This window comes from Pinus tabuliformis, chromosome X (assembly GCF_031772625.1).
Source record: "Pinus tabuliformis cultivar Carrire ecotype Pingquan chromosome X, CPIR1, whole genome shotgun sequence".
NCBI classification, from domain to species: domain Eukaryota; kingdom Viridiplantae; phylum Streptophyta; class Pinopsida; order Pinales; family Pinaceae; genus Pinus; species Pinus tabuliformis.
The window spans coordinates 468,933,765-469,005,853 of record NC_142308.1 but is presented as its reverse complement, the minus strand read 5'-3'; the positions used below and the strand labels follow the sequence as shown (position 1 = coordinate 469,005,853).

The window sequence follows — 72,089 nt, the reverse complement described above, 5'->3', positions numbered from 1 at the left end:
GGTTTGTTTGAATGGCTTATTATGCTTTTCAATATTTTCCACGCTCCTACTAATTTCATGCATATGAAGCAAGATGTATTGAAGCCATTTCTAGACATGATAGTCTACTTGGATGACATTTTCATTTTCAGAAAATTTCATTATGAACATGTCATGTGTGAAAAAAAAATACTTGATGTCATATGTCAAGAACATTTGTTTCTGAAGATGTCAAAGTATATGTTGGATAAAACTTCTTTGATGTACTTGAGCCGTGAAATTGGTTCTTCCAAGCGCAATATTATAATTCCAGCAAGTGGGATCTATGGAAGCTATAGATCTGTCACCCTGGGCTTCATTCCAGTAGTCCGTTCAGCCGTAACAGTCTGTGGTGGTATTGACTCCATTCCTATAGACACAGGTGAAAGAATTATACATCCTCGTGAAGCCACAGACGCCTTTGCTCTGCTCACAATTTATGCAGGCAAGCTCAAGATAGTCATTTGGATAAGAGGTTTTTTGGGAGAAGCCCAATGTTGGAGGAGAGATTTTGTTAATTTTTCTTCTATTGTAGCTCATTTTCATTTGTTGGCAGTTGTGCAAAAGCTCTTCCAGTGGGGAGGCAAACAACGAGAGGCATTTGATGCTTTAAAACAAAAGATCAATTCAGCCTTTATACTTTCTCTTCTAAAATTGAAAAGGTCATTTAAGTTTCACATTGATGTATGCGACTATGCCATGGGTGCAGTCTTTATGCAATGTGGTTAGCCCATCACTTTTCATTCAGAAATTTTCAATGGTGAAATGTTTACGTTGCAGCGACAAAGGCACTTCCATTGGATGGGTTTTCTTCTACTATTCCACTCGGTCAAAAGGCATAAGAAAGGTATAAGTGACAAGTTTGTTGATGTACTTTCTAGGCCTATATTTTGTATAACTACTTTCCTCAAGCATCATTTTGTTTTACTTTAAAGTTATGTTCAGAAGAATACATACTTTCAAGATGTGCATTCAAGCTTGAGTCAAAGGAATCAAGTGGAGGAATTCGTTTACCATCTACATCATAACGTATTGTATCATCTTGGTAAGAAGGATGTTTCTATTGATAGTAACATGGACAAAGCCAAAGAGTTCATTAAATGACTCCAAATGGTACATCAAACAGTGCAAGAACAGCTTGGAAAGGACAAAGGCAAGTACACAACAAGGCACGATAAGCATCGTGTAGATCACAAGTTCCAACTCAGTGATAAATGGATTGAGATTGGAAAGGTGAGGGAATTGTACCCTCACCTACTAGATAACTGAAAGTGATCCTTTTGGGGTCAAAAGGCTTGCAGTGGGGAGGAGTGATCAAGTGCTCAAAATTAGGCTCAAAACTCAAAGTGTCAAATATCTATAAACTTATCTTCAGATCGAAGAGCTCGTCATCTTAATTCCAACGGTGTGAACGACACTCGAATCCGAGCTCGTATGAAGAAGTTAGATCAAGTCAAAGTTCAGGTTTGACTTGGACAGATGGTAGGAAAAGATGATGTGGTAGGGCTCTTTAGCTAATGGGGAAGCGTCAAGTGGCAGGCCGCCCTTGGCCCCTGCATTTCACAAATCGCATGTTGCAGGTGGGTCGACATTAAAAATCAGCCCTAGAACAAGCCAGGGTGCATGCGATAATCGCAATCACACATCGCAACAAAGCAGGTGGAAAGGCATTAAAGAATCGGCCCCAGTAGTTGTGATGCGATGATCGACCCCCGAGCATGGAAGGGTTGTGAAGAGATAATCACAATCACATATCACAATCGCACACCGTAGAAAAAAAATAATCCTTTGTATATAAGACTACTGGTACCTTTTCAATTGTGAATTGAGAAAGGATCCCGGATGTGATAAGTTTATGAGTTCCGGTTAATAGTTCTGTCGGGTCCACCATATCGCAATCGCACATCACCCTACCGCGTTCACAAACCATAAGCCCACCAATTCTCGTCGATTGTGATTTACGATGGAACAGCCAATGCTGATAGATTATGGACCACCGCACAGCAAAATTTTGCTCGGTTAGCGCTTTTTGGAGCTAATTTGTAGGATCATGACGGATTTGGAGCAATTTGTGGAGGGAATAGTGGGAAAACTAGGAGAGGTCACAAATTCTTCAGTTTTCCACCAAATTGGATGCAAAAAGAGGCTAGATAGTCATTTTTGGACATTATGAACTCATTGGAGCCAGTTTCAAAAGCATTTGAGCATTGTAAACACATATTATTACATTTTTTAGCATAATAAAGAGGCCCAAACCATTGGAAGCTGGACCAAGGAGACGTAGCCTAGGAGGGGTGAAATCCTTTATCATGTTCCTATTGTAATGTGTTTTTGATCATGTTTTGTACATGTTTATGCTATTGTTCACTCTCTTATTTATGTTAAATTTTTCATAAAATTAATATAAAAACTCATCATTTCACTTTCAAAAATTCATCAATCCTTAAGCACAATGAAAGAATTTTGTTTCTATTCTAAGGAGGATCTTAGCGCATCAATCTAATATTATAAATCAGATTATACATGGTACAATAAGAGATTCGGTAGAAAACTAGAGATGGATCCTCATCCAAGCATGATGAGGAGAAGAATTGTGCCTTAGCTGGAAAGGTGAAGAAAGGGAAGGGGAAGTCATCCCATAATCAGATTCCATTCAGGGCGGCAAGAAGAAGGACATGTCTAAGATTAAATGTTTTCACTATCATGAGTTGGGACACTATGTCACAAAGTGTCCGCACAAGAAATCTGGTAAGAATCCCTCAAGAAGAGCGGGAGGTGAAGCTCTTGCTTCACAATTAGAACTGGATTTCACCCTCATCGCTTGCATGGTGACGTTAGTGATGGGTAGTGTGTGGTACCTGGATAGTGGAGCCTCATTGCATATGACTAGAAACAAAGAGTTCTTCAGTGACTTGGAGGAGAAGGACCTCCAGATGCACATCGAGATGGGAGATGATGGGAGGTATAGCATGACCGGCATCAGCACTGTTACCTTTTAAAGGGAGTCTGGTTCTCCTCTCACATTGAAAGATGTCATGTATGTTCTATGTTTGAAGAAGAAATTGGTTCCAATTTCCATGTTGGAGGGTCGTGGCTACGATGTGATATTTAGCAAGGGAAAGGCTTTCCTTCGCCACATAGCCTCAGGATAGGTGAAGCGGATCGTGGTTTAGGTGAAGAACCTCTACAAATTGGATGTAGAAGATTGCACTGCTTTGAGTACAAAATCAGAGAAGGTGCAGAGACAAGACGTCGATGAGTTGTGACATAGAAGATTAGGTCACCTGCATCGCGGAGCTTTGAAGATCAGCAAAAAATTTCTATTGGAATTCCCAAGGGTACACGAGAGCAGAGAGACACATGCAAAGGGTGTAGATTGGGGAAGTACACCAAATATTCCTTTCATGATAAAGACAGTCAAGTGCAAGAAATCCTTGATAGAGTTCACTCAGATGTGTGTGGACCATTCTCAACAACATCCACAGCCAAGAACAGGTACTATGTAATATTTGTTGATGATTTTTCTCGTAAATGTTGGATTCTCTTCATGCAGATGAAAGATCATAAATTCGCTAAATTTTGTGAATTTAAAGAACTTATCAAGAAAGACACTTGCAGGAAAGTTAAATCTCTCGTAAGCGATAACGATGGAGAATATGTGTCGAATGAATTCAAGAAATTATGCACATCATAAGATATTCTATGGGAGTTAATAGCACCTCATAACCCACAGCAAAATGGGGTGGCTAAAAGGAAGAACAGAAGTATTGTGGGAGATGCACGGGCAATCTTACATGATCATGCCCTACTATTGCACTTGTGGGTTGAAGCATGCAACACAGTTGTTTATTTGCATAACATAAGCCTTCATCGAATTCTTGGGATGAGTACACCAAAAGAAGCTTCTTTAGGTAAGAAACCAGATGTGGCACACTTCAAGATATTTGGTTCATCGATCTATTGTCATGTTACCAAGGATACACGAAAAAGGGTAGAGCCAATAGCTGAGGGTGGCATATTTGTGGGGTACACTAATACACCTCACAACTATCGGGTGTACCTTCCATCCAACAGGATGACAGTGGTTCGTAGATATGTGAAGTTCGATGAAGAGAAGGCCATGAGATGTTCCCTTGAAAGGGAGCTTCAATTACATGCAAATGAAGAGATTTTAACCCCAAAGGATGAACCTTAGGATGATGTGGAGTAGCCACATGCAGAAGAGGAGAGAGTGGAAGAACCCACTCATGCAGAGACTTCCAGAGATGGAAGGAAGCACCCCAAAGAAGCTGACATATTGATACATGACGCTAGAGAGAATGTGGGAGCAATCACATCACAGCGTAGGCAGAGGAGGTCACCAAATCATACACTTGCTACATGGCTCTTATGAGCGAGAGTGTAGAGGTTGAGCCATCCTCATTTGAGGAAGCAGTGCAGCAACCAATATGTATTGATGACATGGTTGAGGATTATGACTCCATTATCATAAACAGTGTTTGGGAAGTGGTCCCAAGACCAACAAAAAAGTCAAAGGTGAGTTCCAAATGGATTTACAAGGTAAAGCAAGCAACATATGGGAGTGTGGAGAAACAAAAGAACAGATTTATGGCTAGAGGGTTCTCTCAGGTGGAGGGAATTGATTACTATGATACCTTTGCTCCAGAAGCAAGATACTCTTCAATCATATCTATTCTAGCATTGTCGGCACAGATGGGATGGAAGATACATCATATGGAAGTGAAGACAGCATTCTTCAATGGTATGATTAAGGAAGAGGTGTATATTGAGTAGTCAGAAGTATTTGATACCTTCAACAGAATCACATGTGTGCAGACTCAAGCAATTCAACAAGCACCCTGTGCTCGGTACACCAAAATTGACAGCTATTTCACCGAGTTGGGCTTCACTAAAAATGAAGCAGATGCGAACCTTTATCATATTGTGGTTGAAGGTAAATTGTTTATTATAGTATTATATGTTGATGATTTGATTCTAATAGGGGATGAAAAGCTGATAAAATATTACAAAGAGGATCTTGCGAGAATAATTCGAGAGGAAGGACCTGGGGCTCATGCATTACTTTCTTGGTATGGAAGTATGGCAAGGAGATGAGGAAATGTTTGTCTCTCAGGGAAAGTATGCCAACGGGATACTGAATAAGCTCCACATGGAAAGCGGCAAACCCATGGATACTCCTCTAACAGGTAATTGGAGGAAGAAAGATGCTACTTCAAGTGAAGTAGTGGAGACTACTATTTATAGACAGCTTGTTGGTTCACTTATGTATTTGGTGAACACACGACTGGACATGTGTTTTGCATTTAACCATCTTAGTCAAGCCATGGTTAAGCCAACCGAACTCTATTGGAAGGAAGCTAAACATGTGTTGAGATACCTCAGAGGCACCACTCAGTTTGGTATTTGGTACAGATGGACAGAGGGGGTGAAGCTTCAAGGCTTTAGATGTAGATTGGGCAGGGATTCCATCCGATAGAAAGAGCACATCAGGAGGAATCTTCAGTCTTGGGTCAGCAGTAATTTCTTGGTACAGCAAGAAGCAGAGATCAGTTGCACTCATTTCAATAGAAGCAGAGTACATGGCTTCTAGTCAAACAGATTGTGAGGCTATCTGGATGAGGAAGATCATTCTTAGGTTATTTGGTCAGCAAATGGATCCTAAAGTGATTTATTGTGACAATCATAGTTGTATCAAAATCTCTGAGAATCCAATTTTTCATGATCTATCCAAGCATATCAACATCCAGTGTCACCATCTACAAGATTATGTGTAGATGAGAATCATGTTGTTGGAATACATTCCTACATAGGAGCAAGATGCAGATATTTTGACAAAGGCATTGTCAAAATGCAAATTCAAATTTCACAGAGGCAGGACCGAGGTAGTAGATAATCCCTTTTTTGTTAAGAGGGAGTGCTGAAAATGCAACAAGAAAATCCTAATTTAATTTTTTCCTTGAATTAAATTGTAATTCCACATATCATGACATATTGTAATAGTTAACTAAGTTAATTTGAATTAGTTGCCTTAGTTAATTCGAGTTGAGAGTCTAACTAGAGTCGTGTAGAGTATCTCCTACTTTTTAGGAGCCCTGACGGAGTTTATTTTGAGTTGTAATTATTTAATTTAGTCTAACTGAGTTAAATTCAGTTAAATAAGTTCCAACTAATCGAGGAATTAGTGGGAGATATAGTAGTGGGGTGTAATCTGCAATAGTGGGGTGTATCCAGCATTGATCAACCAGTAAACTGAATATTCAGTGATAATTAACTCATCCATGTCAAATCAAAGAAAGACCCAATTGAGATTGGAGTTCAGGGACAGTGTACTATCAGTTGTATAATCATCTGAATTGTAGAGGTGGTGCATTCAATCAAACGAAGGCCTATGAGGATTGCGCAATTCATATTTGTGGAATTCCCCCATTAAATATGGGTTAATTCCCTAGGAAACTGTACAAGGAAATAGGAGCTTGGAAGGAAACATAATTGACTCAATATTGGCTTGAGATTGTCTGGGAAGCAGTGAGATAGATTGAGATAGTGTAGAGGTTTCTCGGTGTTGAAATATGGTAACAAGAATATTCCAATTTAATTTTTCCTTGAATTAAATTTTTAATTAAAATCGAATTTAGTCTTAACAACTACATGGAAATAATTAATTATTTTATTTTAAATTAATTAGTTGGAGTTATTCAAGTTAGAAGTCTTTCTGAAGTCATGCAAGAGTTATCCCTTAAATTAAGGAGATAAGATTGAGCTATATTTGAGTTGTAATTAGTTAACTCAGTTTACTGAGTTAAGTCCAGTTAAATTAGCTCCAAACTGTTTGAGGGACTAATAGTGAGTTAATAGTCAATTAATGCATTAATGCACTCAACTAGTGCTACTCTAGTTAACTGAAGATTCCCTCATCAGAAACTCATGCATGTCTATTCCGAGAAATACCCAGTTGAGATTAATGTTCAACAATAGTGTACTATCAATTGAATGTGTTTTCTCATGGAGAAAACTCATGCATGCAGTCAAGGATTCGTCCTTGAGGATTGCACAATTTTGAAGGCTTGTTTTTTCCACTTGGTAATAGGCTAATCATCCACAAGGGCGCAAGGAAATAGGAGCTTGGAGGGAAGAGAGGAAGGCTGGAGAGAAGCCAAGATTTCCTGTGTGCATCTCTGAGGATTGTACTAAGAGCTAGCTAGCTGTGAGAGCTAAGGATTTTTATAATTCCTATGTATTTCCACCATGTAAGATAATACAATAGTTTGGGGTTTTTATCTGAGACTTTCCCCAAAGTATTTTCATGTGTATTGTGCCATTGATTCTTCTTCTTCTGGTTATATTGTTCAACTCGATCTTTAAGCTTCCGCAAATTGATAGTAGAAGTAGGTTATAGTATTCTTCTTTGATTTACATTGCATTAGCGGGTTAACCTTTCACAGATTTTCTACATGGTATCGGAGCTGTGAACAGTATACTGAGCAAAGAATTCAAAGTTTGAAGTTCGCAGTTGCAGATGAAAATCGAATTCATATCATACTTTAAGGTTGGCCAATGGTGTTCTATGGCTTGAGACTCGAGTATGCCTTGGAAGGTAGGTTGAATTACATAGCATGGAAAGATAGAATGGAGGTTGTATTAAAAGAAAATGGCTTGAAGGAATTCATTGATCAAGAAATTCCAAAGCCAGCTTCAACTAATGCACAAGAGTTGGCTGAGTGGAAGAAGTGTGTGGTGAAGGTGAGACGGATCATCCTTGAGGGAGTTCAAGACCATAGTGTCTTGAGTACCCATGGGAAGGATACTCCATTTTCAATGTGGAAGACATTAAAGGACCTCTACTAGAACAGTAACGACCAGAGGAAATTGGTGTTCAAGAATAAGCTTCGAAGAATCAAGATGAAGAAGGGCGATACTATTTCCACATATATGAACAAGCTCACCACCTGCAGAGATGAGCTTGGTAGTGTGGGAATAACTATTTCTGATGATGATATGGTGAGCCTCGCTCTCCTTGGCCTTCCAAAGAGTTGGAATAGCTACTAGGACTCTGTGAATGGAAGGGAGAAACTGCAATATTGGGAACGACTATGGTCTGATCTTATGCAAGAGGAGATCAGGAGGAGCACACGAGATGGTTCTTCATCCAAGAATGATGATGAAGAAAATCTGGCCTTAGCAAGTAAGGCAAGGAAAGGGAATGGGAAGGCTTCCCATTTCAAATCGAATTCTTCTCATGGAGGGAAGAAGCGTGACATGTCTAAAGTAAGATGCTTTAATTGTCACAAGATGGGACAATATGCGACTAATTGCCCATCGAAGAAGTCCAAGAAGGGATCCTCGGAAGGATCGGAAGGTGAGGCATTAGCCTCTCAATTCGAAATGGACTTTACCCTCATCACATGAATGGTGTCATCAATGATGGGTTGTGTCTGGTATCTTAACAGTGGAGCCTCATTCCACATGACCGGTGATAAAAATTTATTCAGTGCCTTGGAGGAGAAAGACCTCAAGATGCACATAGAGATGGGTGACGACGGAAGGTATAGTGTTTCAGGAGTGGGCACGGTTGCTTTTCAAGGGGAGCATGGAGCCCCTCTCACCTTAACAGATGTGATGTATGTGCCTGTACTGAAGAAGAACTTGGTATCGGTCGCGATGTTGGAGGAAAAAGGCTACGATGTTGTCTTTAGTAAAGGAAAGGCATTCCTAAGACACATAGCCATGGGTCAGACCAAGAGGATAGGGATTCGGGTGAAGAATCTCTATAAACTAGAGGTAGATGATTGTGCAGCATTGAGTATGAAAGCAGAATTGGTGCAAAGCCAAGACATTGGCGAGTTGTGGCACAGGAGGTTGGGCCATTTGCATCATGGGGATTTGAAGATAATGCAGTAGATATCTACAAGACTTCCCAAAGGTAAACTTGAGCAAGTTGACACATGCAAAGGTTGTACCTTGGGAAAGTACACCAAGTCTTCCTTTCATGATCAAGACAGTCGAGTAGAGGCTATCTTAAAGTGAGTTCATACTGATTTGTGTGGACTATTCTCGACGACATCCATAGCGAAGAAAAGGTATTATGTGATTTTCATTGATGACTATTCTCGTAAATGTTGGATTTATTTCATGTAGAAGAAGGACCATACTTTCACAAAGTTTTGTGAGTTCAAAGCTTTGGTCGAGAAAGAGTCAGGGAAGAAGATTAAGGCCTTGAGAAGCGACAATGATGGAGAATATGTCTCTCAAGAAATTAAGGACTTCTGTGCAATGGAAGGAATTAAACGAGAGTTGACGGCACCTCATAACCCACAGCAGAATGGGGTGGCAGAGAGGAAAAACAAAACTATTGTAGGGGCAGCACGGGCAATGTTGCATGACCAAGGCCTACCACTTCACTTGTGGGCTGAGGCATGCAACACAGCGGTCTATTTGTAGAATAGAAGCTCGCATCGCATACTTGGGATGAAGACACTAGACGAAGCTTTCTTCGATAAGAGACCAGATATGGGTCACTTAAGGATATTTTTCTCATTGGTATATTCCCATGTGACAAAGGATGCACGGAAGAAGCTTGAGCCGACAGCAGAGTTGGGGATATTTGTGGGGTACACTGATACACCTCACAACTATCAGGTGTACTTGCCTACTAGTCGGAGGACATTGGTTCGCAGATATCTCAAGTTTGATGAGCAGAAGGCCATGCGAGTTTCCCTTGAGAGGGAGCTCTAACTACAGGCTATGGAGGAACTGTTGGTTCCTAAGGAGGAGGAGCCTCAGACTGATGTGGAGCAGCTGCATGCAAAGGTTCCAGGAGTGGAGACATCCACTCAAGCAGAGTCTTCCAGAGATGGACAGAAGCGCACAAGAGAAGATGACAGATTGTTGGAGGATGCGAGAGAGAATGTGGGAGCACCATCTTCTCAGCGCAAACAGAGGAAGTCACCTGAGAGGTACACTGGATACATGGCCCTTGCTAGGGAATGTTTTGAGACCGAGCCATCGTCCTTTGAGGAAGTAATGCAGCAGCCGATTTGGGTTGATGTTGTGGTGGGGGAGTATGACTCCATAGTTCATAACATTGTTTGGGACGTGGTTCCTAGAATAAAGAACAAGCCAGTTGTGAGTTCCCGTTGGCTTTACAAGGTAAAGCAAGCTACTGATAGTAGTGTGGAGAAGCATAAGGCAATATTTGTTGCCCGTGGCTTTTCACAGGTCGAGAGGATCATGTTGCAGCAGTATATTTCAACAGAGGAGCAAGATGCTGACATTTTGACAAAGGCATTGTCAAAGTGTAAATTCGAGTTCCATAGAGACAGGATCGGGGTCGCAGATAATCCATTTCTTGTTGAGAGGGAGTGTTGAAATATGGCACCAAGAATATTCAAATTTAATTTGTCCTTGAATTAAATTGTGAATTAAAATCGAATGTAGTCTTAACAGCTACTTGGAAATAATTAATTAATTTATTTTAAATTAATTAGTTGGAGAAATTCAAGTTAGAAGTCCTTTTGAAGTCATGCAAGAGTTATCCCTTAAATTAAGGAGATAAGATTGAGTTATATTTGAGTTGTAATTAGTTAACTCAGTTTACTGAGTTAAGTCCAGTTAAATTAGTTCCAAATTGTTTGAGGAACTAATAGTGAGTTAACAGTCAGTTGATGCATTAATGCACTCAACTAGTGCTACTCCAGTTAACTGAAGATTCCCTCATCAGAAACTCATGCATGTCTATTTGGAAAAATACCCAGTTGAGATTAATGTTCAAGGACAGTGTATTATCAGTTGCATGTGTTTTCTCATGGAGAAAACTCATGCATGCAGTCAAGGATTCATCCTTGAGGATTGCGCAGTTTTGAAGACTTGTTTTTTCCACTTGGTAATAGGCTAATCATCCACAAGGAATAGTGCAAGGAAATAGGAGCTTGGAGGGCATAGAGGAAGGCTAGAGAGAAGCCAAGATTGCCTTTGAGCATCTGTGAGGATTGTACTCAAAGCTGGCTAGCTGTGAGAGCTAAGGCTTTGTATAATTCCTAAGTATTTCCACCATGTATGATAATACAATAGTGTGGGGCTTTTATCTGAGACTTTCCCCAAAGTATTTTCATGTGTATTGTGCCATTGATTCTTCTTCTTCTGGTTATATTGTTCAGCTCGATCTTTAAGCTTCCGCAAATTGATAGTAGAAGTAGGTTATAGTATTCTGCTTTGATTTATATTGCATTATCGAGTTAACCTATTACAGATTTTCTACACTTGGGATTGAGAAAATCATTGTAATCTTCTCATATTTTATGATTAATGCAATATACAGAGAGCAGGGGTTTTTAGTTGTGGCTTTCCCTTGAAAATAATTGTGTTATGTGTTATTGAATTCTTTCTCTTATATGCTTCGTGATTTCATCGATCATTTATTGTTTCCCCTATGAGTAGAGTACATTCAAGTCAATTGTTTTGGAATATTACAATATGCAGTTTGAATCTACAAGGAATTTCTACACTATCCCTCATTGAAGGAGAATCAACTTGACTATGAGCCACTTGGAGACCCATGAGACCCATTTGGAGCCCACAAAACCAAAATAGGGTTTTGGGGATGTTTTGCAGCATTTGAATGGCATCCTCCTCTTATTCATCATTTTTTAGGCCCTCTGTATAAATTTGATAGAGTTGCAACTGCTCAAGAAATTTAATCTAAAATCAAGAGATACAATTCTACTCTACTGATCTGCGAAATGAAATTCAAAATTTAGAACAACATGCAATAAAAAAAACCACAAATACACAGTGATTTCTAGGGGAACCCAATTGGGAAAAACCCCTCGCATTAATCAATGAATTGAGAAAATATTACAATTGCTAGCTCCAACTCTGAGCTTAACGTGCAAAAGAATAACTATTCTCCCACTCAATGAACAAGCTCTCGTCAGCACTTAGCCAAATATTTTCTCACCAAATCCTGAGGAAATTAGCCCCTATTCTTTAGGAATTTCCTCCAAAATGATTACACAATTCCCAAGGATTGATCACTAATTGCATGCAGCACATGTACACTCAACACTAGTTTACAACTTATGTTACACCACCTTGGAATCTCCACCACAGATGAGCAATTTGAATTCCTTGCATGCATGATTTATTTTTGGTTGATTGATTAGTTAACTGGGTGATCTCTAAGTTTGATTGTTTCCCCACTGCACAATTGACCTCCAACTAGTTCTATTAACTGTTAGAACTAGTTTAACTAAGTACAACTGGAAATAATTGAACTGGATTGTTATAAATTAGAAATCACACATGCATAACTGAAACCCAAGCCCTCTAACTCGAATTTACTGAGCTAACTAAGTGACAAGATCCATGTCACACTAGTTAATTGCCTCCAAGTTGTTTGTTAATGTGAAAATTTTGAATTTTCTCAATTTGACCAAGGCTAAGCCAAATTGAGTCGTTCTTGCTACACTTCTCAACACTCCCTCTTAGCAAGAAAGGGATTATCAACCACCCCTATCCTGCACCTATGGAATTACAACTTCCCTCTTGACAAAGCCTTTGTCAAGATGTCAGCATCTTGTTCAACTGTAGGCATGTATTGTAGCAACATTTTCCTCCTCTACACACAATCTCGTAAATTATGATACCGGATATCTATATGCTTGGATTGATTGTGAAATACCGGATTCTCAAAGAGCTTAATGCAAATATGATTATCACAATAGATCATAGTTGGATCCACCTCTGAACCAAATAGTTCCACAAGTATCTTTCTCATCTAGATCAGCTCACATGATGCTTGACTTGCAGCCATATATTCTGTTGTAGCATCCATTGTTATTTTAGTTTTATTTTCAGTTTTATCGCAAAATAAAAAATTTAAAAAAATAAAATCAAATATTATGTTATAACAGAAATAAAAGGAAATGCGGAAATTTGAAAGAAAACACTTATTTTATATTATTAATGGCTTTTGAACGTGACAAACCCGCGAGAAGATCTGAGACGTCCGCTTGGAAGGAAACAGATCCGACGGTAATCACGCGGTTAACAAGGGCGAGGTTTACTCCAAAATCAGACATGAAAAGTTATAAAATCAAGTTAGAACCTCAGTTGATAAGGGTTGTCCACTTGAAGAATGTAGATCCGACGGTAATCGCGTAGTTAACAAGGACGATGTTTAATTCGGAAAATGGATGTGATGGTTTATAGAATGTGATTTAATCCGTTGAAGTTCGGATTAATCACAGTCACTCATCAAGAAGCGACAAGATCCAATGGATATCGCGTCGAAAAGTGCACAAAATTTATTATAAATTTCGAACCCGAGAAATCTTTAAATTACAGTTTTGTTTCCATATTGGGTCCGTGGGGAAGGCAAAGGTCTGTGAAAAAGGTGGACACGATAAGTTTATGAACCAGAGTCTAAATTCTTTTTAGTTCCGTAATAATCCATATTCTGTGTAAATCAACCAATTCCGTTGTTTTAGTAGAATAATTAGAATTAAAGGCGGATGACCAAAATTCCATAGGAACGATGATTGGTCGAGTTTCTTTGTGTTTCCACCAATCAGAGCACTCTGTTTCTTTATGTTTTAGCAAATCAAAACATTTCTGATGCATACATGGACCCAAGTCCACGCACGGATTTTTGTAAAGATGCAGTTTGTTGTGTTAAAACAGTTTAATTATTATCAAAACATCTACAAAGAAACTTCATCAGAAGTCAAGCCACAGATCTGAACAACGAGCAACCATCATCGATTTTCTAATTTTTGTTACTTCTTGTTATTTTGTTTTCTTGAGAATGAGGTCTCTTTTACTCTCCAATGTGATATTTTGTAATGAATTTTACTTTAGACAGTTAGGAGATAGTTAAACAGTTTGACAGTTTTGGTGGTTATCAATTGTCACATGATGTATAAAAAGGGACAAAATTATAGAAAAAGGGTTCAAATTTTGAAGAACCTAGAGACTAGGCTACTGTGTTTTTGTTAAACTATTGATTAATGAAAGAATCAGAAGTTTTCCACACTTTGTTGGGTATGATTTTGTGACTTCTCTGTTATGTGTCATCATATGCCTTCTTTTCTTTAAGTATAGTAATGAAGTTGCAGGTCTTTGTTTACTTATGTGAATGAAGTTAAAATTCCTTAAAAGAGTGCTCCTATACTTAAAGCCCTTACTTTTACATTTCTTCTAAGTTGCAGATAATAGTTTATGTGTAAAGCAACATATTGTCTCTAACTTCTCAAATTATTCTCCACTCAGCATTCATATTCAGCAATCAAATGGCATTCTGAGGCTTTAATATCACCCAAGTATTAAGGGTTAAGAACCAAGTCTTTTAGGTCCTTCACTTGAAGATACATCATACAAATAAGTGAAAATAATAATAAACATTAATGTCTTAAGCACAATTTCTACACAGCCAAGAAATTGGTTTCTTAAGAGACAGCATTAATTGGCGCCACCGCCGGGGAGAGAAGTCAAGAACACTTTTCCCTAGGTTTTTAATATTTTCCTTTGGTTGTTTAGTGAGGAGGAAATATTTGGTTGTATTGAACAGAAAGCAATAAATCTAGCTTCAAAGAGGCCTCATATGAGGTCAGATACCTCACAGCAAAAATTTCAAGCCCTTTCAGACCCTAAGAGGCTAGTTTCCAAGAGGGTTGGAAGGCCAAAAACTCCATTTACACCAAGTCCTATATTGTTTGCACCTGGCAGCAATTCAACACATCCTTCATCCAAAAATTCACCTTTTATTGACCAAGAGCCACCTTTTACATCTACTTCATTTCAAGAACCCAACTGTCAAGAACAGTGTTTAGAATCTGTTTCTTTCTCAGTATCTGCTACAGTTATCCAACCTGAACCTATAACTACCTTGCCACCTTTTCATACTCCATTTACTCCTCAGTCAAATTCTACATCTGCTAGTAGTCAAGTTTCAGTAAGTTCAGGAGCAAACATGGCAGCACCTTCATTCTTGATGAATAGGTATGCACCTATTCAATTGCCACAATAGTTGAATCGAATGCCACAAGAATACTTGAAAATTCTTCCTCGTTTCATAGGGGAGGTTGAACAAACAGTAGAGAATCATATAGCAATATTTTGTAATTTTGTAGAAAATCTAAATGTTGAACGTCTGGATGTTGTTTTAAGACTTTTTGTGCAATCCTTGGATGGAGAAACAAGAAAATGGTTTAAAGGGCTTTCTAATAACTCTATTCCTACATGGGAAGAGATGGAGCACATGTTCACCCAAAGATGGGGAGAGAAAAGAGACCATGGGTATTCACTCACAGAGTTTAATGCTATTAAGAAGAAATATGATGAAAGTGTTGTTGAATTCATCAAAAGGTTTAATAAATTGTACAATAGTCTTCCAGTGGAGATTAAGCCCCCTCCTGCTGGTGCAAAAATGAATCAGATTTTGGGTTCACATTGAGGGAGAGAAGATCCACAACCCTTGATCAAATCCAAACTGATGCATTAGAAATAGAAGCAAATCTGGTGGCTGCAGGTAAAGCACCAGAGACACGGCCTATCCCAAATAAGGGAAAGGCTAAAGTGGAATCCTCTCAAAGTCAAACATTAGAGGATATGAATAATGTAATTAAAACTTTGTCTAGTAAATTGATTAAATTGGAATTGGAGAGTAAGAATTCTCAGAGGAAAGCACAACAGAACAGAAACTTTAATCCTCAATATAGAAGACAACCTCTGCAAATCTTGCAAAAGGAGAGAAAAGACCAAGATCAGGTTCAAGCACCATTGTATTTAGAGGCAGATCCTGATGAAGTACCAGAGCATTCTAGGGACCATGATGATCAGATTTCCACATTGTATGTAGTAGATGAAGATGAACTAGGTGTTGAGGGAGAAGAATATGAATATGCTGAAACAAATGCCATTTATGATGAGAATGAAATTGATGAGTATTGGAAGTAGTTTTCTGATTTTATGCAGGCAGAATTACATAAGAAATATGACTTGAGATCAAGGAAAAGATCTAGAAGTCAAGAAAATGAAGGTGAGCAGAAAGTTCCATCTCCCTTACAGAAGGCGACTCCACAAGAACCACAGCTTGCAAAACAATTGAATAAAGGAAAGCAATAGAAGAATACAAATAGAAAGACTCAAATACTTCAAGGTGAGTCTTCTCAAGATAGAAGTGAAAAAATTCCTCTAGAAAAACTTGTTTCCATTCCACAAGAGGTTTTAGTGATGAAGAGAAGTGAAGATGAAAATGAAAGGAATAGTAAATAGGTTCATGTGTTAGTCTTACTAAAGAATTAGAAAAAATCAAAATTCAAGTGCCCCTCACAGAGTTGGTCAAAACACCAGTTTATCAGAGAGAGATTGCTAAGTTCATCAATCTAAGAGAGAATGTGAATGTAAATGACACTATGAATCTGCAAGAAGATAAACCAGTAGTGGTTTTTGGTCCACATGTGGAGGAGGTAGATTCTTCAACACCTCCTTTCTACATTTCCTTATTGATTCATGATTTCCTCTTGCATAATTGTATGTTTGATTCGGGAGCTTCACATAACCTTATGCCATTATCAATAATGAAACAACTAAACCTAAAAGTGACTAAACTTTACAGAGACTTGTATTATTTTGATTCAAATAAAGTCAAGTGTCTAGGGGTCATTAAAGATATGGTGGTGTCACTAGCCCAAATCCCAACTAGAAGCTTGGTAATGGATGTAGTGGTAGCAGATATCCCTACTAGGATTGGAATGTTGCTATCTAGTTCATGGGGGGCTAAATTGGGTGGTGTTTTGAAACTAGATTTTACTTATGCTGTCATACCAATTTTTGGTGGAGAAGAAAAGAGGTTGTACAGAGAAACCAGATTTGTAAAAACAATCACAAAGAACAGAGCAAGTAATTCACCTGTATATAGCCAAGAGAAAGATGACTTTGCTTGCTTCATGCTGCATGACAATGCAGAGTTGGCTGAAGATAACCAGAGGCAACTTACTTCAACCAGTATAAATACAAAGCTACAAACAAAAGGGGAGTGGAAGTGCTTCTTTGATGGAGCCTATTCTAAAGAAGGAACAGGTGTTGGTTTCCTTCTAATCACACCTGGAGGTAATATGTTCCCTTTTTTATTTTAAATTAGAGTTCGAAGCAACAAATAATGTGGCAGAATATGAATCCTTGATCATTTCTCTGCAAACAGCAAAACAAATGGGAGTCCAGTCAATTTCTATTTTTGGAGATTCAGAGTTGATTATAAAGCAAATAAAGAACCACTGTCAGACAAAACACCCTAGGCTTAGGGCATACAGAAATGAAGTGTGGGATTTGGTTGAGAACTTATTTGAAGCTTTCAACATTCAATTCATTCCAAGAGATGGAATCAGATTAGCAGACTCTTTGGCTATGGCTACTAGTACTTTTAGGCCTCCTATTAATCCAAAGCTAGGATATGAAATTGAAATAAGGCATAGGTCTTATGTTCCTGATAATATAAAACATTGGCAGATTTTTTAGGATAATCAACAAATTAAGGAATTTTTTACTATGATTGAATATTTTCAGGGCATAGAGATTGATCAAGATGAAGATGAAGCAACAGGAGGTGCAAAAGTAAGTGGTTTGAAAAATTCCATAGTTAATCAAAAAATTATTCAATTGAAAGATAATACTCTAACAAGGGGGCGTGTCCCTCTTGAAAGACTTTTTAACTCTGTTAGTTTAGAGAAAATTCCACGGGATGAGCAGATTCAAGATCACAATATTGGAACCCAGAAGGAGCCCAGATTAGTCAAATTATTTAATGGAGTTCCACTTAATTACAAGGAGAGATATATTAAGATTTTCAAGGACTATATTGATTGTTTTGCTTGGTCCTATGAGGATCTCAAAACATATGATGTAAGTATTATTCAACACAAGATTCCCTTGAAAGAGGGGATTAAACCATTTACGCATAAACTTGGACAGATAAACCCTCTACTTTTACCATTGATTGAGAAAGAAGTCAAAAAGTTTCTTGATGTTGGTTGTGGACCCTGATTGTCTTTTGTATTCAAAGGTATCGCCGCATTGGACCACAATTCATAATGGGGCGGCAACACCAACCGTAAAATATTCACTGCAGGGGGGTCCAGGAGGGGCAACTGTGACCTTTGGGAGCCCCCCCCCCCAGTGGGGGGATCGGGGGCAGCGCCCCTGAAGCTAAAAATAGATGTAAATTTGCATTGTAAAATGTTGTAATTTTGTAGTCAAACTAGGCCGTTCATTAGGCGGAGATATGATGGTAGAAGTTATGTTTAATTTAAAGTTTTTTTCCCTACAAGGTAACCCCTCAGTATATATGATGGAATTGTATTGCGTCTATGTAGAGCTGTATTCTGAGTGAGGAAGAGAGAGGAGATTGAGAGCGAAGACAGAATTATAGCAGATATGTTGTAGGTTGTATCTCTTCAATTTGTTGGATAATATAAAAATAAGGATTGGTTGTTTCTCCATGGACGTAGCCCAAACTGGGTGAACCACGTATATCTATGTCTCTCTTGTTTTATGCATTTTCTGTGTTTATATTTCTGCAATATTTTATTTGTTCCATTGCTCTGTAATATATAATTTTCTAACACGTGATGCTAAGATAATAGTTCCACTCACGTACTCTGACTGGGTGGCCAATTTGGTGCTTGTGAGGAAGAAAAGTGGAGAAATAAGGCTATGTGTGGACTTTAGAAATCTCAATAGGGCTTCCTTAAAAGATAACTATCTATTACCTAAAATGGATCATGTGCTGCAAAAGGTAACAGGATCATTCAGAATGTCCATACTAGATGGGTTCTCTAGGTATAACCAGTGGTTGTTGATAAAGAAGATCAAAAAAACATTGCATTCACAACTCCTTGGGGAACCTTTATGTATGCTCGAATGCCCTTTGTGTTGATGAATGCAGGTGCAACATTTTAGAGGGCTATGGACATTGCATTTGTAGGGGATTAGTTTGTAGTGATATACTTGGACGACATCACTGTTTTCTCTAAGTCTAATAAGGAGCATCTGGACCATCTTAAAAAGACTTTTGGGAAATGTAGAAAATTTGGGCTTTCCTTGAATCCTAAGAAGTCTATTTTTTCTCTAGAAGAGGGCAAACTGTTGGGGCACATTGTTTCTAGAGATGGAGTGAAGATAGAACCAGCAAGGGTGCAAGTTGTGCAAAAAATACCCTTGCCCAGGAGTAAGAAAGACATTCAAAAATTTCTGGGAAAAAGAAACTTTTTAAGGGGATTTGTGTCCAATTATGTTGAAATTGTAAAAGAAATTACCAATATGTTGAAGAAGGAAAATGAAGTGCATTGGACTAAGGAAGCCAGAGAGTCATTCTCCAGTATTAAAGAAGCATTACAAGCAGCTCTAGTTTTAATTAGCCCTGATTATCAAAAGCCTTTTCAAGTTTTTTCATTTGCATCACCTAATTCAATAGTTGTTGTTTTGTTACAGAAAAATGATGAAGAATAGGAGTAGCTAGTTGCTTTCTTTAGCAAGATTCTTAGAGATGCTAAACTAAAGTACAATATTCTTTAAAAACGGGTATATGCTTTGGTAAAAGCCCTAAAGGCCTTCAGGACTTATGTGCTGCAATCACAGATCATTGCCTATGTGCCAAATGCTGCAATAAAGGATGTCTTAGTCTAGAGTGATGTGGAAGGCAAAAGAGGGAAATGGATAGTCAAGATTAAGAGTATGACTTGGACATAAAGCCCACAAAGCTAGTGAAAGGCCAGGGATTAGCGAAGATGCTGACAGAGTCAAATTTTCAGGGATTGGGAATCAACTTGCTAACACCTGCAAAAATTGAAGATGGTGAAGAAAAATCAAATCCAGGTATGAAGATCAGATATAAGTTTTTATGTTCAGAATGGTACAAACACATATTCCATTATTTATGTTTTCTCTCTTGTCCTCAATCTTCGGATAGAACAAAATATAGAGCATTAAAGATCAAATCACAGCCATATGTGATTGTTGAGGGCAGACTGTATTGGAAGGATCATGTGGGAATTTTATTGTTATGTTTAACAGAGGATGAATTTACAGAAACCATTGAAGATTATCATGAGAATTTATGCAGTGGACATTATAGTTGGAAGGCTACTGCACATAAAATCCTCCAAGCAAGGTTTTATTGGCCCAACCTATTTGGTGATACATATAAGTTTGTTAGAAGCTGTCAAAAGTGTTAGCTTTTTGCTGAGAAGAAGAGGTTAGCTCCCTTGCCTTTGATCCCAGTCTTCATAGAAGAACCATTCAGACAATGGGGACTAGATTTTGTTGGAGAAATTAACCCACCTTCAAGTGGACAGCACAAGTGGGTTCTCACAGCTACTGATTATTTCACCAAGTGGGTAGAAGCTATACCTACTAAAAGGGAAAATGACCAGGTGGTGATGAAGTTCTTAGAGGAAAATATTTTCAGCAGATTTGGATGCCCTGTCAAAATCATAACAGATAATGCTCAAGTGTTCAGTTCAAGTAAGTTTGTTGCTTTTTGTCAGAAGTATAATGTTATTTTATCTCATTCAACAGCTTATCATCCACAGGGAAATGGATTGGTTGAATCCACTAACAAAACATTGATGAAGATCCTTAAGAAAACTATTGCAGAGAATCAGAAAGATTGGGATTCAAAGTTAAAGTTTGCTCTATGGGTTGTTCGAGTGACTACAAGAAGGTCTACAGGAAAATCACCTTTTGAGTTAGTGTATGGAACTCAAGCTTTGTTCCCAAGTCAGCTTGTGAAGCTTGTAATTGCAATGATTCAGGAGGCAAAAGAAGAGCCCAATGCTCTGATAAGAAGAATGCATAAGGTAGTGGAGTTGAGTGAAAGCAGGGATAAGGTAAGAGATAATTTGATTATGTATCAATCAAAGACGAAGGGTATTTTTGACAGAAAGGGCAAAGAAATTGATTTTAAAGTTGGAGGCCTAGTATTAAGGTGGGATACTAGAAGAGAAGATAAGGGCAAACATGGGAAGTTTGATCCTCTCTAGTATGGTCCATTCAAAATTATAGAAGCAAGGGCAAATAATACATTCTTCCTAGAGAATCTTGATGGTGAATCTTTACATCTGCCTGTCAATGGGCAGTACCTCAAACATTACTTCCAGTTCTGAAACACAAGCATCTTCTCATTGTAGATACCGGAGTGAATTCATTGTACAAATTCCATAGAATTTAAATTAGCTACGCAATATGTGACTCCATGCCCGAGGTGAAGGCACTGATATGCAATTCTTAGTGCTTCTGTGGCAAAAGCACTATCCCTAGGTGGAGCCCGATGTCGTAGCATCCATTGTTATTTTAGTTTTATTCTCAGTTTTATCGCAAAATATATAAAAATAATAATAATAATAATAAAATAAATAAATAATCAAATATTATGTTATAACGGAAATGCAGAAATTTGAAAGAAATCACTTATTTTATAGTATTAATGGCTTTGGAACATGAGAAACTCGCGAGAAGATCTAAGTCATCCACTTGGAAGGAAACAAATCCGACGATAATCGCACGATTAACAAGGGTGAGGTTTACTCCAAAATCGGATGCGAGAAGTTATAAAATCGAGTTAGAACCTCAGTTGATCAAGGTCGTCCGCTTGAAGAATGTAGATCCGACGGCAATCGCGTGGTTAACAAGGACGATGTTTAATTCGGAAAATAGGCGTGATGGTTTATAGAATGTGATTTAATCCGTTGAAGTCCGGATTAATCATAACCGCTCATCAAGAAGCAACAAGATCCGACGAATATCGCATCAAAAAGTGCACGAAATTTATTATAAATTTCGGACCCAAGAAATCTTTAAATTACAGTTTTGTTTCCATATCGGGTCCGTGGGGAAGGCAAAGGTCTAGGGAAAAGGTGGACACAATAAGTTTATGAATCGGAGTCTAAATTCTTTTCAATTCTGTGGTAAGCCATATTCTGCGTAAATTAACCAATTCCGTAGTTTTAGTAGAATAATTAGAATTAAAGGTGGATGACCAAAGCTCTAAAGGAACGGTGATTGGTCGGGTTTCTTTGTGTTTCCGCCAATCGGAGCACTCCATTTCTTTATGTTTTAGCAAATTAGAACATTTCTGATACATACATGGGCCCAAGTCCACACACAGAGTTTTGTAAAGATGCAATTTGTTGTGTTAAAACAATTTAATTATTATCAGAACATCTACAAAGAAACTTCATCAGCAGTCAATCCATAGATCCAAATAGCGAGCAACCATCATCAGTTTTCTAATTTCTGTTACTTCTTGTTATTTTGTTTTCTTGAGAATGAGGTGTATTTTACCCTCCAATGTAATATTCTGTAATGACTTTTACTTTAGACAGTTAGGAGATAGTTAAACAGTTTGACAATTTTGGTGATTATCAACTGTCACATGATGTATAAAAAGGGACAAAATTATAGAAAAAGGGTTCGAATTTTGAAGAACCTGGAGACTAGGCTACTGTATTTTTTATAAACTGTTGACTAATGAAAGAATCAGAAGTTTTCCACACTTTGTTGGGTATGATTTTGTGACTTCTCTATTATGTGTCATCATATGTCTTCTTTTCTTTAAGTATAGTAATGAAGTTGCAGGCTTTTGTTTGCTTATGTGAATGAAGTTAAAATTCCTTAAAAGAGCGCTCCTATACTTAAAACCCTTATACATTTCTTCTAAGTTACAGATAATAGTTTCTGTGTAAAGCAGCATATTGTCTCTAACTTCTCAAAGCATTCTCCACTCAGCATTCATATTCAGCAATCAAATGGCATTCTGAGGCTTTCATATCACCCAAGTATTAAGGGTTAAGAACCAGGTCCTTCACTTGAAGATACATCATACAAATAAGTGAAAATAATAATAAACATTAATGTCTTAAGCATGATTTCTACACAGCCAAGAAATTGGTTTCTTAAGAGAAAACATATTCAACTTCTACGAAGTTGCGCGCCAAAAACCTCTGCTTCCTGTTAGACCAGGAAATTGTTGTGGACCGAACACTAAAAATTCCGCCTGATGTACTCTTTCTTTCAGATGGACTCCCTTCCCAATCTGCATCTATGAAGCCACACAACTTCAATCCCTCTATCCATCTGTACCATACTCCATACTAGGTAGTGCCTCTGAGGTACCGTAAAACATGCTTAGTTGTATTCCCATACACTTTGGTCAGCCTAATCATAGCTTGGCTCAGTTGGTTGACTGCATAGCACATATTTGGTCATGTGTTCACAAGATACATTAGTGAACCCACTAGTTTTCGATAAATTGTAGCATCAACCTCTTCACCTGAAGTAGCATTCTCCTTGCTCCAGTTGGTTGCTAGTGGTGTCTCCATGGGCTTACAACTCTCCATGTGAAATCTTTGCATTATCTCAATGGAATAATTGCCTTGAGACACAAACAATTACCCATCAACTTACCATACTTCTAGCCCAAGGAAGTAGTGCATGAGACCCATGTCTTTCACCTCAAATTCCTTTGCAAGGTCCTCCTTGCAATATTTGATTAGCTTCTCATCACATTTAATATTAAATCATCAAAATATAAAACAATGATAAGAAATTTACCTTCTACCACATCTACTTCACTTTTAATGAAGCCCAATCTAGTGAGATAACTATCAATCTGAGTGTACCAAGCTCGGGGTGCCTGTTTGAGACCATACAATGCTCGTCTGAGTTTACACACATGAGACTCTTGATCAAATGTCTCAAAACCTTTTGGTTTCTCTATGCACACTTCCTCCTCAATAACACCATTGAGAAATGTTGTTGTTACATCCATATGATGGATCTTCCACCTCATCTACGCAGCTAGTTCAAGAATTGATCTAATGGATGAATACCTTGCCATGGGAACAAAGGTTTGCTCATAATCAATTCCCTCAACTTGATAGAATCCTTTGGACACAAATCTAGCCTTATACTTCTATGTGCTTCCATTTGTTGCGTGCTTAACCTTGAAGATCCATCCCAAACCTACAACTAATTTAACTGTCGGTCTTAGGACCACTTCCCAAACATTGTTATTCATAATGGATTCATACTCTTCCACTATTGCATCAACCCAAATTGGTTTCTCAATTGCTTCCTCAAAAGAGGATGGCTCAATCTCTATAATCTCGGTCATTAGAACCATGTATCCAATGTACCTCTCAGGTGACCTCTATTGCCTACGCAAATTTGAAGAAGCTCCCATATTCTCCCTCGCATCCTGTACCAATCTATCAACTTCCCTGCGTATTTTTCTACCTTCTTTGGATCGTTCTACTTGAGTGGTTGTCTCCTCTCTACTCCTCCATTTGTGGTTGCTCCACAACTTCTTGAGGCTCCTCCTTTGGAGCTAAAATCTCCTCTTCTAGTAGGATTTGCAGCTCCCTCTCAAGAGAGCATCTCATTGCTTTATGCTCATCAAACTTTACATCTCTCCGCACAATTGTCATTCTAAGTGAAGGTAAGTACACTTGGTAATCGTGTGGAGTTTCGTTGTAACCCACAAAAACTCCAAACATTGTTGTCAGCTCAATTTTCTTCCTTGAATCTTTGGAGACATGGCAGTGAATAGAGGCTCCAAAAATTATGAAATGATTCACATCCGGCTTTCTCCCTCAGAAAGCCTCCTCCAGTGTAATCATACCAAGAATTTGATGAGGACTCTAGTTCTACAAGTAGATTGTTGTATTGCATGCCTCTTCCCACAAATGCATTGGTAGGCCTTTGTCATGTTGCATAGTTCTCACAACTCCTACAATGCTCTAGTTCTTTCTCTCAGCTACCCCATTCTGTTGTGGGTTGTGGGGAATTGTCAGTTTTCTTCGCATTCCTTCTTTGGCACAAAATTCCTTGAATTCATTCGAAACATACTCACCCCTTTTGTCGCTCATGAGAGCTTTCACCTTCTTGTCAATCTCTTTCTCAACTAGTGCCATGAATTCTACAAATTTTGAGAATGCCTCATCCTTCTTCCGCATGAAGAAGATCCAGCACTTTCTTAAGAAACCATCAATAAAAATAACATAGTCTCAATCATGGAGAAGATCCTCTCCAAGACTGCATTTGCTTTATTGTCTCAATCATGAAATGTGGATTTTACATACTTCCCCAAGGTACAACCCTTGCAGACATCATGTTGCTCAAGTGATCCTTTCGGGAGGCCAGTGGTTATTTGTTGCATAATTTTAAGGGTGCCATGGTACAAATAGCCCATCTCCTATGCTATAGTTCATAGACATCACGACTCTACACTTTCTTTGCCTTACTGCTTAATGCAGCACAATATTTCGCATCAATTTTATACAGGTTCTTCACACGAACCCTAATCTGCTTCACCTGCCCATTAGCTATGTGTCTCAAAAAGACTTCCTCTTTACTAAAGATCACATCATAGCCATGGTCTTCCAAAACTGCTACAGAGATGAGGTTCTTCTTCAGGCCTGGTACAAACATGATATCTTTGAGGCGAATAGGGGATTTTGAATCCCTCTTAAAGGTTATTGTACCAATCCCATTAGCATTATACATTTTGGCGTCCCCAAGCTCAATATGCATCTAGAGATATTTCTCCTCCAAGTCATTGAAAAACTCTCTACACCTTGCCATGTGGAACAAGGAACATGAGTCCAAGTACCACATACTCCCCATCACAGTGTTGGCCATGCATGTTATCAAGGTGAAGTCTAGCTCGAACTATGAAGCCAATGTTTCACCTATTGTTGCTCCTGAGTTCTTATTGCTAGACTTTTTGTGTGGAAACTTCGTAGCATAGTGCCTGAATTCATGACAATTGAAGCATTTTATTTTGGAAAAGTCTTTCTTCTTCCCCCTTGGTTGGATTGTAGTTTGGTTTGATATCTCATCCCTTTTCCCTTCTTTCCCTTTCCAACCAATGCAAAATTTTATTTATCCTGTCCTTTGGATGAACTTCCATCTCTAGTATTCCGCGTGATTTCTTCTTATACCAAATGGGACCATAAGCATTCCCAAATCGGTAATTTCTCCCTCCCATTCATCGATTCTTGGTAGCTATGCTAGCTTTTGGGAAGGCCTAGAAGAACTAGGCTCACCAAGTCATCTTCTGCAACATTCACACCAACCCCTCCAAGCTCATCTCGAACCTATGTAAATATGGTGAGATACTATGGAATAGTATCATTCTTCTGCATCTTAATGTTTCAAACTTTGTCTTTGAAGGCTAGTTTTCTATGGTCACTGTTATTCTCAAATATCTCACTCGGTGCCTTCCACATTGCGAAAGGAGTTTCTTTCCCATGGAGATTTGAGACAATGTGGTCTCTCACTCCCTCCTGGATTATTCTCCTCACCTTGGCTACATCTTTCTTCCATTGGGCTAGGTTCTAGGCATCAGCTAATCTTGGTTTTGGAATGTTTGAATTAACATAATCTAACAATCCATTATCATCAAGCACTGCCTCCATGTGATCCTTCCAGGCAATGAAATTTGAGCTTCCTTCCAAGGCATACTCCAGTCCATTGAAGACCATTCTCCAAACTCTGAGGAAATCCTCCTACACTGAAGCTACAAATTCAAATCTCTTGAGGAATAACTTCAAATTCTTGATCTAATGTGAAGCATGCTCTGATACCATGTAGAAATTTGATAGAGTTGCAACTGCTCAAGAAATTTAATCTAAAACCAAAGACACAATTCTACTCTTCTAGTATGTTGAATGAAATTCACAATTTAGAACAGCATGCATAGACATGAAATAAGCAAAACCACAAATACACAGTGATTTCTAGGGGAACCCAATTGGAAAAAAACCCTCAAGCCTATTTGCATTAATCAATGAATTGACAAATTATTACAATTGCTAGCTCCAGCTCTGAGATCAACCTGCAAAAGAATAATTGTTCCCTTGTTCAATGAACAAGATTTGCCTAACACTTAGACAAATGTTTGCTCACCAAGGCCCTTATTTCCTTGTGCAAATCCAGAGGAAACTAGGCCCTATTCTTTAGGAAATTCCTCCAAAATGATTGCGCAATTCCCAAGGATTGATCATTGATTGCATGCAACACTTGTACACTCAACACTAGTTTATAACTTATGTTACACTGCCTTGGAATCTCCACCACAGCTAAGTAATTCGAATTCCTTGCATGCATGAGATATTTCTTGTTGATTGATCAGTTAATTGGATGATCTTTGAGTTAGAATGTTGTCCCACTACACAACTAACCTTTAACTAGTTCTATTAACTGTTAGAACTAGTTTAACTAAGTACAACTAGAAATAATTGAACTGGATTGCTATAAATTGGAAATCACACATGCATAACTGAAATCCAAGCCCTCTAACTCAGAACTTACTAAGCTAACTGAGTGACAAGATCCATGTCACACTAGTTAACTGCCTCCAAGTTGTCCGTTGATGTGGAAATTTCAAATTTTCTCAATTTGACCAAGGCTAAGCCAAATCAAGCCTTTCTTGCTACACTTCTCAACACCCTCACTTTCATCCTTAGCACATGAGGCCTCAACGTTTCCCTTCTAGGCCTCCATGTCAGCCTTGTTTGGGCTTAAGAAGGCTTATTCGACTTAAATTTTGAGCTATCATGGTTTACTTGTAACCATAAGTGGGTTACTAGACATTTTAGGCATTGGAGGGGTTGTCTTTTAATTTTTGAAGTCGTAACTCATGTATAAAGGATGAGATGGAGTCTCACTCTATCCATCATCACTTGGATCTTGGATCTCTCTCTTGAGAATTTCAGACCTCCAATTGGAGGATGAATTTGGATGTTATTGATGAACTTTGATGTTTAGATAATTTCACTGTCTTTCTTGGAGATTCTCTTTGGCATTATTGTGGATGGATATATTCTTTCTTGTCTTGTAAGTGTTATTTAATGTTATATTTCTGATTTGGTCGATGTCTAATGCATGGAATATTTTCTCATGGTTATTAATGTTCCCTAATTGATGAAAAATTATTTAAAGCATTGAAACTATTGGGAATGTGTTACTCATAGATAATGAATGAATGAATGTTCTTAGAGGATTGATTGCATTTTCATCCTTGAAACTCGATAACAATTGTCATTGAAGTATAAATTTCTAAATTAGTCGTGTAGTTGCCTCTATAAATAGTGAAGCTACTTCTTTAGGCCTCCTTGAAGAGCGAGTTTTCATTTCTTGGTTTATCCTTGACTCAAATTCTCCCAATAGTTAGGCACTAGGTCTTAAATCCTTGGTGATCACTTTACAATTGATAAATCATCTTTCTTTCACCTCCTCTCCATCTCTTTTCTCATCCCTTTAAGGATAAGGAGTCCTCTCTAGGGCTTGGTGTGAAATCAATTAGAGTGTGTTTTGAATTTCCCTTGGATAGATCTCTTCCTTAGTGTGTCCTCTAGTGATTCTCATGTTTTGATGCAATTCCTATGGTGGGATCTCTGGAAATTTGATGCCCTAGCCATCCCACCAAGGGGAAACCCTAGAATTTATCCTTCAACTTAGGGATTCTTTGAAGGCTTTTTCTTTGGTACTTGTTGAATTATATCATACATAGCCTTTTATCTTGTCTACCTTGACCTTGGATGAACTCTTATTTTGTTGAATATTTCAACCCCAGGTCTCGTGTAGTTTCCTTTTTAAGAGGCTTTTCATGAAAGTATTATTAGTTCCTCCCAAAGCTTGCACGTTTATTGAGCTTTTCCATTGAATGAGCCACCTTCCTTCACTTCAAACCTTCCTTAGATACATATCTATCACAAGTCATAATGGGACTCCTCCCGTTTGTGAAAATCTGTGAAGTGAAGGGGACTTAGGTTGTGGTGACAGTGGGCATTTCTCCCAAGTGTTGTTGTTCCCTCTAGCTTTTGCTTATTCACTAGGCTTGCTTGTTTGTGCAGCAACAGGTTTCACAGAACTGCCTACTGAATCCTTCACCAAGCTCGATCAACCTTTTCTCCTTGAACCCATACCGAAACATGAAACAAAGGGACAAAAACAAAATCCTTCTTCATGTTCCTTATCCAGCTTGGCTTCCTAAAGTATGAAGCCTCCTTGGATCAATTTTCACTTGAGAAGAATGCTCTTGTTGGATGATCAAATGAGCCTCCTCACTTCCCTTCTTAAAATGTTCTATGAGGGAAATCGCTAACCCTCAAGGGACATCACTTATGCCTAGCCGACTTGACTATTCTTCATGAAACCCCAACTAACTTAGGGAAATTAATTTCTTCATTTGATCTCACCACATCATCAAATCCTTAGTTTCCCCTTATCCCTTTAGGGGTGCCCCACATGATTTAGATAATTAAACAATATTTTCTTCACTTGGTTTCACGCCCACAAATTTTGCTGCAAAACCCATTTCTTTGGTACATTCACACACAACCCATGCGGGTCAAGCTTCTCCCAAACTTTATTCCCTAGGGTGTGGGAGTACCTCCCAAGCTACACAAATCAACAACTTATTCTTAGGGAACCAAAATGAGACCTTAAAGCCCAATCGCCATAACTTACCAAAATAGGTGAAATCTCTCTCAATTCAATTATGATAACCCAAGGCTTTCAATTCCATTATAGGATAAATTATAGATGTCAAACTTAAGACTTATTTCTTCAAAACTCATCACCCTCCTAGGTTTCCCTCAACTAATTACAAATCCCATTCATTGCTCTTAAGAACTTGATAACAGGGATATTTTGAGCTTTGCCCCAATTCATCTTGGGTCATTGCTTATTACAAATATTATCACTAGGATTTCCTCCATATCCCTCTCAAGCACAATCACAAAAAAACCTCCAAGTCTTCTTAACAACATATAGGGACAAACTCCATCTACTCAACAACAAAGCTATCCACAAGATTAATAAGATTTCAATTCATTTTCTAGGGCTATAAAATCCAAATCAACCCTTCAACAAATTTATGTCAATTCACAAGTTCTTCAGTGAATTTCCTAACACCTTGTATCAAAAGTTCTATGAAGACTCCTTCCTTTGAGTCTTCATTCTAAAATCAAGGCATGTACTCTTGCATTGGGATTAAGATTTACATAATTTTTTATCCATAATAGTTTTGTAACTTAGTTGGACAATATGTTTATGTTTACATATTAAAGGTTCTTTCTCAAAGACCAGTGCAGACCAAGCCTTTGGGGCTGAGACTTGTTGAGGTCCTCTAACCTCTCTATTATGAGACTTCATTACAAAATGCATTACACATCTATGATATCACAATTAAACATACTTTAAATATTATTTCTAAATACATAGCTCGTTCCTCGTTGAGGTCCTCTAACATCTCTATCATGAGACTTCATTCCAAAATGCATTACACATCTATGATATCACAACTAAACATACTTTAAATATTATTTCTAAATACATAGCTTGTTGCTACTGAAATTACAAATCAATGACTAGGCACAATTATACGAAGCCTCATTTTATCATTAACTTCACACTGGTCAACCCATCATAACATCATCCATGAAACTTTAAACATATATTATCCTTTCATTTAAGAAAGAGAAATACACTTACCTAGATTATTTGAAGATTTGCCTAAAAACTAAAGAAGGGAATGTCGCTCTCCACCCAACCATAGACTCGGCAATACCGTGATTTTCTTGTAGTTTTCCTACCCCAAGATAAATTTGATGCCACGAGAGGAAGACTCACTTAGTCAATAAAAGGGTTCATTACAAGGTAGAGATATGAAGGAAACTCTCCTTGCCAATATAAATTCAACAAGTCTTCTTAGCATCCCACTAAGTCCATGGCCCACACATACCTTATGGGTGATTTCTTAACTATATTGTACAACACAACGAGAGCCCCTTCACTGCTCACCATCCCCTCAACCTCCCCTTTCATAGTTTTAAATGCCTTAGCCATCAAGCACATAGAGATTCGCGGCCCTATCTTTTCCAAATCAAGTTGAGGACTTTAACATTGGTTTCTTAAATAAAGGTCTTAGCAGTTTCTCATAGGTTGTTGTTACTCAGAGAATCCTCTACACCGCATGTCTAGTTGACTCTTTCCCATGAATCTCTACTTTTTGTTCTCCTCATAGGAAAGCACCAACACTTCCAATTCCCACACTAACTACCTACCTCTCCTTTGCATGAGGTTCCATGGTCCAAGATCAAGACTATGTGGTCAATTTTAAATTTTGGAAAGGGGTACTTGGTAGGAATTCTTGTACCACTTCCATCACTTCTCATCACTGAAGAAGTTGATAGTCAGACTACTAATCCGTTTCTTAACTGATTTTTGGGAGAAAGGAAAACTAAACATTTAATTTTGTGCTAGATATTTCTACTAATAATAAATTTCCCAATTCCCTCGCAACTTCCTCTCATGGCATCAAATTTTATGTAGGCTTCTCCCTCCATTTAGACATCAACAATCAGACATATTACATCAATATAGGGTTTATCAAAATATCCATACTAATATAGTAATACAAATCATAATTTGCAATTACAAAATGGGGTTCAAAATGGGATGTTATAATAATTACATCCTTACCAAAATTCCAATACAAAATTATAAGTTAAGATTTAACATTCCTTGTATTAATTAGCGAACAAATTTAGCATAACAACAATGTGTGTGTTTGTTTTACATAGGAAAAGTTATCTGTAAATTTATGGCAAGGGTTGAACTGCATTCTAGTGATATCTAAACAATTTTGGTATTTAAGGTTAGAAGATGCTATGTATATGAAGAATCTTTACATTTAGTAAACAAAACAAAAAACAAAACAAAAAAACAAGAGATGCCAATAGCTTAGTCCTTACATTAGATTATGAAAATATTAAGTATTGCACTTGCAAATTTATAAAAGGTACTTTTAGCAATTTTCTTGATAAAAAAAGTTATGATAAATTAGCAAATTGAATATACTTTTGGGTGCTTGGTGTCCACTAGCTTACTTATAATCAAGTGGAAGGCTATAGTCTCTATCAACGTATTCAATTGGCTAAGGAAAATCAATTCAAGTCACTCACTCTATTAGGAGATCCTCTCCTAATTTTTCATGATCGTGTCAAGATCTCCTACCCGAAGGATAAAATTGTAGAGAACGTTTTGAAAAGAATTAGAGGAGTTGTCGAAGGGATCTCCTCAATAGCATACTTTCATGTCCTAAGAAACTTCAAAAAAGAAGTGGATCTTTGTGCAAATTGCAAATGGGTGATCTAAAATTTAATGGCCATATCAGGCCATCACTAATTCCCTAGAAGTGGATGGAATTATTATTAAAAATAAAAATAAAGTAGTTCAAAAAAACCAATTATTAAATCAAAAAATAGAGGGGCCATGGCACAACATGGCATCCCCTTTGAAACAATGTCATGCAAGGTATTCTAGCATTTATTCCTATATAGTTTCACTAGTTGCAAAGCTCCAAAAGGTCATCATTTCAAATCATCAAAGTACAAAGTACCCCTCATCCCAGAACATGCTTTCATGTGCTGATATTATCTAGCATGGTAGGATAATAATGAAGTGTGATAGAATTCGGTTAATCTATGAGTGTTGAAATATGGTGAAGGGACGACTTTGGTCAATCTTGCCACCACCCTTCTCTACATATGATGGTCATGAGCATGTTAATTTCAAAGAATGGAGAAGGCGAATGCATTATGCACAGTTCGAGCAAGTTTCCATTGCAAGCAATGAGTTTGGAGGTGAAGGGGCTATTGATTCCCTTTGACCAGGGGATAGGATATTGCAACAGTTAGTGGGAGCCATGTATCTCTTCCCAACATCAATCTCTAGTGCATTTGGAGTTGGGTGTGCACTTTATTTAGGTCATTTCTTTGCCCGGTCTTGAGTTGGGTAATTGCCAAGTTTTTTCTATCATTGTGGTGAGTTGGTCTCTAAAAATTTTCAAAAGTATGCTATGAAGTGTGCTTAATGTTGCACTAGCAAAATGGTGTATGTCAAAGTATGATGTTGGAAAGGTCATGTTGGTCTTGGAGAAGAATTGTAGATGGAATTGTGTATTCCATGTTGACAAGGCAACACTTAAATTTGGTTAAAAATTGGGATCTTTGTGTAAATTCGTTGATACAAGGTTATATCCCTACCCTTGTGTCCATTGTGGACAGGGTCTTCTTAATTTGCACTTATTATATTGTTCAATGTCGAGCAGATAACTTTACGTCCATTTGTTATATTGTTCAATGCCAGGCAGATAACTTTATGTCCAATCAATAATCCCCTTGAGATTCACAATCAAAATCCTTGTTTACCCACGCATTGATAGTTGAATTTTCAAGGACGAAGATAACAAAGTTTCTTAGAAATTTCCAAGTTAGTAGCCTCAATAGTAAGGCTTTCATGGGGTGTAACAACGAGGCAGCAATTGCACAACTTGCAAAGAGGCTTGACTCTTTGCAATTGAATGTCCTTTAGCTAAATTTGGAGCACAATGAGCACACGTTGCTTCCACTTCTTACATGATGGAAAATCTCCATGTGACAGTAAAAACAAAGAAAAATGAAGATGACCTGGATGCACTTCAAAGGCATTGTGAAGAGCTTCATGCACAGGAAAACAGTATATCCCTCGAGATGGATGATTTGGCAAGTTCAAGTAATCTTAATACAATCAATTGTCTAAATTTAAACAAACTTGCTCATGATTCAAGCACTTTAATGTAAATGAATCTGCTCGAGACTTAAGTAGGTTCATTGTTATGAGAGATTAAATCATAAATTCATAATTGGAAGTTGCGTAAATTTTGCTTTTTGATGGGGCAATTTGGTAAGGTGTACACCTACAAAAACCCCTTTTTTTTGTTGCTCAAAATTGTGTCCACCATCTTGGGCCAAGCCCAGATTACTCCAATGAGTTATTGATTCACTATGGTTAAAAAAAATTGTCTCGCCAAAAAGATTTGAAATCTTGTTGGATAGAAGGGAGCAATTTGAATTTTGTTAATATCAGCATATAATTCTTGATATTCTTGTTGTGATCCACAAACTTTTGAATATAATACAAAAATTCTCATTTCAATTTTAAGAAAATAATAGTCAATATATTTGAATTTAATTAAGTAGAATGTCTCTAACACCCAAAAATTAAAAATGTTAATTTAAAAGAATGCATACAAAATAGAGAGATCTTAGTTACAAGCATCAACTCCACAAAAAAAGTTGCAAAAACAATGCATTTAACTGAAATTGAATGAAAAAAAACAAAAAGAAAAAAAGTTGATTACATATCACTTTCTAATATACTCCATCAAATAAATTCCATATAGAAATCCAAAACAAAAATTGTGAAAAAAAATAAATCATTGTAGATCAGACACTTCATTATCAAGGAAGAAAAAGTAGATTTTTACAATTTGAATCTAAATGACAATATTAAATAGCATCAACCACATAGATTCAAATGACAATATTAAATAGCATCAACCACATAGAGAGGTAGTTGTGGAGCACTTTAACGAAAGACGAAATATGTAGTATATTTCTCCAATGGTTTATTTTGGCTTCAAGATAACACACTAATTTCCCAAAGGAACAAGATGGTGGTTTATTTTTAAAAACATATTTTGCAGGGCCCAACACATTATCAGTGAATAGAATGAGCAATCAACATAGACAATAACCACCTTGAGCAATCAACATAGACAATAGCCACCTTCCTCTATTTCACGGAATGAGCAATCAACATAGACAATAACCACCTTGAGCAATCAACATAGACAATAGCCACCTTCCTCTATTTTCTCTTACGTTTGACCTAATCTTTTAGCTTTAAGAATTCTCTCCTTTTTATCCCCCTTATATTATTAACCTTAAGTCAATTTGACTTAAGATATTTTTATTTTTATTTATTTTTTATTTTTTATGGCTATTTTTTCTAACCTTTGACTTATTTTTATTTATTTATTTCCTAATGGCTATTTTCTCTGACCTTTGATCTAATTTTTGAGCTTGTAAAAATTCACTCCCGTTTTATTCCCCCTGTTGGATCAGATCCTCTTCATCTAATCTGGGGATGAACCACATTAGTTAGTTCGAAATGTATCCCATATTGGATCAAATTATCTTCATCTATCTAACCATATTGAGGATGAACCACATTAATTGGTTCAAAACATGTCCATAATTTAAATTAAATTATTTACGAGATGGATCCAGAAGACAAATCTCTGAATAACTCTACTCACAAAAGCCTCCCTTCAGATATGAAACCATGTGTCAAAATGAAAATAACAAATTTATTGGAATGGCCATTCCTATAAGCATTAAAGCCACAAGAGATTAGATCGCGTCAATGGCAATGACATTAAAAGTTAAGCAGTCAAACGAGCGTCACTGTGGAGGAAGCAGAGGAATTTTAAAATCCTAAAGGCACGGATACCATCTAGCAATAACCCGATACAGTGAGGGGAGAAACTTATGGAACAAACATGAAAACATTTAAGATGAGTATTGTAATGGAGGCAAAGATAAACAGATAACATGAGTTTGGAAATCATGGGACTACAGTATATTATGGCAATCTACACTGCTCTCAAAAGGAGATACCACATCCTTGTAAAAATTAAATATACAAACGCCAAAGGAATATTCAATTGGATCAAGCCCTACGGTATAGAAACACAACTTTGACAAAGGGTCAACAACCATGAAGACAGTTGCGGCAGCCCACAGTGAAATAGCAGTTTGTTAAGAATGTCAAGCTGGACATAAGTATAATTAGATAAAATTATGATTGTATAAGGTGTCTCATATGGTTCGACTCTGTATATCATCTGGAATCATTCTGTTCTATCTCGATACTCTTTTCCTTTTAGAATAATAAAAATACCTTTCAGCAGAAAAACAAAAAGAGAACAGAATCATTTTAAACAAAAGGAGGCCTTTTAAGCAAAAGGAGGCCTTAGAAACAAACTTAATCAATTCCATAACAGATACAATTTTTCAAAGAAATTGACTGACTGACACAAGCATTAATATTTAACCTCACCAAGCATTGAAACGCTTAGTGAAACGCTTTCATCCAGACACCTTCCCCATCAAGACAAATTGAACACAGATTTTTCAAAGCAACTAATATCCCGCTTCATCTACTAACTTGTTTCTCTTCAAAAAGATTCATTTTGCTTCGAGTGTCGCAGTATGCTGCCATACCAGGGATTAATATTACTTATAAATAGCACAAGATGGAAACTTTATTATTTTGTAGAGAGATGAATCACATATATTTCTATTGCTAAAACAAGATTAAGAGTGTCACAAATGAGCCGACCACTAACCTATCACCTTCTGAGGAGATTTTTAAACAAATTTAATAGGCTTGTTTTCCATTTATTGTTAACCATATCACACATGCTTTTGCCTAGACCACTTTATGCCAGCCAACCAACCAACCAAGTGTTGAAAGACATCAAATTCAGAAGAAAGGGAAGAAGCATTTCAAGTCAAGTGAACTGAGAATAGTGAGATTCTTAGGCACAGATTGATGAAATGCATTAGACAGTTAGTTCTTATTACTCACATAATGTATCCTGCATCTTAAAGATAAAAAGACAATATCAACCCTTGATAACAGGTGCATCAATTGAAAAAAGTGTTCAACCCCAGAGCTAAGAGAAACCAGTGTCTAGCATTGCAGCTGCACTGCAATTTAAATTCAGTCAGTTTTCCACTCAGCAATTAATTTGAACAAGGGAGGTAACTTAAGGGTGGTTACAAAAAACCAAACACTGGAAAAACTCAGACCGACCAAATTCTCTCTTTTGAAGAACAATTGAAATACAAAACTTCTTAATGTGATGCTCTAAAAGTAAAGGTTACAAAATTAAAGTCTCCAAACTACGGAAAAGCAACATTTTAGCAACAAATAGAAGCACCTACGCAAATACCAACACAACAAGGCCATCCAAATCCCCTATTCAGGGGTGTAACGAAATACAAGAATTCTAAATGTCATTTTTTAGGGGGAAATTGAAAAATTTTAAGTGAATCACAACGAGAGGCACAACAGAAAGCCTTTTTTCTAAATAAAAGAACCAATAAGCTTCTATTAATATAAAAGATGTTTACATATGCAATATTGCCAAGTTATATCCCATATCTCATGTAGACTTAATCATGGAATACCGTAAACAAGATAGCAGGGCACGCAAGCCCACCCAAGGCCCCGTGGGGGGCACCAGATATGGCCCAACAAGCAAGCAGATACAAGGCACACAAGCCCACCAAAGAACCCCATAGGGAGCTCCAAAGATGGGCCAAACAATGGGCAGCCAAACATTACAATGTGGGTCAGCAAACCCCGGCAAAAATCTAAAAGAAAAAAAGGGTGCAAGGCCCATACCTAGACCAAAAGAGCCGCAAACATTCCAAGATCAAAACCCAAGACACCCAGAGAACTTCAGAAGACGCTCTTTCTGGCAAGAAGAAACAAACCGAAAGATAATCTGACCAGCAAGAAAGAAACAAACACCAAAAGATACTCTAACCAGCAAGTAAACACTTGGAGATGCTCTGACAGGCCTCAACAAAATCCTAAGACACCCTAGTAGCACCGAAAGATACTCTCACTAGCCGCACAAGGGATGTCACGAACCAGGGAATGGGGCGGCTAGGGTTCCACCCCCCATTCTACTTTTGTGTATGCCTCATGCAAAGTTGCTTTGGTCCAGTGTTTCTAGGAACACTGCAGCCAAAACGCCATAGCTCCTCTGTAGTCGCCACCATCTTATCATCAATTCATGCATGTAATTGAGTTAGACCAAGTAACCCCATTTCATTCATTCCTATTTCGAAGGGATTAGAGTAATGTGGGACCACTTTTGAATCAAGTCCAGTAGCGAAATTTAGTTATCAGGGGCTTCTCCTTGCTTGTTGACCACTGTAAAGTCAGAAGGCACAACAGAAATCTGCAATACTGAATAGATTGAAGAGAACAGATTCCAATGCATAAACTATAGCATGGAACCATGGGGAAGAAGATAATCGCAGTACATAGAGTGGCCTGGGAACAAAGGAAGGAATGTCTGGTTTTGCTTAGTGCCTATTTATAGTACATAGACAAGATGTAAGCATAGGTAGATGCAGTAGCCCATAAGGTTCGAGAGGTTAAGAAACATATAAAGCCTCCACTACATGACATTTGTCGAACATGTGTTATAAAGTGATTAAGAGTTGTAAGATTTTGGTTTTGATGATAGAACCATTGTTGAAATGGAGACCACATATTACCCAAAATATCACAGCTACCTAAAACAAAAACAAAAAATGACGAAGCTGCTTCAGGGAGGTAAACAATTTGGTTGAGATTGTCGATGTTTTGGTGGACCTGGGTTTTCCCAAACCCTGGGATGAAGGAAATATTAGTTTTTGTGGGCCATTATGCTCGAGTAGGAAGGAACTTTGGAAAAACACATATCTTTGTGGGAGTATTGAACTAATCCAAATTAGAAGTTGAAGATCATTCAACCACTTTTTGGTTTAGATGTGCATCTCATGGAGCAAGAATAGATTATTAATCCACTTTGTTCAATGTCTTGTTTCTTCCTCAATAATTGTAATTGTCCTTATGGCACTTCCCATTCATATGCTAAACATTTTCAACTATTATTTATTATAATTATTATAATTCCAGGTATAGGAAAGGTAATGGAATGTGGTTACGCCTCCTGAAATCATATCATTATGTACCACTATTATATCGAAGCCTTTGACAACTCTTTGTACTCAAAATTCTGACCTTCTTTGCTCTAATTCAATAAAGTTATGAATATGTTTAATTTCTATTTTTTGTCCACGTGATGGTTAATTTCCCTTATGGTATGCAATTTAGTTATTGGATTATTTTGGAAATTCCTAATATACTCTCTATTTTGTATATTTTTAATGAATGAGAATTAGTGCTTACCACTCTCTTTGAAAGGCAAATACACTGTATTTTCCTTTATTCCTCTATTCGTCCCACTGTTCTATATGGCTCAAAGATTCGGGGACCGTCTTTACTTGAGTCGGATTGCGCTTCATTTGAGAGAGTCCATATTCTTCTTCTCTATTGCATCATTAGATGCAAAACGACAGTACCTCAACACATCATCCTTGCAGAGTATGGAGCTCAACCCTTTCGGCTTGAGACTGTCTTCAATTTGATCTCATTCTTGCATCGTGTCTAGGGCCTTTACAAACTCGATAAAGAGTAGGGACCGATATCCTTACTTGGCATATTGCTCTTCTGAGACTATTCCCTATTCTACTCCCTCAAGCCAAGCTAGATCTTGGTTTATAGAAGTTTCAGATCTCTTAGAGTCAGTGGGCATTGAGTTGGATTCCCTCCTTTCTGATATTCCTTAGATGCTCTTGGTCAACTTTTGCCTACCTTTTGCCTACTAGACAAGAGTGGAACAAGATCATCAAGGAGGACATCTACATGCAGTTCGTCCAAGTCACCTGGGTCAATCCTCCAAGAGGGTTGCGGCCAAAGATGGCCTTCTACGTTGAGCACTTCTTGGAGTTGAGAGACGGGCTCATTGTTCGACCCCAGTATACATTTCACCACGGGATGCATGCTCTTCACATTCCTCTAGGTCAATTCAATGTAGGTTCTCATAGACTATGAGTAGAGACGGACCACCAGATTGATAGACCAGACAGAATCTGTCAAGTATGTCATTTACAAGAAGTGGAGACCAACGTGCACTTCATTTTTGGATGCCATGTCTACTACAAGATCAGACGAAGGTTCCATTGCTTGTTTAGAGATTCTTAGACCCTCGCTGACTTTTTTAGGTATCCCAATCAAAGATGTTTGGCCCTATATATGCAAGATGCTCTAAGCATCCGAACACATATTCTTCATTGTCCCATCAGACCAAACCCCACACATAGGATCACAACATTTTCAAGGTACTACCTTCAGACAAGGGCACCAAGAGACCGGTTGATACCAGTTCATATCCAAACTCTAAATCAGTGAGGATCTGTGAGACCTCACCCCACCACACGAGATTTCAACAGCAAATCATCTCAGATCCGTTCCTGGGATACAAACTAGGTCCCCCAGACCTCAACAGTGCGTGAACTCTCCCAGACAACAATTTAGTGGACAATCCATACTTTCCATTGGCCCTTCATTGGGCCAACAAACTTTGGAGTTTTCTTCAGTGTTACAGCCTCAGATGTTAGGAGAGATGGGTATGATTTAGACCCATTAGCTCTTGGATCTTCTTTGCCAAAGCATTCCATACATTGTATCTTTTATGTTCTTGCATTGTACCTTTTATATTCATGCATTGTATTTTTTTATAGGAGACTGTTTGGTTCTCCCACATTGTATGGACATCATTGTACTCAACAATGCCTTTGACCTACTTTATGGTCAATAGTTGGACATAAATATAATTATCTTATTATCTTATCTACATCCACAAATAGAAAATAGTCATGTAAATGGGATATAGGTACCCAATAGAAAGGCATTTACAATGAGGTGTGCCCAAAAACCAAACTTCTTTTTCTTATCAACTTCAAAAAACCTTGCAATAAAACCATGACAACATAGAGGTTCAAGAATATCTACATAAATCAAAGGATGACCCCCTTTGACCTGAGATGCTACGCAAGGTTTAGAATAGAGAGGTTTAAGTTACCTCTAGCACATGCCCTAAACCTTGTTCTTTGAAATAGGAACAGTTTAGGGGGCAACACAATCCATATGTGAATTGATTGGAAGCTATAAAATATTGCATAGTTACTATTTCCTAAGGGATTACACATCCTAAAATTGCAAAGAATATCTGCTCACTTTGACCTAAGATGCTACCCAAGGTCTAGAATAGAGAGGTTTAACCTCTAACACATGCCTTAAAACCTTGTTCTTGAGATATGAACACATAAGGGGGAAACACCATCCATAAGTGACTTGGTTGGAAGCCATTAAATATTGCATAGTTACTATTTCCTAAGGGATCCTAAGATTGCAAAGAATATCTGCTCACTTTGATCCAATCAAAGCAATATTTCCACCACTAAATAATAGAAAACACTCACTGCACAAGACACGAACAAAGTCCCTTCAAGTGTTCTTCATGAATTCCAGGTAAGAAGGATTCAAGTATTACCATTGTTGCTCCTCCAATTGCAGAATTATTCTAGTTGTTCTAGTCATTCCTACTCCAATGGCATAGTGGGCAGAAAATATGTATGCTCCATTTTATTTCTCTACAACAGATTTCTCTTAAGAGATAACCTAGATTTAGAAGAGCTTATACTACTATCGGTTTTGAAACTAATTTAGTTGCTACTAGAGAGTAAAGATCACCTAAACCAACAATACAAATAGAATTCAAATTTCACATCTTGGTTTTAGCTTTTAGTAAATACTATTGGAGTTGATTCAATCTCTAAAATGTTAGTAAAATGGTGGAGGAATTTGACAAGATGACTGATGTGGTCCAACTCATATCAACAATCATACCAAAACTTAAACACACAACAATCTTATTTTCCTGTTAATCAGCCTTTTCATCAGAGACAACAATAACATAACAAAGAGGGTTTTTTTTTACTAGGATAGGGAGAAAAAGGTAGAGGAACAAAACCCTTTGTTTATTGTCAAGTCAAATGATTTTGTTTCTTCTTATTCTTAATCTTGGTGCAAGGTCTATCAAGTGCCGCATAAGGAAGAAGGATGTGGGGTTTTGACTATGTTGCAAATGGTTAAAGACAGTCCTTAGAATGATGAAAATCAACTCAAAGACTCTTTCAAGGCAATGATTTCTAGAAAGATGAGAGAATCTCAAAGATGATCATTGTATTATGGTATAAATTTATTCAAGAAGAGGTCTTTGTTTATCTAAAAGAACACATGGAAACAATTAAAAAAAGGTGTGATTAGTACAAATTATCTCACTAGAGATCATGCAGTAAGCCTTTCTAAAGAAAAAAATCAATCCAAGATGCTCTGGTAGTGCAGGTTCAAAACAATTATACTTGTAGGGGAGAACAAATAAATCTTGATAAGACTAATAAGCATCCACAAGTGTAGGGTGGAATATAAACAATTAGGAACAAGGACAATTTTCAGACCCGAAGACATCACAATTAACAAAATTGGCATCTTAAAAAGTGCAAGGTCCTCCCTCTCCTTAATTGGAAGGAAGTTGAAACTGATTGATTTGATGCCATAAAAAATCCAGCACAGGACTGGGGGCCAATCCATTCTCAACAAGATTAAGGTTGTCACTGAGAAAAGGTTTTCCCAGGCAGGTGAGATGACTCCCTTACAGCCACATTAACAACTTAATAAAAGGCTAATCTCTTATGTATGATAAAATTATTTTTTTAATTAGGGGTAAAAGTGGGTCCAACTGCTTTATTTATAGTGACCAACAGTATTTACAAGCTATTACACGGCATAACATACACATGACTATTCACCTTGATGCACCTTATCTTTTTTCATGGCGTTAAGGACCCCATCAATTGCAGAAAGTGTTCAACTCCAGAGCCCACAGAGACCAGTGCTTAGCATTACAGCAGCACTGCAATTTAAATTGTCAAATTCAGTTTTACACTAAGCAGTTTGGGAAACAACTAAAAAAAGTCCACAATACATTTCACCGATTTTCAAGCACAATGAATGCCTACAAGGCATCTGCTACGAATTGGAGTGAAAATATACCACTTGTGCTACGAAAAATTAATCTGCCTCTTCTGTTTATTGTATCATTTTACTTCTGCTAAAAAGCCACCTATTTTGAACTCTGGTAAGGTAGCTTGCTTGCTGATAATATCCAGAATTTCACATCTTCCATAGATGAAAAAATACCACTCAATATCACTCAAAGTTTTATTACAACTGTGATACCAGGAGAGCTCCCGGTTCAGTTCTATGTAAAATTTTAATCTCCCAGCACTTCAACTAGCTCATACTCAACGAGTGAAAGATTATTGTCTTCCTTCACAATGAAATCTGCAGGTTCAGTTGTCTCAGTTCTTCCCCACTTATTAACAGCAAGTCTCATTGAACCCCTAAACATATCAATCCTTGCAACACACAAGATAACTGTGGTTTCTTGCTTCATGATATCAACTGCAGGCCCATTCAACAAGCAAATATAGCATGCCTAAAAAAAATCAGTAAATCAAATGTTGAAGCGAGGTTCCAATAATTTGTCACAATAAATAGTGTGCATTTGTAAATTATTTAGCCCATAGGTTTTAAAGACTATGGAATCATTTGGATTAAAAAATAAAATTGAAAACTATAGGGAGGAATTTTGCAATGCCCTCAGACACTGAGAATCATCAGTTCTAATAATTAACAAGGCAACAAAAATGTCAAAAAGAAAACAAAATGTTGCAGTAGGTCTCTAATTAAACAATCGCTTCACTTACACATGTAAATAAGATTTCCTCAATCATAATAGACTCCAAAGCAACCACTGTAAAATTTGAAAAGTAAATGAGCTGCCCTCGATCATAACAGAATCAAAGTTGATTGCTGCCCTCTAGATTAAAGTACGATATCCAAAACCACTTTTGTGGATGCACAAATAACCCCAAAAAATCCCGTCACTATTGACAACCCAATAGTGTTTCATGTTAAGCCATATCTATCTAATGTAGAGATAGCTTCATCTCTATGTAAACACTACCCTAATAAAATCAAACATAAAAACATGAATTTCTGTATGCCTAGGCTGACAACTTTGAACAATAATAGTAGAAGGCTAAACAAAAAGCTTAGAAAAAGGTATGCACAGTGTTGTTGGATTCAGGACTGTAAAACAAGTTGAATTGTTGATTGTGCCCAAGATGCTGTCTCTTTGATTTGGTTATCCTCAGAAGCCATGCATTCACCAAGAAACTCGTTGTAGAAATTTGAATTCCGAAATACTGGTGCAGCATTGTTTCCAAGTGTGTCTGCAAGGTCACCTAGTACGCCAGCAGCAGATTTTGTAACACTGTCATCCCTACAAACAAAGAAACCCATGAAACATCAGTAGGTAGACCATATGTATTTTGAGAACTGCAAATGTAAGTATCTCAATATTTTATCCTGCAGCTGTCTTTGCTTTTTCTGTAATAGGATATTAGCTAGTTTGGAAAATGGGTTCATGGCTCAGAGTTAGAGTTAGGGAGGATCCTGAAGCTGGGTCCTGCGATGACTAAAGGTTACCTATTCACACGATCCAGTCCTTGAGGGAGAGGGGAAACTTCTCCTTTTATTAAACTACTAATCCAATACTGACTTCCATTTGGATCCACGAATAGAAGAAATATTAGGAATTAGAGTCTAATGAGGAAGATGCAGACCAATGGGACAAATTTGTGAGGAAGAGAGCGATCATTAAATGGCTCGAGGAACTACACTCTTAAAGAATGATATAAGATGCTTTGCTCCAGAGATGTAGCGGTTCAGGCCAATTTATGGTGGACAGAGGTTTAGAAATTAAAATGTCCTTCAAAAGCCAGAATCTTTATGTGGTTGCTTCTTAACGACAAGGCTCTGACATTGGATAATCTGCAGAAAAGGAATAAATATGGCCCTGGGAGATGCTCTTTGTAGGAATTCTGAGGAATGCAATCATCATTTGGCATTGTATTGTCCACTCACTGTTCGGGTTTGGAAAGAGACAGGGCCTTTGTGAGGCTTGAGAAATATTTGGTAAGATTATTACATAGAAGCTTTGGAAAACTGGTATGATAATATCAAAATTCAAATACAAGAACATTTTAAGCCCTGCCAGTAAACATATCTCAGGGCATCTCTAAAGCAAGGAGACTTATTAGCTTGTTTGAGGTCAATTTCATCTCACCAGTCCAATGTCCCACTCAAAGATACAAAATTCAGTTATCACTAAAGCAGCATTCCAAGGTTATTTATGGAAGGCAGATTGTGCAGAAGCAGATTGACAAGACAAGTGCCTGGCCTATTTTGATGGGGCAGCGAACCCAGGGTGACCCTAGAATCTGTGGACCTGGGGTAACATTATTACTTGGAATGAACATTAATTCAACTTCAAGGCTGGATTGGGACCTGGAATCAATTATCTTGCTGAGTTAATAGCTGTAAGATCTACTCTCTTGTTGACCATGGAGAAAGGTATGAATAGACTCCAGATATTCGAAGATTCACTACTAGTCATCAAAGGAAGTTCTACGTTATTAAGAAACCAATACAAGTAATGTAAGTCAAACAACAGGCAAAAGAGACTAATAATTCAAAAGTTGGCAAACACTAATTCAGAAAACAACAAAAAATTTAGGAAACCAGAAGACTAGAAAACTTTCTGCCCCTACCTTTCTTTATCTTGGAAAACAGCCTCAATGAACTGCAATATATGTACCACAAATGGCATCATTAACTCTGGCTTTGCATTCTTGAATCCTTGGAGAATTCCTGAATACGCCTCAAAAATACCATTTCTCAATTGATTATTGTACTCAACCATTTCATCATCTGTGCCACCTGATTGTGCAGCAATCTCTGCTGCAGATTGAAGCATTGGCATAGCATAAGCAAGATACTTCTCAAAATTTCCATCAATAGCAAGAGCAATATCCCCAAAGCATGAAAAGATAGGGGGCTTCACCGAACGGTGCAGCTGACTACTTGACAGGTCTTTTAAAAGATGGGTCATAATACCATCACAATAAGGAAAAACCTTGGCTTCCAAAGCACGACAAATATCACCTACCACACCCACTGTTACTGCACAAACTTGATACTCTTCAAAATTCTGGAGACCCATTTCAACATATTTATAGAACTCTGGCATATACTTGGCAAATTCAGCACCAGTAGCATAAGCAAGAGCACCTATAGCCAGCATGGCTTCCTCATGCACTGTTGCACTTCTGCAAGCAAACACTTGCAAAAAGAGAGCCATCATCTGGTCTGCATATTGCAGAATTGCATATCTCGTTGCCTCTTGATTGCCGAGCTTCTGTATAATCACCTGCAATACACCGCATAATAATGCCTGAAGATCACCTTGTTTCTCTCTATCGTCTGAAGACACTATCTGCAATTCCATAGTCTGGCCCAACTTTGTCATTATTAAAGGGAGAAGTTGCATTATAACATTTGCAGTTTCTTGAGTTGAGCATCTCACAATTTCATTAAGTGTCTCATAAGCAGCTGTTCTGATGCGAGAGTCAGCGGCATCTTTCCTCTCTGCCGTTGCAAGAAGAGAACCAATTAAATCTGGAAGGAAGGGTGATAGAGGACAGGAGGCTGCATTGACCTGCTCATATCCCTGAGCAAGAAAATATAAAGCGCCACAAACCTTATCTGCAACATTTGGAGCATCTTTAATGCTTTCCAACAGTGCCGCAACAATGGATTGAAGGTTTGCCGGAGTAATCACCGGCGACTGGACAGCGGGGCCATGCAAGAACTCAAAGATTCTACCAAGAGTCCAAGCTGTGGTATCTTTTACTTGATTGTTCTCATCTTTCAAGGCGTTAAGTATAAAATTCAATGCCATATTGACAAGCGGTGCGAGTTTTTCCAAGGACGGTCCTTCAATAATAGACCCAAAAGCATAGGTCGCTGCCTCCCGACACCGCCAATCAGGCTTTGTAATATTTTCTTGTACATATGGCATGACCAGGGGAACTATATCGTCCTCTACGGTTCTAGCAACTAATCCCAAGCATGTTCCTCCAGCCATAGCCAAATTCCAAGCTCCTTCATCTTGGTCCTGGTCTTCATCCTGTTTTGTCAAAGTCTCCAATAAAAGGGGCACAAGGGCAGGCAAAGCTTGCTTTATGAAATGATAATGAGGAACCTCAGAATCCCCACTGAAGTCCCCCCCATATTCTTCCTGAATTTCAATCTCTTCATCACATATCGAGCTCCAAAACTCTATAGCTTGCAGAGCCACAGGCTCTTCATCATTTCTCACTGCTTTTGCAGTGATAGTGAAGATATCTTGTATGTAAGGCGCGAGTTTCTCATAGTATGTTGATGAAATTGAAACAAGACACTCAAATGAAGCTTGCCTTATTCGAACATCAGCAGACAATGTTGTTTCACAAATAACGCGCATAATATAGTTCCTTTCCATTTCATTTTCAAAGTTTGTCTGCGCAAAATCAAGGGCATTGTACAAAGCCTTTGTTGCTGCAAGGCATACATCACTGTTACCGTCTGGCGCATTCATCCCTTGAACAACAGCTGTGAGAATAGAGTTCACTTGATCCTGTGCAAGCACATCTGATGATATCTCTTCACAAACATACCCGAGAGTTTCCAGGGTAGCTTGCTTCAGAGTAACTGGCTTTTCTAGTCGAGGGCTTCCCATATTCGCCAATAAAACGCCAATTAGTTCCGGCCATTGTTGGCGAGGGATTTCAATCGCTGCTATCTTCGCGATAACTTGCGAAGATGTATGTCTTGCATCTGGGACAGTTGAAGAGAGTGTCTGGATAAGCCCAGTCTTGATTTGAGCCTTGACAGATGGATCAAGAGCAACCCAACGCTTAACGAACTCTTCCTTCCTGGCAGCTTCTTTGGCATCCAAGGAATTTTTCAGAATAAGGCCAGCCAACCTCCGACTCTCCGGCGGTTTATCATTGTTTGCGAGTTCCACAGACAATGACAGGAGGAACCCCGCTAAGTTTTGCTCCTGAAACTGCCTGAGATTTTCTTCGGCAATTTTACGAACATTCCCATCTGGTGATTGGGCGTTCAGAAGAATCTGCGTTACTTCCATAGCCATATCACCCGAGTAATACTACAAGCACAGCAAAATCAATCAAGCCCCAAATCAAGAACAAACCCCAAATCAAGAATCAATCAAACCCCAAATCAGAATCAATCAAACCGACCATTTGAACCCCAAATTTCAAAAACAAGATACCCTCTTGCTGGTCTAAATCTAATGATAAAAATGCCCATTAAAATGGCAAATAAAACTGGGATTACAGAAACCAGACAATGGCATAAAGAAACCCTGTAACAGACATTGAAATTCTGTCAGGTATAGGCGCTTACCTTGAGAAGAGAATGCAGGAAATGGTGGAGAACGGATGCCGGGCACTCACCCAAAGGAAGCCTGAGAGATCCGATTAGACCTTCTTCATTCAAAGAGATGATTTTATTTGAACGACAGGCACCGTTCACAACCTTTTACCTTCTTCTCCTCTCACAGGTTTATAGGTTTTGGAGGCACAGACGGTCCAGATCGTCTCCTCCTTGGATTAGACGGCTTTGATGGCGCCCCGTGATTTTTATAGTGATTTTATTTCTTTGTTTAGAATTGCGTTTTCGGTTTTATTTTTTTATTTATTTTTTTGGGGCTCCAATTTCATATTTTTTGAATGTTCGCCAAGCGGGAGAGTAACCCCACCCCAAAACCCTAAGCTTGCTTTTCAACTTCTGTCGATGATGACAATAATTCTACTATTCTTCGTTTTTTTCGTCCCTGCACGTGCATCAGCGTATCTCTTTTAACGGGCGAACAGTAATGCCAAAATGACTGAGTATATCCTTTTAACAGGTGAACGGAAATGCCAAAATGACTGAGTATATCCTTTTAACAGGCGAACGGAAATGCCAAAATGATGGATACACACAGGCGAATGGGAATGCCAAATGACTTAGCATAGCATATTTTTAACAAACAAACGAATGATGAGGTTGGATATATACATGAATTTTTTATTGAAATATGATAATAACGTATACTTAGTCATTAAGTATTCTTTTAATTATTTTTTTCAAAAAATATGGTCAAAGATAAACATTCTATTGAAATATATTTTAATAATTAATTTTTTCAAAAAGTATGGTCAAAGATAACCATTCTATTGAAATATATTTTAATAATGTATAAATGTGTAATAATGTAATATTAAAAATTTCCAAAATATTAATAAAGATAATCCCATTGTAATTTAATTTATTTTTAAGTAAAATTTTCAAAAATGGATTAAAGATAATCATTCTATTGAAATATGAGAATAATATATATTTAGCTGTCAGGGCTTGGAGTATACCCTAAAATTGCTTATGTTTGGCTAAGAGCTCGTCTTCCTCGAGCGTAAGGAAACAGGTTAACGGCCCAAGACCCAAAGGCATCTAGCAAGAGTGAAAGTCTACCCCCTTACGGACCACCAGCGGGTTATTCCAAGTGGTTTGGTTTTCCTTGAATAACGGTGATGAGTTGGCCTACATTTGCAGTTAGCAGGCGGAGATGGTTGTCCTCATTGTTGGTTTGACAATTGAGTTATGATATATTTTCCCACTATGTAAAAAATATATACTTAGTTTTTTAGTAATGTTTTTAAAAGGGTGGTAAGAGAGGGAGGGATTTTTTGCAATCTAGAAGGAATAATAGTTGACAAGTATGCTTGGGGATTAGGAAGAAAGACCAACAATCAAGCAGAGGTTTATGGTCTCTACCTAGGGCTCCTCTTAGCCTAGAAGAGGGGAGTTAGCAACATCACAATCCTAGGAGATTCCTTTCTTATCATAAGGCATTTACAATCAAACTACCCCGCATAGGATAATAAACTAAATCAGATGTTGCAGCGAGATCAAGGTATCCTCCTTGCATTTGCTAACTCTCATACTTTGCATATTCTAAGGAATCTTAACTCAAAGGCAGATCTTTTGGTAAACCAAGCTTGTCACTTGAAACAAGGACAAACATAGATCAATGGGGTTAACGGTTTTTCACCCATCCCCTAACTAGTTCCTATGGTGACCCACTCTATCTACCCCCCTCCTAGTCCCACCCATATAAGAAACCCAATGATTATAATACCTCCCCCTAATGTGCATTACTCATTCCCATCTATTCTGTTGACCCATAACTCTATGACATCAACCCACTACTCCTCCCCTCTCAATTGCATGATGATGCCCTCCCTTCTCGCCATGACGCGAGGCATTCGTTCCAGTCCCCACGTGACATTCCCGAGCCGGATCTGCAGCTAAGTGTGGGATCGTTCTTGTCCTCTCAATCATGTAAGATTTATCTCAGGCGTCCTCAATGGTTCCTCACGCGAACTCCCTCAACTTGCAAGCTGCATTTACTCTCCCTAGATCATGTTAGACAACCCAACCATTTAAGATACAGGCTAGGTGAGGAGGAATTAACCTCACTCCATAGAATAATGATGGAGTCACCTCAAGCTCCTCTCTACATTGTCGCACAAGGTATCTGCTTGGTAATTTCTTTAAATCACCTTGGTGCAGTTTGAATTTTCCCATTATGTTGGTCGATTACAGGTCTAATATGTGATTAGCTAGGATTTGGCTCCACTCTCTCAGTGAGGTGAAGTCAGGTGAGTCTCAAAGTCAAGAAGCTTTTATTCCAGTTATGGGTCATGCCTCTCTGATAGGGTGCCTTCGCTCTATCCAAAGAGTAATGCGAGTTGAAGCTCCTCGAAGTTGCTTCAATTGTTCCACTTTTTTGGTTGCTCATCAGTTCCAATTCCCAACTCTGTGGTTTGGTCTTGGTGGTCCCTTTCCCCGCAGGAAAATTGGCCTGGCAAGGAGGAGCTCGACAAGAAAAGAAAGTGTCAAGGAACCAATCAAGTCCCTCTGCCTCCCCTTTTGTGTTTGTGTTTCACTACAACGATGCTCTGTTTCCATGGCTTCTGGTTCTTGGGGCTATCGGCATGCTTGTTTGGGCAGGATGGCGAGAAGTAATTTTAAGAATTTGGCCATGGACAAGATGTACCCTCCCTCTGCACCCTCGATTTCCTCTATCTACGACCAATGTGTTAGTGAGCATGCAGAGATGAGGGCTGAAATCTTTGACCTCCAGGTTTTGTTGCATAGACAAAATAAGGCGGCCAGTGAAAATTTGGATACCATAGAAGTTAAAAGCAAACAGATTGTTCGGTTGGAGGACAAGGTCGGGGCACTCTGAAGCATGATAGAAGACCTCCAATTGTAGGTGGCTAAGTTGAGTACCCCTCCTGAAGATAAGAGCCTAGGGTTTAACTTAAATCGCTTGGCATATCCTGATGACTAATTTCCAAGTAATGGCTAGTTTCTATTGCATCCTCCTTTTGTCACAATTTTGTCGAGTCTATACTAGTAAAATAATTAGAGTATTGTCGTTTTTTGTAGTTAGTAGTGATAATTAGGGACAACTTGGTTGTCTACAACTGTTGAATTTGAAGCACATTGATGTAATTGACTTGTAAATCCTTCGTGTATTTTGTCGTGTCCGAGCGCGGATTTAATAGAAAAATACTCATTATTGTTAAAAAAATAAGTATTAATTTTACTTAAAAATGCATAATAATGTAATATTAAAAATTTCCAAAATATTATTAAAAATAATCATTCTAGTATAACTAAAAAGTTTAATTTAAATGTTTTATTTTTAAATTTTAAAAATATTATTAAAGATAATAAGTATAATATTATAAAAGTGTAATTTAGATGATGTTTTTTTTGTTGACTATGAAATTCTCATGCAGTTAAGGGCTTCTAAACACATTATAAATTAAATATGTGCTAACATATAAACAATTTGCAATGAATAGAGAAAGTATGGTAATGTTATACATAACCCAATATGAAATACTAGTAATAATGTAATCCAAATGTAAAATATGGATCGGGGAAAGTATGATCATGTTATACATAACCCAATATGCAATACTAGTAATAACGTCTGCGATCCGAATCTAAAATATAGATCAATCTTTTGTTCAACTAATACAAAGATGAGAACCAAAATAGATTCAATTTCAACCAATATGTAGTTAGACACTAAAGGTCGTGTAATTAACACTTGCGCTACTACCCCCTCCAATTCGATGTTCATATTGTATTGAATCTATTCTTGAATTGCATATTTCCAAACAAATAAAATATATTTACAAAATAATATTTAAACTATGCCCAACATATTATTTACATATCAAAATTCAAATATTGTTTGATATATTATTATACCTTACATTTGTTTAATAATAAATGTTTCTTCTACCTCCACAATGGGTGATTTATAATGGCCTCATTGATGGATATGGGAAGTCAAACTATCAGGCAAACAAGACTAACAACTTCTTGCACATGGTACTAAAAACAAATGAATTGTGCTACATGACTCACGACCATCACCAAGAGAATTAAGATGGGTTCTCAATGTAGTGGTAGGGGGAAGATTACGAACCACGAAATGGTGAGAAGCTTGCAAATTCGTTTGTTACACAACTACATTAGCATCATGGTGGAAGTTGGTTGTACAATTAAGCATACAAGAACTTAGTGTGATGATGCTCCACTCCTATTGCCTGCTTGGGAGGATGAGGTGTATGGTCTCCTATAGTTCGATGGGTATTTAGAGAAAGGTTTTAGTTGGTGTCACTTCTTCCTTTCTCTAGTTGTTATTTCTTTTTTGGTTCATTTTACTTCTACCTTTTGCTTGCTAAGTGAGCAGTTGTTTCCTTTCTTCTGTGGAACTTTTCTTGGCTTTCCTCCTGGTTCTCAAAGATTTGATTTTGGTTTTGGGCACTAATTTGATTTAGAATATTAGATTGTAGTGCGAAGATCCTCCTCGGATTACAAACAAAATGCTTTCATTGTGCTTAAGGATTCATGAATTTTTGCAAGTGAAATGAAGAGTTTTTATGTTACTTTTATGAGCAATTTAACATAAATAAGAAACTGAACAACAACATAAACATGTACAGAACATCATCAAAAACACATTACAACAAGCACATGATAAAGGAGTTCACCCCTCCTGGGCTACGTCTCCTTCGTCCAACTTCCAATGGCTTGGGTCCCTCTATTATGCTCAAAAGTGTAAAAAGATGTGTCTACAATGCTCAAATGCTTCTAAAACTTGCTCCAATCAATCCATAATGTCCAAAAATGGTACCCCAGCCTCTTTTTTCTCCCCATTTGGTCGAAAAGCGCCTTAGTTATGACTTACGTCAATCTTCCACAATTTCCTCCTCCAAATCTGACTAACTGCCAGTTAAATTCATTATCTCGAGCCAATTCTGGCATTTCCGCCGAAATTGGTGGTCCCACTAACTTCCCCGCCTATCTCGCGGTTAAGGCGAAGTGGTCACACGGTGGTTAGGCCTAGCGGTTAAGGCAACGATTCTGGCAGCTCCATTGCAAATCTTTAACACGAACTGCTTGCGATATGCGATATATGATTTGCGATTTGTGAAATGTGGGGGCCAATGGCAACCTGCCACTTGGCACTTCCCCATTCATTGAAGGACCTTGCCACATCATCTTTTCCTGCCATCTGTCAAAGTCAAACCTGAACTTTGACTTGCTCTAACTTCTTCATACGAGCTCGAATTTGAGTGTTGTTCACACCGTTGGAATCAGCTTGACAAGCTCTTCGATCTGAAGCTAATTTTATCAAGATTCTGACACTTTGAGTTTTGAGCCTTATTTTAAGCACCTGATCACTCCTCCCCACTAGAAGCTTTTTGGACCCCAAAAGGATCACTCTCAATTGTCCAACAGGTGAGGGTATAGTTCCCTCACCTTTCCAACTTCTATCCATTTGGCTTTTAAAGGATTTGTACCCTTGAGCCCCACTCGAAGATAATCGATACTTCCACTTTTTAATGTCCTTGTTTTTCTGTCAAGTATAGTGTCTTGCCAATGCTCGTCAAGGAATTCTAGAGAAAAGTCTTCAATAGAAGGAATTTGAATATTATCTCCTTGATATTAAACCAAAGGAAGCTCATACAACCTTAAATTCTCAACAATAACATAAATTTGCATATATGAAGGCAAATCCAACCTGAAGGCATTGTTACCAATCTTTTCCAAAATTCTGAATGGACCATATCTAATTGGTTTTAGCTTTTTACCTTCTCCTTGGAGCCTCTCTTTGTTAATGTGAAGCCAAACTTCATCACCAACTTGGAACTTGTGATCTTGACAATGCTTGTCATGCCTTGCTTTGTACTTGCCTTGGATTTTCTCAAGTTGTTCTTGAACCTTTTGGTGCACTAATTGGATTTGTTCAATGAACTTTCTTGCTTTGTCTATGTCGCTATGACCTTCAATAGCAACATCTTTGCCAAAAATAAAATCCAAAGGATATTTAGGCAAGTATCCCATGCATGCCTCAAATGGTGAAGTTTGAGTGGAAGAGTGCTTGGCTCAGTTGTAAGCATGTTGAATATAGTGAAAATGTTCATCCCACAACTTAGGATGCTTGCTACAATACCCACGAAGAATATGTATCATTGTTATGTTCATCACTTATGTTTGACCATATGTTTGTGGATGAAAAGTTGTACTCTTTTTTAATTTGGTGTCCATGAATCCCCACAAGTTTGACCAAAAATTCCCAACAAAGCGAGAATCTCGATCACTAACAATGGATGTGGGCAATCCAAAATGCACCCAAACATTCTGAAATAATAACTAAGCAGTTTGGTCAGCTGTAACTTGTTTTTTACATGGCATCAAAATACACATTTTTTGAACCTATCCACAACTACATACAAATAATCGCGACCTATTTTTGACAATGGAAGACCTCCTACAAAATCCATAGAAACACTCTCCCATGGTCGTGAAGGAACCATAAGTGGTGTGTACAATCCTAACTTCCTATTACGAGGCTTAATGATTGCACATAATGAACATCTAAACGAGACACACTTTCAAGCATACAAGGCCAATAATAATGCCTCTGTAGGTGTGGTACTGTCTTACTTACACCGGAATGACCAGCAATAAGAGAAGTATGTGCCTCTCTTATGATGTTAACTCTTTCTCCCTGTGGAATACGAATCTTGTCAAGATGGTACAGAAAGTTATCATGCAAGTGATAATCCAATTCCTCTACTTGGTTACCTTGACTCAACCTTGCATAAACATCTTGAAAGTCATTATCTAATGCATATTACTCAATATAACTTCCACGTAAAATAGAATTATGCTTGAGTAAAGTATTTGCGCTAACAATAGGCTGAGAAATCATATCAGCAACTTTATTGTAGATACCTTTCTTATACCTGATTACCAAGTGGAATTGTTGAAGAAAACCCACCCATCAGAAGTACCTTGACTGTTGCAACTTTGATTGTGATTGCAGGTATTACAATGGTTGATGATCAGTGTGAATGACGATTTCCTTACCCATCAAGTAGTGCTTCCATTTTTTCACACTTTGCACCAATGCATGCAATTCCTTGTCATATGTAGGATAATTAATCATTGCGCCATTAAAAGTTTCTGAATGAAAACGGATAGGCTTACCATGTTGCATGAGTACTGCACCCACAACGTAATCGCTAGCATCAGTCTAAATCTCAAACAACTGTCTCAAGTCTGGAAGTGTGAGTACTAGAGTTATACTGATCTTTTCCTTCAACACATCAAAGGCCTTTTGTTGTTTGCCTCCCCACTGAAAAACCTTTTTCACACTTGTCAATGCATGCAAAGGAGCGGTTATAAGAGAAAAATTAACAATGAATTTCCTCCAATATTGGGCTTCCCCCAGAAAACTTCTTACCTCTGTAACTGTCTTGGTCCTTGGCCAATTCACAATGACGTCAACCTTGGAGGGATATATTTTCAAATCACCTCCTCCAACAATATGACCCAAGTGGACTAAAGAAGTTTTCCCAAACTCGCACTTTGACATCTTAAGATACAACTGTTATTTTTCCAAGACATCAAATACTTTTCTTACATGCACGACATGTTCATCACGAGATTTACTGAAAATTAAGATGTCATCTAAGTAGACTATAACAAACTCATCAATAAATGGCCTCAATACATCATTCATCACACACATGAATGTAGCGGGAGCATTATATAAACCAAACGACATAACTAGCCATTCAAACAAACCCTATTTTGTTTTGAATGGTGTCTCCCAAATGTCTCCTTCAGCTATTCTAATGTGATGGTAGTCACTTCTTAAGTCCAACTTAGTAAAATACTTTGCATCTTTCAATTGATAAAGTAAATCATCTATTATGGGTAGTGGGTAATGATTTTGCCATTGCCATTGCAACCCATGCTGCTAGAAGTTCAACTTTCATATTAGTGCCCATTCCAAATGGCATTTTCGATTTAATGGTATGTCTGTTGTCCAAAAATATAATAAAACCGCCAGCACACTTACCTTGTTGGGTCACACCATCAAAGAGGGTCATAGGGAACCATACATTGTTATTTGGGCTTATTATTTTCCTTTCAACTTTGGGTTTAGATTTAACAGGAAGCTCCTTTTAGTAGGCAATGACTTTTTCCATAGTCAACACTCCATTGGATTTAATGTTTTCGAAGAGCAACTTATTCCTAAAACCCTAGATTTTCCAAGATATGAAAATAGGAATAGAATGAAATTCCCACATGTTTGTGTACCGGTAATAAAGGTAGTCAACAAAAGAACTAAAATGAGCATTGGGTTTGATACCAAGATAATCCAACAGATAGGACCACAAGATGTTTGTCGTCTCACACCCGAGGAAGATATGGTCAACATTTTCCTCGTCTTGTTTGCAAATGACAAAACTATTAGGTCCGATGAAGACCCTCTTTTGCAAATTATCCCATGTGAGGATTTTGCTCATTAGAACAAGCGATATAAAGGTTTTTAGTTTCGAGGGGATATTCCACTGCCAGATTAAGGAATATCCAAACTTAGCCTAGGCTACTCAGGAAATCTGCGCCTAGGACGATTTTGGCTCTTTGTAAAGCAAGAAGCAACATTTCGAGAGAATATTTATTATTTTACCTCTATTGAAACCTATGCTAAACAAAGATAAAAATTCTAAAGAAGAAGAAAATAAATACCTAATTCTCAACATTATTTCCTTATCCAAGAGATATATCCCTACACAAAAATTTCCAACAACAACTTAGAATCAAGAACACTTGCCTATAAAAAATTGAAAAGCAGCCAAACAATTCTCAAGCTTAAATTCATCCATTTCGTAATGGTTCAACAATTCAACGTCCTTCTTCCATCAATATTTTCAATTCTAAGGTTTTGAAAAAAATTGCAAAAGTGAAAGAATAATTCCCTAAGTGAGATTATAATTTTGGCATGGCGAGGTCTTTGGATCAGGATGTGGCAAGTTGTGTGGTGATGAAAGGGAGAGGTAAACATGGGTAGGTGGCACTCACATGGTTTTATGAAGCTAAAATCACCTCCAAAAGCAATGTACACAACAGAGTGGTGCTTTTTGAGACATTCAACAAGCGCAAGAACATTTATAGTTCTCAAACATTGAGCATGGGTTTTTCCTTTTTTCGTTGTTAGCAAGGGGAGGAAGACATGATGGGGCCACAATTTTTCAACACAAAGAGAATAATAAAAGGGTCTTACATAAATCAAATACTTACACATCATCATTATAATATCCAAAGTTGTAACCCATATTGAAGTAATGGTATTTCAAAACCAATAGTTTTGAATGACGAAGTATGTGTGGATACCTTTTCCTTATTACACGCCTTCAACATAATTAATTCTACTATTCTTCTCCATACTTGTTGTGATATGATAGTATCCTATCTTACTCTAATACTAACATCATTGACAATATCGATGTCATATCTTGTAAACTATATAAATTGTGATTGTTATTTACATGAAGTTGCAAGCTATCTTTGCATATATGTGTGTGTGTGTGTCTAAAATTAGCTTAAACATATTAATACTCCAGACTCGTGATTCAAGTACAACCACAACTATTTGACACACCACCTAACACATACCTAACACATACTTGATTGCCCATATATGTCATCCTACTATAACAAAGCCACCTTTAGTCCCTAATTCTTCTTATGGATTCAAGGGTTAATTCCTTCATAACATTTGAGATAATGTTGTAAAAACTAAATACCTTTTGGTGTAAACAATACCATGCATGCCAATATCAAGACATCTATGTGCACACCTCAACTTTGCATGTGCACTTCAATCTGTCATGTGCACCTAAATGTCTTGCATGCACACTTAACATCTCACACACGCCTACAAAAAAGAAGGCCAATTGACACCAAGAACATTATGGTAGCCCAACATAGGCATGCTAATGGTATCACATGGTGCACCATGAAAATGAATAGTCACCCCATAGATAATTACATAAGAAAACCACCTTCAACAACTAAAAAACTATTCTTTAAACTAAAATGCATTACTTTGGATCTAAGTTACATGAAATATGGAAATCTCTACAAGTTTCAGAAACAAGATTGCTTGGAAATGTGACCCACCTGAAATGGGTACATTGAGGAAAGTAAAATACACACACACACACATGCGCGCACACACACACGCATGTCTTGCAATAAAATAAGCATGATACACATAAATAACATTTTAGAAGGAAAGCCATGTCGATATTAACTCCCATATAGGATTATTGGGTGTTATGCTCCTCTTTAACGAAGATACAAGCATAAATATGGGTGTGGATAATATAATAAATGTTTTACTCCAGGTAGCTAAAAAAATAGCAAGCTAACGATCAAGCCAACACCCCAACACCACCCCGTCCATCCCTAGTTCTAATCCCAAAACGAGTTTCTCCTCAAACTAGTCTAAATGATGAAGAGGCATGTAGTAGAGCTAAAATATGCATAACACTTAAGCTACATATCACTGGAACGAAGCCATGATCTCTTCATTGGTTGTGGTTTGGTTGCTATGTGTTCATTAGAAGTAAGTTTTGATGTTGTTTATTCAGATGGAGAGTCATGCATGTGCCATCACCCTTACTCCTACATAACTCAAGCATTGCTCCCAATAAAACTAGTGTTATCCAAAACCAATTTTCATAAATGAGGCTATACATCCAAATTCAATGTTTATACATGAGGCTATATGTGCTTAAAATAAAATAAAACTTGAGCTAAAGATAAGTACAATTACGTATTCATCTCATCCTTAGCCTCATCCTCATCAACAAAAATAAAACAAGATACTTGTTCAACAAAACTAGAGTGTGGATTGGAAGAAGAGGAAACTCCACTTGTGGTTGCATCACCACCAATATCAAGAACAACAATAGAAAGTTCCAAGTTTGAGCATCATGCATCCACATCCCAAACTGTATGAGGTACACTTGTATATTCTTCATCCCTATGAGACATAAAGAATAGATTTGAATGCACAAATACAAGCTTCAACCTTTTGCAATCCTAACCTTTTTGGAATGAATGAAACTATAGGTGCTCCAAATCCTTTTTGTTGATGAAAGCCTTTCCACTTCTGATAAAATATGAGGTATAAAGATTTTGCAAATATACACCATTTCCCCCATGACAAGTCCACCATTTAACCAATTTCATGCTCATCCTCTCATCCAATTATGACATATCTACAAAATTCTCTAAAATTCCTCCCTCACTTTAGTTTGTAAAGAAGTTGGAACAACCTTTGGAATGGTTTATTCACTATGTTGGCCACCTCCTTGTCCTTATACGAGACCTTCCTCTTCCCATTGCTTTGAGCAATGGATTCTTCATCATAAAATCTTGGATTTAGAGAATGTGGCAAAGTGTGCAACTGAGTGTTAAATTCATTGCACCTCATAAAAAATGATGGAGCTCACATGCTTTTCAAAAGAAACATCAACAAAATGAAGATTGGGAATCTCCTATGTAATAATTTCCATGATTTTCTTAACCATGGTATCCTTTCATCATAAATCTCTATTAAGAAATGTATGTTTATGTCCACATACCAGAGAAGCTCAAATGCATGTAACGTTAACTTAAGCAATATATCTATCTTTCCCCACCAATACTCACCAATCAACACCCCCCACACCATACTTCGCCGCTCTAAATCTACTTGTCTCCACTTAATCCAAGTCACACCCACCACCATACTCATTAAAGCAAGTTTCGCCTCAACATGGTGGTGCAACATGATGAATTTTGAGTCATATCTTGTCTCAACAACTTTAAGCAACTCTAATTTGGAGTAATCTCAATATATTGCTTAAGAGTGGTGGTTGATGATGAACTTTATAATCTCCCAAGCCTATCTTATGACCTCCTTGATCACCTTAATTTCTTCTAAAATTAAATTTAGATTTGGATAATGCAAGAGATCCAAAATATATGATTGTATCTACCCTCAACAATCAAACCTATAACTTTACAAATAGGTGCATTATTTGTGATAACTTGCACCACATTTTCTAGCCGTCCTTGCTCAATAGCAAAAATTAAAATTTTAGAAGTGAAATTACTATCTTTTGCATCACTTGAACAATTTTCCACTCACAAAAACATTGCTCTTTTGGTAATGATGCAATGACATTGATTAATGGCCTATGCCTTGTATTAGTCCATTCATCTAAAAGAATGAAAACCTCTAGTGCTACTCCATGAGCTATGAATTGGTTTTGAGAACATCCTCAAGAAGTCGCTTCTCTTTCTTGAGAATGACTATTCTAAGTTCTTCATAGTTTAGTGCCTTGAAACCTTGAGAGGTTGTGTTAATTTCCCTCACCAAATCCTACCAATAGGAGGACCAAACCACATTAAGAGGGATATTGTAAGCATAGATAGGCCTTTCCACTCTTGCATAAGTTTCTCCTCTCACTTGATTTTAGAGCATTTTCAACAATATGCTATCTTTACTTAAGTTGAAAATTTTGATATCTCTTCTTCAAGTTGTACCACCCTCCTCTTCATTACTTCATGGACAATCCTTGGCTCATTACTAGCAGCGAAGTGAGTATTGCTACAAATACCATTTTTTCTTATTTTCTTCTTCAACCTTTGAGCATCATTATGCTCTTTCTCAAATGTGGCCATCACCTTTAGGTTTCTAGTGTGTGCACAAACATCAGCACCCATTGCCCCTTCATGCAAAATGTAAGATTGCCACTTTCACATAAATTGCACCTCCATTCACATGAACCCCCACCACCCATTTACTTGAGCTTGGTAACATACTTCCAAAGAGGATAATATTCTTGTTACTTACTTGCTTAAGGAACTCCAAGGGCTTTAGAAATGGAAAATTGAGAAGCCATGAATGCCACAAAAACAATGAATAAATTTTCTAGCCACAACTATCTTCTTGCCATCCACAATTGTCCTCTTCCCCGAAAGACACTAAACCTTGCTCCCAATGCTCCAAAACACAAGTATAACATTTGATATTGTTGTATAAAGCTTTCATCGTGGAAGAAAATGTGAGGAATGAATGAATGAAGTGTTTTCTTATTAAAAAAAAAAAAACAAAACAAGCAAACAAACAAACAAACAAACAAAACAAAAGAACAAAAAAAAACAAAACAATTGGCAAAGAATTATGTATGACACAATTGGCAAAGAACATAAAATGATTAATGACATTTTTCTTTCTTGATCAGAAAGCATGCTTTGCACAAAGCATTTACGTGGTAATACAAACATCATCATGTTCTAAATTACCTTGCATATCTCATTTATTATAATTTTTACTTATGTTTATGCTCTCACACCCAAAGCTTAATCAATCTAATGTATTTAAGTTGTCCTCTTAGATTAGATAACCATTATATATGTAAAATATCAAGTTGCACACCACACATAAGCCCATAAATCCTAAGCTTAATATTGCATATGATTAGTAGGGATATTGTGCAGGGTTTCATGGAGAAGGGTTTGTAAGAAAGAAAGAGAAAATCATTAACATGGAATGAAATTTGAATCATAAGATATGTTAGTATGGTAGTAAGGCTTTCAATTATTGTGGATATATTAGAAACAACAACCAAAAATCAATGAAGACCACTTAAAAAGTTAGTGGTTCATGGGATCAAGTTCACGTTAGAATGAGCAGTCACTTCACATGGGTTGTGATTCTTTATGTGGATTGAGGATCTTGTTTTTCTATAGAAACCTCTATTTATCACCAATTTGATTAGCAAAGAGTAGTATACTTGCATAATCACTTGTGCATCTAAGCTTATTAAGACAAAGATTGTGTTGAAAAATGCAACAAGAAATTCTCAATTTGATTTTGCCTTGATTAAATTGAGAAAATTTGAATTTCCACATTAGCAAACAACTTGGATGATGTTAAGTTGTGTGACATGGCTTGTGTCACCCAATTTACTTAGTAAATTCGAGTTGGAGGAGTTAGAGTTTAGTTCTGCATTAGTGATTACTAATTTATAGCAATCAAGGTCAGTTATCTCAAGTTGTTTTCAGTTAAACTAGTTCCAACTTTTGGAGGAACTAGTGGAAGGTTAGTTAAGTAGTGGGACTTCGGTCAAACTCAATGATCATCCTATTAATTGATCAATCTACCCAAAATAACTAGTGCATGCAGATAATTCTAGTTACCTAATTGAGGTGGGGATTCCAAGGCAGTGTAACATCAGTTGTAGGCTAGCCTTGAGTGTACAGGTGTTGCATGCAGTTAGATGATCAACCTAAAGGAATTGCGCAATTCAATTAAGGGAATTTCCTAAATAATAGGGAGGAGTAGTGCAAGGAAATAGGAGCTCAAGTCGAGGCAAAATTTGATAAAGTCTGGGTTAGAGGCCTTTAGTGAGTAGAGAGATAGGTTGTGCACTTTCAGGGTGACCTCAGTTGAGAAAAGAAATTGTAATACATCTCTATTTCATTTGATTAATGCAAGAGGCATTAGGGTTTTTAGCAGATTGCTTTCCCCAGATAAAAATACTTCTTGCATGTCTGAAAATTTTGTTCTAAATTGTGAATTAATGTCCGCAGAGCAATAGTGTAGATCCGTGCTTTGTGATTTAGATTAAAACTTCATGAGAAGTTGTAAATGTATAACCTAATTTCTACATGGTATTAGATTTGGATTCACACTAGAGCAGGAAATTCGAAGTTGTATCTCAGAGGTTCGAATTTGAAGATTAGTGTAGCATGATTTCTTAAGAGCTGAGAAGATGGCCTTCAATGGACTAAGGCTAGAGTATGCCTTAGAAGGAACCTCTGATTTTGTTGCATGGAAGGACCGCATGGAGGCAGTATTGGATGACAATGGGCTGCTAGAATACATCAAGATAGATGTTGCAAAACCTCAAGTATTTGATGCCCAAAACCTTTCTTAGTGGAAGAAAGATGTGGCCAAGGCGAGGAGAATCATCTTGGAGGGAGTACGAGATTATATTGTTTTAAATCTCCACGGAAAAGAAACTTTGTCCGCGATGTCGAAAGCACTGACAAAATTGTTCGAGAATAGAGTGACCATATGAAGCTGGCACTCAAGGATAGAATTCGAAGTATCAAGATGCAAAAGAATGACACAATTCTGCAGTATCTGAGCAAGTTTACATAATGTCATGATGAACTTGGCGGGGTCGGTCTTAATGTCCCTGAAGAAGACTTGGTAACCTTATCCCTTTGGGGCCTTCCCAAGAGCTGGCACAACTATCAAGATTTTGTGAATGGGAAGGAGAACTATCGATTTGGGAATGCTTATGGTCTGATTTGGTGTAGGAGGAAATAAGGAAAAATACCATATATGAGACTTCATCCAAGGGCGAGGATAAAGAAAAAATTGCATTGGATGTAAAGTCAAAGAAGGGAAAAGGGAAGAAATCCCAATCCAAACCAGAATCCAGTCAAGTGGGAAAGAAGAAATATATGTCAAAAATTAAATGCTTCCATTGTCGTGAATTCGGGCATTATGTCACGAAGTGTCCACACAAGAAGGTAAGAAAGAAGAGCTCAGGAGGAACAACTAGTGAAACTTTTGCTTCACAATTCAAGCTTGACTTTACCCTCATTGCATGCATCACCAACACAGTGATGGGGAGTGTGTGGTACCTGGACTCAGGTGCATCATTCCACATGATGGGGAATAGAGATTTTTTAGTGACCTGGAGGAGAAATATTTGTCGATGCACATCGAGATGGGGGACGGCGGAAGGTATAGCGCGACGTATATTGGCATAGTCACCTTTCAAATGGAGTCAGGCTCCCCCCTTAGGCTCAAGGATGTCATGTTCATTCCGGGCCTAAAGAAAAATCTCGTCTTTATTGCAGTTTTGGAAGACCATGGTTATGATGTGATCTTCAACAAAGGAAAGGAATTCTTGAGACACATAGCCACGGGACAGGTGAAGCAGATTGGGGTTCGTGTGAAGAACATGTACAAGCTAGATATCGAGGATTGTGTTGCATTAAGCACAAATGCATAGAAGGTGCAGAGCCATGATGTTGATGAACTTTGGCATAGAAGACTTGGCCATTTCCATCATGGTGCTTTGAAGATCATGCACCAAATAACCACAGGCCTCCCCAAAGGAGAACTTGAGCAACAAGATGTATACAAAGGATGTACTTTGGGGAAGTACACAAAAGGAACCTTCCATGATCGAGACAACAAAGCACATGCAGTCCTTGAAAGGATCCACTATGATGTCTGTGGATCTTTCTTGACAATATCCACTGCCAGGCATAAATATATTTCTTGTTTTTATTGATGACTGCCCACGGAAGTGTTGGATCTTATTCATGCGGAAGAAGGATGAGACATTCTCCAAGTTCATAGAGTTCAAGGCACTGGTTGAGAAAGAAATGGGCATGAAGGTGAAGGCTCTCAAGAGAGCTAATGGAGGTGAGTATGTGTCGAATGAATTGAAAAATTTATGTGCAAAGAAGGCATTCAACGAGAGTTGACAACACTCCACAGCCCACAACAGAATGGGGTGGTTGACAGGAAGAACCATAACATTATGGGAGCAACGAGGGCGATGTTGCATGATCAAGGCCTACCTCTGCATTTGTGGGTCGAGGCATGCAACACAACAATCTATTTGCAGAACCAGAGTCCTCATTGGATTCTAGGCATGATTACACTAGAGGAGGCTTTCTCGGGGAGGAAGCCAGATGTGTTGCGCTTAAGGATTTTTGGAGCCTCTGTTTACTGCCATGTCTCCAAAGAATCAAGGAAGAAGCTAGGGTTGGCAACAAAATTGGTGGTACTTTTGGGTTACACAAAAACACTACACAACTAATGTGTGTACTTGCCATCCCTTAGAATGACATTTGTGCGAAGGGATGTAAATTTTTTTGAAGACAAAGTAATGAAGTGCTCTCTTGAGAGGGAGCTTAAAATCCCACCTGAAGAGGAGATTTTAGCTCCAAAGGAGGAGCCTCATGAAGTTCTGGAGCAATGACAAATTGAGGAGCAGAGAGTGGAAACAACCACTCAAGCAAAACCATCTAGAGAAGGTAGAAAAAGGATCAGGGAAGATGAGAAACTTGTGCAGGATGCGAGGGAGAATGTGGGTGCTCCTTCAAATCAGCATAGGTAGAGAAGGTCACCAGATCGGTACACTGGCAACATGGCTCTAATGACTGAGCTTGTAGAGATTAAGCTATCCTATTTCGAGGAAGTAGTAAAGTGACTTGTATGGGTTTATGTCATGGTGGAGGAATACAAATCCATTATAAAGACATAGTGTTTTGGGAAGTGGTCCCAAGACCAACAAATAAATCAGTTGTGGGTTCGAGATGGATCTTCAAGGTAAAGCATGCAGCAGACGGAAGCATATAAAATTACAAGGCCAAATTTGTGGCCAAGGGGTACTCTCAAGTTGAGGGGATTGACTATGAGGAGACCTTTGCTCTTGTAGCAAGGTACTCATCCATTAGATCAATTCTTTCTCTGGCTGCATAGATGGGGTGGAAGATCCACCAGATGGATGTGAAAACAACATTCCTCAATGGAGTTATTGAGGAGGAGGTGTATATCGAGAAACTAGAAGGCTTCGATACTTTTGATCGAGAGTCTCATGTGTGCAGACTCAAGTGAGTGTTGTACACTCTCAAGGAAGCACCCCTTGCTTGGTACACCGGGATCGATAATTATCTCACTGGTTCAGGCTTCAACAAAAGTGAAGCGGGTGCAAACCCTCATCATATCTTGGTAGAAGGTAAATTGTAGATTATTGTCTTATGTGTTGATGACTTGATTTTAACTAGCGATGAGCAGATGATCAAATCTTGCAAGGAGGACCTTACAAGAGAGTTTGAAATGAAGGAAATGGGTCTCATGCACTACTTCCTCGGATTGGAAGTATGACAAGATGATGAGGAACTATTTGTCTCTTAAGGAAAGTATGCCAATGAGATACTTCAGAGGTTCCACGTGGAGATTTGTAAACCCATGGGGACACTTCTAGCGATCAACCGGAGGAAAGAAGATGCCACTTCAAGTGAGGAAGTGCATGCCACTGTTTACCAACAGTTGGTGGGTTCACTAATGTATCTTGTGAACACATGACCATATATGTGCTATGCAGTCCACTAGATGAGCCAAGCTATGGTTAGGCAAACCAAGTTATTTTGGAGGGGAGCTAAGCATGTTCTACAATACCTCAAAGGCACTACCCAGTTTGGACTATGGTACAAACGGACAGAGGGAGTGAAGCTATGTGGCTTCACATATGCATATTGGGCGGGGAGTACATCAAACCAAAAGAGTACATCAGGTGGAATTTTCAGTGTTGGGTCTATTATCACTCAGGTTGTCCTTAAGCTCCAGAAAAGGATACGGCCGAGGTAACCACAAACCAACTTTGGACTGCAGGTTCTAGCCAACCTGCAATCAGAGAGGGCTCTCTCTTTAAGTATTTAGCTTTGTTTGAAAAGGATTTTAGGCTAGGTCTCGAGTTCAGAGGGTTTTTGTTTTGTTTTTGGTGGGAAAATTGATTTTTCAGATAGAGAGGCAGAGCATAGTCTAAGGGTTTCGAACCATTGGGCGTGGAGTCGAGGAGAAAAACTGCTGGTGCTTTTCCTTAATAACAGTGAGGGAAAATGGAGCAAGATAGCTGGGCATGAAACAATGTTTCAGGTTAAAGGGATGGAAATAAATGCTAAGTAATGAGAGGCAATTAAGAATCTCTCAATTATGCTTAAGAGGGGAAGATAACAGGGCGCTACCTAGGGGCATTTAAGAATCCCTAGATAATTGGCAAACACAGGTGAATCAGGGTAAACATGAGCCAGAAGGAATTCATATTCATAACCAATTCAATCAGAAGAAAACATAAAGAAATAGCAGAAATTGAGCATAGAGAGTATTTAAACTAATTCTAGGCTATTCTTTCTTCCTGCTACTTAGATAGTGGTAAACAATAAACAGAGGTAAGATGCACTTATTGCTTCATGCTGCAGCACAAGAATTCCATCTTCATATTTCCATAAATATTCATTCACAACAGACAGTTTGCTCTCCAAGCTTTCGGCAATCTTTGATTATGGAAAAACTTAGGTATACACAGCGAGTCTCTAGTGAACTTCTCAATTGACCAACCCTTAAAACTATACAGAGGGTGGTATATATAGGGAAAAAACTCTCTGCAGAGTTCCTTTATTACATCTTGACCTAATTAGGTCATAAAGAAAAATGACTACTTAACCTAATTCTATCCAGAAATAAATGCAAAAGATATCTCGGGCTGTGCTCAGGGCCGCCGTATCAAAACTGAATAAATGATGCTGTCCTTGGTGGCTTGCTGCAGTGTTTTCTGAAATAAATGAGTATGGGTTTCTGCACCTTCGCTGTCTGTATGCATTTAAAGCTTTAACTGTGATTTGAGGGCAAGGATGGGCTTACGCCTCCTGATTTGACTTTCTGGGGGCCTCATCAATGTTCAGGTGCCTCGAGCCCCTAAAAAATCTTGACTGATACTCTTTGGCTCTTCTTCTTCCTCTGATACTCTTTGGCAATAAATTGATGCTGTTCTGACGTGCCGTGGGTTTTATTCACAAATTAATGGCCGCTGCTCGGCCTCTGTTTCCTTCAAAACTGTTATCTGCTCCTTCCGGCAAGCTTCGCGAAGAAAAATGGGTCTTTCGGCGCCTTTCGGGCTTGCTGGGGGCCGCAGAATGAAAAGATTCCCTGAAGATTCCCCATTCAGGCCCAAAAAATCTAGCGATGAGCGCAAATCGCTCATCAAAAACTGCCTCAGAATCTGATTCCGGGGCTCCGAAGTGCGATTTTTTGCCCTTCGCGCCAAAAAGTGCTGATGATGTCAGCATGATGTGACATTGTACGACAGGTGACGTCAGCAAGAAGACGTGGCGGGATGACGTCAGCATGACGTCATCATGTACGGATGGTGACGTGGCAGGTATGGTGGCAGGGGTACGTGGCAGGAGGCCACGCAGGCAGATGACTCGACATGGTGACTGGGCAGGGGGGTGACGTCACTGGGCAGGCGGGTGACGCAGGCAGGGGCGGTTTCCGGTTTTGGGCGCACCGCTTATGGACAAAGGCGGTTTCGGGGGAGAGGGGTCCACCACGGCTCAGCGCTTGACGCGTGGCGGGAGGTACGGCGGCAATACCGCCCATCTCCTGGACGCTAAAGCTCGGGCGTCTTAGAGATGGGACGGGCCGCCCACTGTCGATCTGCGGGGCGGAAGATCCAACGGTTGGCGGTAGATGTGAGGCGGCGGCGGGTTAGTGGGCAGGGATATTCATGGGAATATTCCCATTTAAATATAGCGCGCGGTGGGTTTAGACTTAGGAAATGACGAGTTTATGGGTGGTTTTTTTTTTTTTTTTTTTTAGCGCGGGTTAACAATTTATGCCCGAAACTTGGGGTAAAGGGATAAAAAGTGGGTTTTTTGAGGGTTTTTAGAGTTATGGAAGAGGTTATTAATCTGACCAGGTGTCAGATTAATCCCTGTTATGACTCGGATGGGCTAAAAACAGCCCCAGATGGACCATTTTTTCCCGGACTTATGAAAATATGGCTATATTGCCAGGGAAGGAATATTTACATAGGGGGTGTTTTATAAGTATAGTTTAATAGGGGAATGGGAAAAACTGATAGGGAGTTTATATAATAAAGTTAGTAGTTAATATGGAGATGAACAGAGGGCGCTAAGGTCAGGGACCTTAGGCTAAATTTGGTGAAAAGAACCTGTAGAGAAATGAAATCCTTGAGTGAAACAGATCTTTCACCAAGGCAACTGATATGGAGTATGATGAGACTAAGAGGCTCAAGCAGATCTTGACCTCTTTGGGGAGTTAGTAAGTGACTTTGGGGAATTAGAAGAAGGGGGAGTTAGTGATGTCCAGCTCTGAGCTCTTCTGAATGCAAAACTGCCTGCACTGTGATCTGAAAAGATAAACATTTTGAAACACAAAATTGATCATGAATCACCATTCTACAACCACAGCTACCTACCCAAACTACTTCCTAACATTTTTTCTTCTTTTGATTTGGGTGCACTTAGACTTGCAGACCCATATTTACAATTTTTATTTTCTTTTTTTCTGATTTCCTATCTAAATCTACACTTATTTCTGCCAGGGCCCAGATTAAACAGTTGGGTCCCTTTGATTCTCTACCTATCTACAAAATCTGCCAAGATTAAATTGTTTGGACAGATATCATTCTCTATATTCTACAACAGGAAATTGAAACCTAGGGAGACCAAGATTGGACTGTTTGGACCTCCCTCTAAAACTCTCCAAAACTGGAACACAGCAGTGGCCTTTGAACTAGCACATTTCATGGCTTTTTCTTTGGTCTGTTCTGGAAATATGGAACACAGCAGCTTGCAAAGTATGACATATTTGGCATGTAAAAATGTCAATCATGAAAAATGATACCCTGTTGCAACAGGAGGCTAACAGTGGCTCCACTTGGGGATGGCTTTTCCTTGTGAAAAGCCAAGAACAGCAGGTCAGACTGCCTTGTATTCAATTGCTGCTGTATTCTGCAAAATTTGCTTGGCTGGTTGCCTTATTAATCCTACCTACCTACCCTAACCAGCACTTACTTTGCCGTTAGGTGAAATGAAATAGCCAATGCAGCCACTTAAGCATTATAAACATGAATGGCCCCTGCTGCTTGTGCTTGCTGTTACCTGAAATGGAGATCTTGCAATCTGATATGGCTTTATTAATCTTTGAGAAGATCAGGAAGCTGCTGACCTTCTTTGCTGAAACAAGAAACTGTACAAAAGGGTCCTGTAGCATATATACATTATTGCTGGACTGACTTGAAGAACTGTACAAAAGTTTGGGATAGCTATCATGCTTTGAAATTGGGGAATCATCAACAACTTGATTTTGAGCTTTGCAGCCTGCTAATGGAGAAAAGCGCTGATCTCTTTCATCATTCTGCCTACCAGCAGATAGGTCATTCAAAACTTGCAGAGGTGCTTGCAATTTACAATCTGGCTCGAATAGGACTTGACTGATTTGCGCAGGCTGCTCCTCTTCTTCTTCTTCAAATAACTCAGATGGCTGAAAACAAAGAGGCAGGGGATCCACTTGGATCATTTGATCATATGCTGCTGCTTCCAAGTCTTCCTCAATCTGATATTCGATGGCTCTTTGGGTTTGCAAAATTAGAGGCAATACATTTTGAACAATGATTTGATCATCCTCCAGACGGTCAATATTAACCCTTGCTGATACTTGCTTATTAATTGCATGATAGTTCTCTTTAATAAATTGAAAAGATTCAAAATAGAAAGGTAAAGTTCCTTCACTGAAATCAACACACTCTGCGTTTTCTTCCTTTTCTTCATAGCTGAGATGGGCATTCTGATCATTGTGTTCAGGTAGCTGATCCTGAACTATGCTCTGTGCAAAAATAAGGTGCAAGACTGATTTGGTCGTTAGGCTCACAATCATCATCATATTGATCATATTTGGGCAGACCGTTGAAAGAAGAGAAGCTATTATATTCATACATTATATCAGGAGACTGCTCCATCATGTATGGCGGTATGAATATGTCATCTGTTTTGTGGCAGGTTTGTTCATGAATATCATTACTTTCCTTTTGCAAAACAGATTTGTTCTGGTGCTCTAAACATTCAACTTCTATTGTGCACATCTGCTTTAATTCCTCTGCTTTCTTTACAAAGATATCAAGTTCATCCCCTTTTTCTGCTTTCAACCTCCTCTCCCTAATTTTCAGATTGACCTCTACATCTACTGCCATGTTCTGCATCTGTTGCATAGTAGAGGGGCTCCTTTCTCTCAGATGAAATTCTATTCTTGGATCAAATGCTGTTGGATAATGCAATAGAGCCAAATCGGGGGGAGGTCTTATATTCAATGGTATAGAATGATAAAATTGATTGAATCGGTCAGAAAATTGCTGAACAGATTCATTTGGAATCCTTTTTAACTGATTATATTCTTCTATGAGCACGAGGAAATTGACTTTCATCATCCATCTATCAAGGAAGAGTTTGAATAACTGCTGGAGATTTGAGATGCTTGCCTCAGGCAATGCTTTAAACCAAGTCCTAACTTCACTTTGTAAAGAAAGGGCAAACAGCCTAACACTAACATCCTCATCCTCCACTTCAAAAATGTTCAAATAATCTTCAAAAGCCTGAATGTGCTTTTGGGCAGTCACTCCTTTCTCTCCATCAAATCTTGGGAGACACATGGGATGATTTTTGGGCAAAGGTTTAAGCACGGGAGGCAAAATGAGTGGCTTATATCTATCAGGAACCTTACGAGGCAAGGGATTGTGTACAGGGGCTAAATGATTGGGTTCGGTGTGAACAGGGATGGGATGATTTGATCTGACAGTAGTGTCCCCCTTGACTATAAGGTGAGCATCAGCAGCATTTAGAGGCTGTTGTTCTAATGTGCAAGGAGGGCTTTCTTCAACATTTTCTACGGGAAAAACATAAAAGTCAAGTTCGAACAATATGTACAGCAAAATTTTATGGAGGAGAAAGAACATGACCTCTTGGATAATAATCCAGGTCAAAAGCCTGATCTGCTCATAAATTTCTTTTGGGTTCATCTCTCCAGTGGAGTCTTTATTATGAGGATGATGTGGAGTCGCCAGGTGAAAGATCAACTTTGGAGTGTCTGATCTCTGTCCACCATCAAAGATCAGAACTAAACTTTGAAAAAGCAGTTCTGAAGGTCTGGTTCTCTCAGTGGAGCTTTCTTACCTTCTTCGTGAAACTATCTGAAATTATCTGAGGAAAGTCCCCAGCGGAGTCGCCATTATGTTATCACTCAGGTTGTCCTTAAGCTCCAGAAAAGGATACGGCCGAGGTAACCACAAACCAACTTTGGACTGCAGGTTCTAGCCAACCTGCAATCAGAGAGGGCTCTCTCT

At 38.2% G+C, this 72,089-nt stretch overlaps 1 protein-coding gene across 1 annotated transcript; it reads right to left on the bottom strand.

Annotated features, from left to right (window-relative positions):
- Positions 1-43,471: 43,471 nt before the first annotated feature.
- Positions 43,472-48,292, bottom strand: LOC149140701 (importin subunit beta-1-like). Its single transcript, XM_089449890.1, has 3 exons — positions 48,052-48,292; positions 45,351-47,791; positions 43,472-44,020 (listed from the first exon to the last, which is right to left on the bottom strand). Exons 2-3 carry the CDS (start codon positions 47,774-47,776, stop codon positions 43,822-43,824), a joined length of 2,625 nt encoding a protein of 874 aa, XP_089306016.1. The 5' UTR covers positions 47,777-47,791; positions 48,052-48,292; the 3' UTR covers positions 43,472-43,821.
- Between the last annotated feature and the right edge of the window lie 23,797 nt (positions 48,293-72,089).

What these genes read in the sequence shown, in the direction of transcription:
- LOC149140701 (XM_089449890.1), bottom strand. Translation starts at nt 47,776, where the DNA reads ATGGCTATGGAAGTAACGCAGATTCTTCTGAACGCCCAATCACCAGAT. An exon ending in GTTTTCCAAGATAAAGAAAG is followed by an intron (nt 44,021 to 45,350) that starts GTAGGGGCAGAA and finishes CTTTGTTTGTAG; the next exon opens with GGATGACAGTGTTACAAAAT.